The 68,792-nt window shown below is 53.5% G+C and overlaps 3 protein-coding genes across 7 annotated transcripts in view; 2 read left to right on the forward strand and 1 right to left on the reverse strand.

Annotated features, from left to right (window-relative positions):
• Window positions 1-1,321: 1,321 nt before the first annotated feature.
• On the reverse strand, window positions 1,322-4,179 carry CTXND2 (cortexin domain containing 2). Its single transcript, XM_077319734.1, has 2 exons — window positions 3,904-4,179; window positions 1,322-1,656 (listed from the first exon to the last, which is right to left on the reverse strand). The coding sequence occupies exon 2, from the start codon at window positions 1,623-1,625 to the stop codon at window positions 1,452-1,454; it is 174 nt and encodes a 57-aa protein (XP_077175849.1). The 5' UTR covers window positions 1,626-1,656; window positions 3,904-4,179; the 3' UTR covers window positions 1,322-1,451.
• A 2,409-nt stretch (window positions 4,180-6,588) lies between these two features.
• On the forward strand, window positions 6,589-55,014 carry ARNT (aryl hydrocarbon receptor nuclear translocator). 5 transcript variants are annotated; one of them, XM_077320056.1, is made up of 23 exons: window positions 6,597-6,745; window positions 9,099-9,187; window positions 16,521-16,603; window positions 20,206-20,317; window positions 20,532-20,576; window positions 23,033-23,077; window positions 31,284-31,497; window positions 32,055-32,268; window positions 33,510-33,609; window positions 36,392-36,457; window positions 37,147-37,232; window positions 37,782-37,858; window positions 38,701-38,835; window positions 40,787-40,861; window positions 42,278-42,429; window positions 44,792-44,902; window positions 46,263-46,338; window positions 47,669-47,792; window positions 49,135-49,234; window positions 50,314-50,476; window positions 50,732-50,891; window positions 51,952-52,103; window positions 53,804-55,014. In XM_077320056.1, exons 4-23 carry the CDS (start codon window positions 20,208-20,210, stop codon window positions 53,891-53,893), a joined length of 2,295 nt encoding a protein of 764 aa, XP_077176171.1. In that variant the 5' UTR covers window positions 6,597-6,745; window positions 9,099-9,187; window positions 16,521-16,603; window positions 20,206-20,207; the 3' UTR covers window positions 53,894-55,014. The 5 variants fall into 5 exon arrangements, with proteins under 5 accessions (XP_077176131.1, XP_077176140.1, XP_077176150.1 ...); XM_077320016.1 differs by lacking the exons at window positions 9,099-9,187; window positions 16,521-16,603 and adding an exon at window positions 27,405-27,449 and having other exon boundaries at window positions 6,589-6,745; XM_077320025.1 differs by lacking the exons at window positions 9,099-9,187; window positions 16,521-16,603 and adding an exon at window positions 27,405-27,449 and having other exon boundaries at window positions 6,589-6,745; window positions 51,955-52,103.
• Window positions 55,015-61,940: 6,926 nt separating this feature from the next.
• The window catches only part of CTSK (cathepsin K), a 13,854-nt gene continuing 7,002 nt past the window's right edge, over window positions 61,941-68,792 (forward strand). Inside the window, exons 1-2 of the mRNA XM_077320004.1 lie at window positions 61,941-62,137; window positions 68,353-68,479. Coding sequence (XP_077176119.1) covers window positions 68,354-68,479 — 126 coding nt within the window. The 5' untranslated portion in view covers window positions 61,941-62,137; window position 68,353. The remainder of the gene's footprint in view (window positions 62,138-68,352; window positions 68,480-68,792) is intronic.

A 68,792-nucleotide genomic window follows, 5' to 3' on the forward strand; every position in this document is an offset into this window, starting at 1 on the left:
GTTTAAGCGTGCTTGATCCCCCTTCCCCAGTATGGGGAGAAGGTGCCAGGGACTTTATTTCTCCTCATAAAAACATCAGAAGGGCCCTGCTGGATCAGGCCAGGGACTCACACAGAAGACAACCAGTTCCTCTAAAGCAGGCTGGAAGGGTTTTCCGAATGGGTGGGAGTTAATTGTTAATATATTTTTTTTCAAATTTGTTCAACATATGGTCAAATTTGTTCACGTATGGTCATGTTGACCCACCTCACCCCTCCCCAAATGTCCAAAGATGGGCCTGGAGGGGGTGGGAAGGGGAGGAGCCCCAGGTGGGCGTGTCCACAGCTCTGGTCTCCAATCACATCCTGTACGTTCCTGCCCCTTCTGGAGTTTCTCAAAGCATGAAGAATATTTGGGGGGCTTCTCAACGGCCGTAAAGGGACCTCCAAGGTCATCTAGTCCAACCCCCTGCACAATGCAGGAACTCACAACTACCTGCCCATCCACAGTGAACCCAATTTCATGCCCAAGTGATCCCCCCCTCCCTAAAAAAAAATCTCCAGAATCCAGCCCGGCCTAGAAGGAATTCAGCAACCATCCTAGGGTGGCGATCAGCAATTTCTTGAGTCTGCAAAGAAGGGCCACGAGAGACAAGCACTGTTTGTCTCTTATGGCCGTTCCTTTCAGGGGATTGCTGATCACCACTGTAGGATGGCAGGTGAATTCCCTCCAGCCCAGGCTGGATTCTGGAGATTTTTGTTGTATGTGGGACATGAAATTGGGTTCACTGTGGGTGGGCAGGCAGTTGTGAGCTCCTGCATTGTGCGGGGGTTGGACTAGATGACACTGGAGGTCCCTTCCAACTCCATCATTCTGTGACTCCAACTGTGCATGCACAACGGAGCTTCTACTTTGAATGAAACCTGGCTGGTCTTGAAGGGGACCCTGGACTCAGACTTCTTTGCGCTGGATAAAGTAGCCCTGTACCAGGTCATAACGCCCGAGATCCCTGCAGCAACATTGACGGTTTCCCCCATCTCTTTGTCACGGTACCTGTCAGTGATCTGAAGCATGAAACACCTCAAGAAGGTGATGACCAAGACGCAGCAGATGATGAGGGAAGAGGCCGTGATCCCCATGAGGACTTGAGTGAAGCCAACCTGTGTTCAGCAGGTGACCTTCGGAGGCAAGAAAGGGAACGCTGCGGCTTCTCTCGGGGATGGACAAGCAGAGGATATCCCAGGTGTTTTGCTTTGGATCGGAGGCCTCCGAGGAGGACGAGGGCTGCTACACAGAGGAAGGCAAGGGCAACCTGCCTCTGCTTCTCTTGTGTCCGGAAGACCCCACGCTCAGCGTTGCAGTGGGTTGGGAGCAATGGTCCTGAATTGGGGTGGGGATATGTTGGTAAGCTGGCTCTCCAGTCGAGGTTCCTGGGGCAGGGGAGGCCTTCGTTGCTCCACCGAGGAGGGCGGTCAGTTGATCTGCTCTTCCTCCCAGGTGGAGGTGGGGATGGCGGTGTAGGGGTCCACAATCAGGTTGGCGCACCGCACGATCATGACCATCAGGAAGAAGGACATCAGGGCCACGAAGCCAATGCAGATGCCCTTGTCCACGTCAATGAAGGTCGGCGGCGTGGGGTTTTCCATGGGCCTTCCGGTCACTCAGCATCCCAATTGCCTGCAGAGGAAAATGTAGGTGTAGACCTGTTGACCTGACCTTGTCAGCCAGAATGGCGGAGTGGCTAAGAGCAGCAGCTTCTAATCTGGCAAGCCGGGTTTGATTCCCTGCTCCTCCTCCATGTGCAGCCAGCTGGGTGACCTTGGGCTAGTCACAGCACTGATAGAGCTGTTCTCCCCGAGCGGTTCCGTTAGAGCAGCCATTTTTTAAAAATGATGATAAAGTTTTGAGCTGGGAACTTCATCCCCAGCCGTTTTCCTGAAGAAAATTAGTGGTGTGGGGGAGTTATTTCCTTGTCTTGGCTGCTCTGTATACACAGAATAGAAGAAGTTGTTTTTTATGCCCCACTTTTCATTACCCAGAATCTCAAAGTGGCATATAATCACTTTCCCTTCCTCTCCCTACAACAGACACTGGTAGGTGAGGCTGACAGAGCCCTGACAGAACAGTTCTGGGAGAACAGCTCTATTAGAACTGTGACTGGGCCGAGGTCACCCAGCTGCCTGCCTGTGGAGGAGCGGGGAATCAAACCCGGCTTGCCAGATTAGAAGCCACCTCTCTTAACTGTTATACCAGGTTGGCTGTAAGGTGGAGCAGTAAGAACAGGGAAACATCTTCTCATCACCCTCCCCAGTCCTCCCCCCCCCTGCAACATTCCTAACCCAAATAGTCTCTGCTTAGATTTTTAAAAATCAGCCATTATCTGCAGATAGGTTTGCCCGCTTTCAGGTAGGGTCCTGGATTATTATTATTATTATTATTATTATTATTATTATTATTATTATTATTATTATTATTATTAGACTTAGACTTATTAGACTTATTGCCCGCCACTCTCATGTCTGACTCGTGGCGGGTTACAGTTTGTCTAAAATTAAAACCCCATTTAAAACCGTACCGGACATATCAATATACACAACAGACCCCAACAATTAGAACCATAGCGGACTATGCCCTTCCGTCCCCTCCAAAAAACTAATATAGGAGGAGGGAACACAGATCTCCAAGTAAGTGCATGCTCTTAACCAGGGGTAGTCAAACTGCGGCCCTCCAGATGTCCATGGACTACAATTCCCAGAAGCCCCTGCCAGCGAATGCTGGCAGGGGCTTCTGGGAATTGTAGTCCATGGACATCTGGAGGGCCGCAGTTTGACTACCCCTGCTCTTAACACTGTGGGGGAGCCTTGCCAAATGTCAGAGATCAGTTTTCCTGGACAAGAGAGCACCTTTGCAAGGATGGCTTCATGGCATGATGATGCCCCTCCCCAAACTCTGTCTTTATGGCATTATGCCCCTGTGCCCCCCCCCTCCCCAAACCCAGGAATGTCCCAAATCAGACTTGGCCACTCTACGATATGGCATAAATATGCGTGGTTTGTTTAATCAGTGGATTTCCAATGAATGAAACTGAAGGAGGAGACAAGAGCTGGAGAGCTTTATCAGTCAGGTTGGCTCAACAGGAACTCCATGCATGGAGGTAGGGATGCCAGCCTTCAGATGGGAACTGGAGACTCCCCTGGAATGACAGCTCCTCTCCTGGATAAAATGGCCCCCTTGGAGGGGAGCTCTATGGCCTTGTACCCCTCTGAGGTCCCTGTCCACCACAGGCTGCAGCCCCAAATTTTGAAGTGCTTTGAGGGTTGGACTCTGTGGCATTGCATCCCATTCAAACTCCCGTCCTCCCCAAATATCCAGGAGTTTCCCAACCTGGAACTGGCAACCCTACCCCCCTTCCCCCTAGGGATGCCAACCTCCAGGTGGGACCTGGGAACCTCCTGGAATCCCAGCTCATTTCCAGAGTACCGAGATCAGACCCCCTATAGAAAATGGATGCTTTGAGGGATGGACTCCGTGGCATTGCATCCTACTGAAACTCCAGTCCTCCCCAGATCCCCAGGAATTTCCCAAGCTGGTTCTGGCAACCCTGTTGGGATGCAACGAACTTCTGAACCCTATGACAGCCTGCAGGTCTGCTTTTCAGAAGAGCAGCCAAAGGAGACCCTTTGGACAAAAGCCATATTCTGAGATCCAGGTTGGAAACTGAAAACGAACTGGGTGTACAGACTGACTGAACCAACCAGTGAAAAGGGTGGAAACAAACCAACAGCTTAAAAACGTGACACCGCACGTTCGGTTGGGAGGAAGCCTTGTAAGGCCACAAATTATTGCATCGAAGGCAAACCGTTGTAGGGGCAGGAAAGAAACAGGATCTGTAGGACAGCCAAGTCAAGAATGCTCAGCCCTTACCGTATGCAAGGATCGGGTGGGAAGGAAGGATTCCCTGCGCACATCAACGAACCCATCCGTCTTTTGCCCCTGGCTCCAAGCCGGGGCTCAGACACCTGTCTCAGGCCCCGGACAGGGTCGTGCGGTGCTCTGTCTTGGCTTCACTGCCACCCAAAGTGCCATGAATACTTCACAAGGTGGAGATGAGGTCAGGTTTCCAGCACTCCCTGTAATGAGGGTAAATTGATCCTAGGGAGATTGAATGGCGACCCCGGGTCACCGAGGAACTATTTCCATACAGTTTTTTCCACCCGGCTCCTGGCTTCTGCAGTTCCGCACAAAGGGGCTCGCAGGCACGTTCAGATTCAGCCCCAGAACGTCCGCGAAGGATAATCATGGTGGTGCCTCTAAGTATATACAGAGTGCATTTTCACCACCCGCACCAAGGACGGGGGGCAGGGCTACAGTTCAATGTGTTGGGATACACGACCAAATGTCCCCCTCATCTATTAGAGCGTTCATTGTGATGTTACGTGTTATACAGTAGTTATATTTCCTTGCTTCAAGTGGTTACAAACGTTGTCATGTATTTTCTTGTTTCGATGTTCCAAGACCTCACCGGAAGGGCGTTATAGAAGTTGAACAAATAAATAAATACCCTTATCCTCAATTTGGAAACTACAATTGGTTCAGAACGCCGCAGCCAAGATTCTCACAATCTTGGAGATCCCACATCCAGCCGGTACTCCAACAACACAACTGGCTCCCAGTTCTGGATTAGGTTGAAGATTCTGGTACTTACTTTCAAGGCCATACACGGTCTGGGTCCAGGGTCCAGAGTACCTGAGAGACCATCTCTCTGCCTATACTCCCAAAAGAGCACTGTGCTCTGCCACCACCAACCGTCTAGTAATCCCTGGCCCCAAAGAAGCACGTCGGCCCTCAACCAGGGCCAGGGCCTTCTCGGGCCTGGCCCCCACCTGGTGGAATGAGCTCCCTGAAGAGAATTCCACAGGGCTTGTAAAGGGAGCTCCTTCACCAGGCATTTTACTGACCTCAAAACATCTGACCTAAAAAAATCTGGCGGTCCCCCTAGAATCATAGAATCATAGAGTGGGAAGGGGCCATTCAGGCCATCTAGTCCAACCCCCTGCTGTACGCAGGATCAGCCCTAAGCATCCTAAAGCATCCAAGAAAAGTGTGTGTCCAACCTTTGCTTGAAGACTGCCAGTGAGGGGGAGCTCACCACCTCCTTAGGCAGCCTATTCATAGAATCATAGAATCACAGAATCATAGAGTGGGAAGGGGCCATTCAGGCCATCTAGTCCAACCCCCTGCTCAACGCAGGATCAGCCCTAAGCATCCTAAAGCATCCAAGAAAAGTGTGTATCCAACCTTTGCTTGAAGACTGCCAGTGAGGGGGAGCTCACCACCTCCTTAGGCAGCCTATTCATAGAATCATAGAATCACAGAATCATAGAGTGGGAAGGGGCCATTCAGGCCATCTAGTCCAACCCCCTGCTCAACGCAGGATCAGCCCTAAGCATCCTAAAGCATCCAAGAAAAGTGTGCGTCCAACCTTTGCTTGAAGACTTCCAGTGAGGGGGAGCTCACCACCTCCTTAGGCAGCCTATTCATAGAATCATAGAATCACAGAATCATAGAGTGGGAAGGGGCCATTCAGGCCATCTAGTCCAACCCCCTGCTCAACGCAGGATCAGCCCAAAGCATCCTAAAGCATCCAAGAAAAGTGTGTATCCAACCTTTGCTTGAAGACTTCCAGTGAGGGGGAGCTCCCCACCTCCTTAGGCAGCCTATTCCTCAAGCCATACCCTCCATATCTGATGGATTCTGTCCAGAATCTGAAGGATTCTAGGGGCTGTTCTACTGAAATGTTTCATGAATTAATTATAGTAAGCTGTTAAACATATTTATTGTTAGAACTGTTACTGTTCTGTTGTGACTATTTTATTGAATATGTTCTATGTCTCCTAAAACATTCCATATAAACCGCCCTGTGTCGTATAGAAAGGGCTATCAAAATCTAATAAAATAAATAAATAAGGTCTGAAGTGTGCATGATTGAGCCGGATATAAAAAGAGTACTGCATGGGGCAATAGAGATATATTTTTAACATAGAATATGAAGTTCTCAAATGATCTCCTCCAGTGTCTTGATTTGCTCAAAGGGAGACTTCCTGCTAGTTTGAGTGAACTTCCTCTCTGCTTGCCTCCAGAACAGCAGTGGACCAACAGAACGACTGCAGACAACAGTCTGCTAAATTGTTAAATGTGTATTTAGCATAGATAGGAACTTCGAGATTTCCGTCTCCGCTCTCGCGAGAATGCGAAGCCGAGGTCGTGGCCAGTCCTTGGCCAAGCTGAACCTCCCGTTACCAGTGGACTACAATTCCCATGAGCCCGCCCAGCAGCAAGCCGGAAGGGCCTCATGGGAATTGCAGTCCCTGGACAGCTGGCGCGCCACAGGTCGGCCAACCGTTTTAAACCCAAGCCGCCTCGGTGACGCCCCGCCCACCTCTCCCTGACGTCACCCTCGCCCCGCCCCCTAGTCGCCTTTCACCTATTTCTCCCTAAGCCCCGCCTCCCCCGTCGCCACACCCCCTCCCGGGTAAAGGCATCCGGGAAGGGGAGCCACGCCCCCTCCCAGCCGGCCGGCCCAATAGGGGAGCCGCGAGGGAGGTGTGGCCTGCCGCCCCGCCCCTTCCCTGGCTCCGCTCGCCGCCGGAGCCGCCGCCATCTTGGAATCGGGGTCTGTGCGCGAGGGGCCCCGGAGGCCCGGGCGGAGAGGGGTGCGGGGGCGCGCCCGCAGCCATGGCAACCGCCACCGCCGCCCCCGACCCGGGTGAGTGACAGGAAACGGCCGCGAGGGGGAGGGGCGAGTCTGAGGGGAAAAGGGGGGGAAGTGTCTGCCAAATGTGCTGTTTCTGTGGGGAGGGGGCAGATTTGGGGCTCAGTTTTGGGGGGGGACCCTTGACCTGCTGGGGGGCAGAGAGGAGAGGGGTGGCCATTCAGTCCTGCCAGTCTGTTATTCCATTAGGGAATGAAGGGTTTTATTTGGGGGGGGGGGTTAGAGGAGATTTAGGGGCAGACGCTGCATCTCAGCCAGGGGGGGGGTCCTGATGAAGAGCAGCCATCCCTGAGCTGGGGGTTTGATTCCCCACTCCTCCTCCACGTGACCTTGGGCCGTCACAGTTCTCCTAGGGCTCTCTCAGCCTCGCCCACCTCCCAGGGCGTGTGTTGTAAAGTGAGGCAGGGAAGGCGACTGGAAGCCGCTTTGAGACTCCTTTGGGTAGAGAAAAGCGGTATGTGGGATTAGTTTTTGCGTAAGTGGGGGAGGAAAGAGTGCCAGGATTACCCGTTCTAAGAGCATTGCCTTTAAATATATGGATATTTTTTTTATCCCATCCCTCCAGAAGCGTTCCCCAGGTGGCTCACAAAGTATCTGGTGGGTCACTATGTTATTAGAGAGCCAGTTTGGTGTAGTGGTTAGGAGTGCGGACTTCTAATCTGGCATGCCATGTTTGATTCCCCGCTCCTCCACATGCAGCCAGCTGGGTGACCTTGGGCTCCCCACGGCACTGATAAAACTGTTCTGACGGAGCAGGAATCTCAGGGCTCTCTCAGCCTCACCCACCCCACAGGGTGTCTGTTGTGGGGAGAGGAAAGGGAAGGCGAATGGAAGCCGCTTTGAGACTCCTTCGGGTAGGGAAAAGCGGCATATAACAACCAACTCTTCTTCTTCTTCCTCAGTAATCTCAGGGCTCTCTCAGCCTCACCCACCCCACAGGGTGTCTGTTGTGGGGAGAGGAATGGGAAGGTGATTGGAAGCTGCTTTGAGACTCCTTCGGGTAGAGAAAAGCGGCATATAAGAACCAACTCTTCTTCTTCTTCAGTGATATCAGGGCTCTCTCAGCCTCCCCTCCCTCACAGGGAGTCTGTTGTGGGGAGAGGAAAGGGAAGGTGAATGGAAGCCGCTTTGAGACTCCTTCGGGTAGGGAAATGCGGCATATAAGAACCAACTCTTCTTCTTCTTATCCTGTTTCTGGAACAAACTGAATTTTGAGCCAGCTTGGTGTAGTAGTTAGGAGTGCAGATTTCTAATCTGGCTAGCTGGGTTGCAGCCAGCTGGGTGAACTTGGACTTGTCACAGCACTGATAAAGCTATCCGAACTGAGCAGTAATCTCAGGGCTCTCTCAGCCTCCCCACCCTCACAGGGGTGGGGTGGGGAGAGGAAAGGGAAGGCGCTTTGAGACTCCTTCGAGTAGAGAAAAGCGGCATCTAAGCAAAGGTTCTTCAAGCAAAGGTTGGATACACACTTTTCTTGGATGCTTTAGGATGCTTAGGGCTGATCCTGCGTTGAGCAGGGGGTTGGACTAGATGGCCTGTATGGCTCCTCCCAACTCTATGATTCTATTATTCTATGATTCTATGATAAGAACCAACGCTTCTTCTAAGATTTGGTGTGCGTGCTCACTTCTTTTCATGAAATGTGCCTGCACGTGAGGTATGTGGGGCTAAGAGAGGTCTGAAAGAACTACTCTGGGAGAACATCTCTAAGAGAACTGTGACTGGCCCAAGTTCACCCAGCTGGCTGCATGCAGAGGAAAAGTGAGGAATCGAACCGGGTTCTCCAGATCGGCAGCCACTGCTTTTAACCATGATGCCAAGCTGGCTCTCTTCAGTCTCTCCACTCCATCTGAAGTATAAATTTACTGGATTATTTTACCGGGTGATTGTAGGGTTTGTAAAAAAAAAAAAAAACCTTATTAATTACTTCTTATGACATGGGAAAAATTTGCAGAACAGAGACTGTTTGGGGGGGGGGGAAGGAACTATGCATTGTTTCTCCTAGTGGAGAAGATTAGGCTAGGTTGTGGAGATACTATCAATACATTTATGTGTGTATAAAATAAGGTGTTTTATTCTGCATTTGGAACAATTTCCCTGGTATTGTTTTTTATTTCTGTAGGAAATCCCTGTTTAATGTTAAACGTAGAGGGTCATGGCTACCAAATATTTGTTAATGCAGACTTTGAATCTGTGTGGAAGTGTTTATGTTTGGTCTGACCTTGGCGGATAATTTCATCAAATAATGCAGGAACAAAACTGAATGTCCACACTGGGCAATTTTTTCACCATTCTGGTTTTGTTTTCCACTTTTTTTCACTGCTGCTGCTGACTCCCCCTTTGACAGTAGCAGCCTCTAAATAAAATCCCAGGAATCTCTCTGGTCGGCTGGCTAGTGTGTTGCCAAAGGAACCATGTTTCTGGAATCAGATTCAGGTGAGTTGCCATGTTGGTTTAAAGCAATAGGGCAAGGTTTGAGTCCAGTGGCACCTTTCAGACCAACCAAGAGCCAGCTTGGTGTAGAGGCAGTAGTAAAGAGTGATGACCTGTCGTCTGGAGAGCCAGGTTTGATCCCCTGCTCCTCCATATGCAGCCAACTGGGTGACCTTGGGCTAGTCACAATCCTGTTAGAGCTGTTCTTGCACAGCAGTCCTGTCAGAGCTCTCTCAGCCCCACCTCCTTCACAGGATGTCTGTTGTGGGGAGACAAAGGGTGGAAGATGGTCAGCTGCCTTGAGATTCCTCCAGGTAGTATAAAGGAAGGTACAAAAAAAACCCATTTTCAAGCAGTGACTGGACAGATAGTTCTCATGGATGCTTTCGTCTGATCCTGAATGGACCAGGGGGTTGGACTAGATGGCCTGTAGGTCCCCTTCCAACTCTGGAATTCTTCAAGAGAGGCAGTTATAACATATATATGTTATATATGTAGTCAGCCTTCTCAAGGATTCATGGTGGATTACACAGTCAACAAAACAGGACATTCTGTAAGGCAGGGGTAGTCAACCTGTGGTCCTCTAGATGTCCATGGACTACAATTCCCATGAGCCCCTGCCAGCATTTGCTGGCAGGGGCTCATGGGAATTGTAGTCCATGGACAACTGGAGGACCACAGGTTGACTACCCCTGCTGAAAGGGATGACTTAGGGATGCTAGAACTCTGGATCCACCATAAAGAAACAGAAGCCCAACATACCTGAAGGACCATCTATCTCCCTAGCACCCCCTCCCCCGGAGACTTGCGCTCTGCGGGAACCAATAAACTGGTGAGCCTGCGTGAAGTTTTCCTAGCCTTGACCATAGCCAAGGACTTTTCAGTCATGGCCCCTTCCTGGTGGAATGAGCTCTGGGACACGCTGAGGGCCCTGTTGGAACTAGTGAGGTTCCACAGGGCCTGTAAGACGGAGCTCTTCCACCAGGCATTGGGTCGAGGCTAGGACCGAAAGATCTATGGATCCCCCCCCCTCATGTTTTCTGAATGCCTCTGTCATCTCAGGCAATATTACACCTCATCACTCAACCGGGGCATTATGGTGTTTTGTATCTTGCTGTCCTCCCGTGGCACAGTTAGGTTTGCCAAAATGGACAGGAGTTAAATTGGGGGGAGGGAATTCTGATGGGTACTCCACTGCCGTTGTTTGCTTGTATTTTTGTATTCTCTGTGTTTTTAAATTGTTTTATTGGACACCCAGTGGTTTTACCTGTGACCCACCGTGAGCTGGCCTGCTCAGGAGCGGCGGGGAATATATTGAAATAATAAATAAATAAAAAGTATGCTGCGTACAGTGGTAAAGACCGCAAGTCCCAATAATTTGTCCAGGTACTTTGGTGCAACTGCTTTGTACTGTGCAGCCTTAAGTGGTCTTAGACTGCCTCGTCAGTGCACATCCTGAATGCTTCCACTAGGACTCTTCCACTCCCCGCCGTTCTATTATCAGTGGAAGGACTTCCATTGCTAAAGACAGTGTACCTGATGCAGCAGACAGACAGCGGAGAATAGGGGTAGCTGTGTTGGTCTGGAGCAGCAGAAAGAACAAATTTTGAGTCCAGGGGCATCTTTAAGACCAAGTTTCATTAGAATCCTAGAGTGGGAAGGGGCCATGCAGGACATTTAGTCCCACCTCCTGCTCAGTGCAGGATCAGCCTCCAGCGTCCAGGAGAAGGATCTGTCCAGCCGCTGCTTGAAGACTGCCAGTGAGGGGGAGCTCCCCACCTCCTTAGGCAGCCCCTTCCACTACTGAACTAGACTCCTAGAATCCCAGTGTGGGAAGGGGCCATGCAGGCCATCTAGTCCCACCCCCTGCTCAGTGCAGGATCGGTCTCAAGCATCCAGGAGAAGGATCTGTCCAGCCACTGCTTGAAGACGGCCAGTGAGGGGGAGCTCTCCACCTCCTGAGGCAGCCCCGTCCACGGCTGAACTAGACTCCTAGAATCCTAGAGTGGGAAGGGGCCATGCAGGCCATCTAGTCCCATCCCCTGCTCAGTGCAGGATCAGCCTCAAGCATCCAGGAGAAGGATCTGTCCAGCCGCTACTTGAAGATCAGGTAGAAGCTTTGGTATATGTTCTGCTTGTAAGCTTCCTAGAATGCCTAACAAAACTGTCGTTATAAACCGCATGCTCCACTAGATGAGAGTTCTGTGCTGGTCTATTCTCATGTCTTTAAGTCCAGTTCTTAGAATGCCCTTGCACCTGAAACCCTGCCTCACCGTGTTTTGCTTCCCTGTGTGACCCTCTTTGCTGTTCCTCATTCCTGATCGCTCTCATCTCTGCTGTTCCCGCGGGTTTTTATGCAGCGCTCCAGAGAGATGCTTTGGTGAAGGGATAGGGACTGTGGATTAGATTTTTCCTGCAAGGGTGCTCCTGCATTGCTCAATGTGCTTGGTCAATGAGAGGCTATGCTTATGCATAGAGAACTTTCCTATCGAATCGCCAAGGGTCGGACATCATCATCATGCTTATGCTATGTGAGCCAGCGTGGTTTAGTGGTTAAGAATGGCTGCCTCTGATTTGGAGAACTGGGTTTGATTCCCCACTCCTCCTCCACATGCAGCCAGCTGGATGAACTTGGGCCTGTCGCAGTTCTCTCAGAGCTCTCTGCCTCACCTGCCTCACAGGATGTCTGTGGTGGGGAGAGGAAGGACGAGACTCCTTTGGGTAGTGCAAAAAAAAAAAAAAAAGCCCAGCTCTTTTTCTTATTGGGCTTGTTTCACTTCCGTTTCTGACTTCTGCTTGGTTTCTGATTTCTGCAGTCCAAGGCTTATTGGATGTCCCGCCCTGTCGGTTTGTATTTGCCTTGCGCAGCGTAATCTGCTTTGAGACCTGGTGTCAAATAAAAACATAAATAAATAAAATGCAGTCTGTTGAAAAAGGTGAGCCTGGCCGTTTTTGCTTCCTTAAGAAAAAGAAACGATGGTGCTTTTCTTCACGGTCACAGATGCCTGCAGGAAGCTCAGAAGTGATCCTGGAGAGCCGCTCCTTGTTCCTTACAGGATGCTCCTTCTGGATATGGATGTTCCATAGAGCTGCAGTGACGTACATGGCTGTTGAGGGACCAGTCCTAGAATTTTCCTAGTCTCCGTATAAACCCATCTAAGCAAAGGTCCACCAGTAGGATCCTGTGCCAGTGGACTCCCTCAGAGTGGGCAGGAATAAGTTTTTCTGTCCTGGCTTCCACCTGGTGGAGGAGCTCCCTTTTGCAGGCCCTGCGGAATTGTGGGAGTTCAGGCAGGGCCCTGATCTCTTCAGGGAGCTTGTTCCACCTGGTGGGGGCCAGGACAGAAAAAGCTCTGGCCCTTGTTGAGGTCCGACGTGCCTCTTTAGGGCCAGGGATCACCAGCCAGTTGGCCGTGGTGGAGCATAATACTCTTTTGGAGGTATAGGCAGAAGAACAATGTCTCAGGTACGCTGGGCCCAGACCACATATGACCGTGAAAGTATGAACCAAAACCTTAAGCCTGATCCGGAATTCAATTGGGAGCCAGCTGAGTTGTTGAAGCATAGACCGGATGTGAGATCTGTTTGGTCCAAAGAGCCAGTTTGGTGTAGTGGTTAGGAGTGTGGACTCCTAATCTGGCATGCCAGGTTCGCTTCTGCACTCCCCCACATGCAGCCAGCTGGGTGACCTTGGGCTTGCCACTTTTATAAAGGGGTTCAGATGGAACGATTGGGAGAGCAGTAGCTAACCAACTCCAAGTCTTCATGGATCGTTCATCTGTTCTGGACCCATTCCTTTCTGGTGTTAGGCCAGGCGGTAGAACAGACAACTCTAAAGCAACAGTTGATGATTATTATTTAGATTTAGATTTTTATTTTCCACCAAAGCCGACTCGGGGCAGGTTACAAACAGCCCATCCATACCCGCCCCCCCCCGATAAAACCCTATTAAAAATATCAAAAAGCAGGACATAAAAATACAACACATGAAAAAGAACATGGCGGTATAAATCCGGCTATCCATCCCCCCCATAATAACATATCATAGAGGAAGTGGTGAGAGGGCGCCATAACCCGATGCCAATAGATGACTCTGGCGTACTGCTGCATTATCACCAAATAGAAGAAGAGTTGGTTTTTATACCCTGCTTTTCACCGTCTGAAGGTGTCCCAGAGCGGCTTACCTTCACCTTCACTTCCTCTCCCTAAAACAGGCACCCTGTGAGGTAGATGAGGTCGAGGGAGCTCTGAGAGAACTGGTGTAAGAGAACTGTGACTAGCCCAGGATAACTCAGCTGGCTGCATGTGGCGGAGTGGGCAATCAAACCCAGTTCTCCAGATTAGAGGCCACCGCTCTTTTACCACTCCACCGTGCTCTGCTTGAATGCTTTCTGCCTGCCTGGATGTAGAGGTAGACCGTACCACTTTGTTGCTCCAGCAGCCTTCGATACAGAGGACTGGGCCATCTTGTTATGGTTCTTGGAGGCAGGAGGAGGTTTCTGAGGATGTGCTCTGGCCTGCTTCGCGTAATTCCTCGCTCACCGGACTGAAAGAGCTGCTGTTGGAGGTCAGTTAGGTTGTACCTGTCCTTTTGGTGTTCCAGAGAGTGCAGTCTGACCTCTTCGTGCCGTTGAACCTCTGCAGAAAACCCTTAGAAGAAGTCCTAGGCACTTAGGGAGTTGGCTGTCATCGATACGTGTATCCTGGTGATGTGGTGACAGGTCCTGTCGGCTGTGGTCAAATGGCTAGGAGTGAACAAATTGAAAGAAGATCTGGACAAAGTCTGAGTCCAGGGGCACTTTTTGGACCAGCAGAGTTTTTTCTAGGGGTAAGCTTTCGTGCCTGCACACGAAAGCTTATACCTTGAATAATACTTAAAGGTGCCCCCGGGCTCAGACTTTATTCTGCTGTTTCAGGTCAACACAGCGACCTGCCTCAATCTTAAACCCTGACAAGAAAGAGATGATGCTGGCTGGGAAGGCAGAGATCTCTGAGTTCTTTCATGGAGTTCAGCGGCTCCTTGCTGACTCGCTTAAGAACCCTGGGTCATACGGGATCCAGCATTACTGCTGGAGAAGCACATTCATCCAGCGCCCAACAAATTGCTTTCTTCCAACTCCCTTTAGCTTAGAAGATGGCCTCTTACCGTGTCTTGGCTGGTTGTGTCACCTGGATCAGCATCCTTCTGACATCTCCACTGGACGACTTTAATGTTCTCTCTCCATGTCTCCCTTTGAAGTCTATTTGCAGACTCCTGTTGGTGCCGAACACCCACAGTTTGACGTTACCAGGTGGAACAATGTACATTAATCCCATTCTACAATCACTCTGCAGCCTGCCCTTCAGTTACTGGGTTCAAGTCAAGATACTGGCCGTCCCATACAATGCTCGTGCAGGGCTCTGGTCCCTCATATCTGCATAACCGCCTCTCCCCCAGACAGGTTGACTCCTCTGTGCAAAATAAGTGTTTTCTTTGAGAAGAAGAAAAGGAGTTTTGTACCCCGCTTTTCACTGCCCAAAGGAGTCTTCCCTTCCTCTCCTCACAACAAACACCCTGGGAAGGGAGGTGGGGCGGAGAGAGCTCTGACAGAACTGCTTGGTCAGAACACTCACTATCAGGACTGTGACTAGCCCAAGGTCACCCAGCTTGGCTTCATGTGGAGGAGCAAGGAATCAAACCTGGCGTGCCAGATTAGAAGCCGCCACTCTTAACCATTATGCCAAGCTGGCTCTCTGTGGTCCAAAGTAGCCCTGCTAGAAGAAAAAATAACTAGGGAGGAAAGATTGGGAGGGGGGGGTTGGTCTCCAGGCTTGATTGGAGAACTCAGGATCTGGCAGCTTCCTGAAGCAGTCTGGGTGTGGTCGGTGCCTGAATAGGAGACGTCCTGCCCCTCCCTGACACCATCATGAGTTCTACGGCCAGATATTTTAAAAGGTTGAATTAAAGGCTAGATTTAAAAATAGCAAATACATGGATATGGGCCAGGGAAGAACTCCACTCACACACACACACACACCCGCCCCACATGCATGTCTCCCCACATGCATGTCCTTACCCTTCTCTGAGAAGTGGCACAACTCAGGGTCAGTCACTTATGCTGCCGTTAAGTTTCCCTGTACCCTCAGGTTGGAACTGGACATAGTTGAGCTGGGGGAGAGATCGGTAAGAGGAGGCTATGGCCTTAGCATGCTGAGGGTTTGCAGTGAGCCTTGCTGGTAGAACACCTGAAGTGACCTGGGTTTTGGGCACTGTGTGACACAGCAGTTGGACTGGATGGGCCATTGGCCTGAACCAACAGGGCTACTCTTGTGTTCTGATATCTGAGGGCAGTGATACTGTGTAGTCTAGGTATTTTGTAGGGGCAGCAGCACGAGGGCGTTTGGACCTCCTGATGGCCCCTGGGTTTTGGCCAATGTGTTACCCAGAGTGGGCCACTGATCTGGCCCAGCAGGGCTCTTCTGATGTTCTTATGAAGGCCCCGGCTTCTTTGCCCTGTTGCTTGCCCTCCAGAGGAACTGGTTGGCCACTGGGTGAGAGAGGAGGCTGGGCTACATGGATCACTGGTCTGATCAAGCAGGGCTCTTCTGAGGTTCTTATGAAGGCCTGGGCCTCTCTGCCTAGTTGTTGGCTCTCCAGAGGAACTGGTTGGCCCCTGTGTGAAACAGGATGCTGGTCTAGATGGACCACTGCCCTGATCCAGCAGGGCTCTTCTATATGTCCTTCCCAAGGGAAAGCCTTGGCCTCCTTGCTCTGTTGTTGGCTGTTTACTGTGTGAGATGGGGTTGGCCACTGTTCTGAGACGGGAGGCTAGACTAGATGGACCAATGTTCTGACCCAGCAGGGCTCTTCTGAGGTTCTCAAACTGCTGAGAGTTAAAGCTCCCTTCGTAGACTCATGTCTGATGAAGAGAGCTGTGAAAGCTTATACCCTGGAATGTAATTGTAATTCCAGGTGATTTCCAGGCTTCGACTGTTAAGTGACCCAATGGAGTCGAGCACATGCGCACCCACGCCCACCTTTTCTCTCATTTTTTGATGGTTCTTCATTATGCTGCTGAAACCATTTGTTGATGCAATTGTGTTTTTGCACTGCTGGCTGTGGTTAGAAATTGATTTTTCAACTCTGCAAAGGCGAGAAGAAGCGGAACTGTGGGTTGTGTTGCGTCACTGGCGTTCTGTTCAGCTTCCCCCTGTTCCAGACAGGATCTGTACACAGAGATGATCTTATTAACTTTGAAAAAAAGAGAGAGAGAAGGGAAGGGGGCGGGGGAGACCCCCCCCCTTCTTCCGAGCGCTCTCAGGACGGTTTACGACTTGTTCCTCTGTCTTTTTACAGGCTTGTGGTATTAATTAGAGCCATGCCTGTTTCAGCTGGGATGTACTCCTGAAAGGCCTGCGGCAGGGTTTGAAATGATCTTGGTGGGTATTTTTCCACGAGCGTCTTCGTATAAAACCCATCTTTTCCTGTGTTGTGTTTTCATTACGCCAGTGTTCTTCCATCTGCGCAGTGCGATTTAACAGAGGGTTTAGAGCAAATGTAGTTCTGTTTTTCCAATTTGGGATTTTTTTCAGGCTGACGTTCCACCTTAACTTGGAGGCGCATCAGCCCAGGCGTTGCTGAGGTTGACGAAACATTGGCCCTATCTTGGCAATTACGTCAGATTTCCCAGAACTTCTGATAGCAGAGGCGCCCCCACGGCCTAACCTATCCTCACAGGAACTCACCTGTGCGTTCACTCTGTGCATTTTTTTTCTGGTTTGGCAAAACCAGAGTACCAGCTCATACAGACAGGCTATAAGAACCAACTCTTCTTCTTCTTCTTCAGTAACATCAGGGCTCTTTCAGCCTCTCCTCCCTCACAGGGTGTCTGTTGTGGGGAGAGGAAAGGGAAGGCGACTGGAAGCCACTTTGAGACTCCTTCGGGTAGAGAAAAGCGGCATATAAGAACCAACTCTTCTTCTTCAGTGATATCAGGGCTCTCTCAGCCTCCCCTCCCTCACAGGGTGTCTGTTGTGGGGAGAGGAAGGGAAGGCGAATGGAAGCCGCTTTGAGACTCCTTCGGGTAGAGAAAAGCGGCATATAAGAACCAACTCTTCTTCTTCTTCAGTGATATCAGGGCTCTCTCAGCCTCCCCTCCCTCACAGGGTGTCTGTTGTGGGGAGAGGAAGGGAAGGCGAATGGAAGCCGCTTTGAGCCTCCTTCGGGTAGAGAAAAGTGGCATATAAGATCCAACTCTTCTTCTTCAGTAATATCAGGGCTCTCTCAGCCTCACCCACCTCACAGGGTGTCTGTTGTGGGGAGAGGAAGGGAAGGCGAATGGAAGCCACTTTGAGACTCCTTCGGGTAGAGAAAAGCGGCATATAAGAACCAACTCTTCTTCTTCAGTGATATCAGGGCTCTCTCAGCCTCCCCTCCCTCACAGGGTGTCTGTTGTGGGGAGAGGAAGGGAAGGCGAATGGAAGCCACTTTGAGACTCCTTCGGGTAGAGAAAAGCGGCATATAAGAACCAACTCTTCTTCTTCTTCAGTGATATCAGGGCTCTCTCAGCCTCCCCTCCCTCACAGGGTGTCTGTTGTGGGGAGAGGAAGGGAAGGCGAATGGAAGCCGCTTTGAGCCTCCTTCGGGTAGAGAAAAGCGGCATCTAAGAACCAACTCTTCTTCTTCAGTCACATCATGGCTCTTTCAGCCTCACCTCCCTCACAGGGTATCTGTGCTTTAACCTTCTGCATCTCTGAGCTAGAAGTGATCAGATGAAGTGATCTTTTTGAACCCAAACCAGAGATTGGGCAGAATTCCTGGTGCCTGCTAGGGGATAGTTGGAATTATGGACAGCAAACCATGCAGAGACTCAGTGGATTGAAATGAAATCCAAAGAGCTTTTGTCGAGACATTTGAAGGAGCTTCCTGACGGTAAGAGCATCCTAGGAAAACAGGCTTCCTTGGGAGGTTTTGGGCTCTCCTTTGGTGGTTTCTCAGCAGAGGCTAGGCACCTCTTGTGGCGCAGAGTGGCAAGCAGCAGAAATGCTGAAGTGATGTCCGTGAGGTTGGGAGTTCAATCCCAGCAGCCGGCTCAAGGTTGACTCAGCCTCCCATCCTTCTGAGTTCGGTAAAATGAGCACCCAGCTTGCTTGCTGGGGGGTAAACGGTAATGACTGGGGAAGGCCCTGGCAAACCACCCCGTATTGAGTCTGCCATGAAAACGCTAGAGGGCGTCACTCCAAGGGTCAGACGTGACTCGGTGCTTGTACAGGGGATCCCTTTACCTTTACCTTAAACCAGAGGCTAGATGGCCGTCTCAGCCATACCGATTCTGTGAATTGAGGCAGATCATGCAAGGGAGGATGGGAAGGGATGGGGGGCGGATGGAGTTTTCCTTCAGGCCAGATTGGCCCAGGGATCCAGGAAACCCCCCCCCCCGTTCCACTAGGTGGAACCCCAGACAGACACAACTCTTGGATTTTCACATGGAATGCCTGGGAAAGGGTCTGGGTGGAGGTGTTGCAGCTGATCAGCATCTGGATTCCTGCTCCCTGTTGGTTTTGGTGTTCACAGTCTTGTGTCTGGTTCCTTTTGAGGTGTCGCCTTTTTTTCTGGGCAGGACCCCCCTCCTGCTCAAAACTATATGGCTGGCAGAAATCCAGCAGGAGCATCTCTGCCCCTTGATTTGGAAATCTGCAGCTGGTGTGGGAGGGCATGGGGAGAGGATCAGTCTGCTGGCTGTTGATGTCTGGACAGCATATCTTATATCAGCTTGTGTGTCTTATGGAGTTCTGATATCACTGCTCGGTCGGAACAGCTTTATCAGGACTGTGGCGAGCCCAAGTTCACCCAGCTGGCTGCATGTGGGGGAGGATGGGGAATCAGAAGAAGCGTTGGTCCTTAGATGCCGCTTTTCTCCACCAGAAGGAGCCTCAAAGCAGCTTCCCATCTCTTTCCCTTTCCTTTCCCCACAACAGGCACCCTGTGAGGTAGATGAAGCTGAGAGAACCCTGAGATTCCTGCTTGGTCAGAATAGCTTTATCAGGGCTGCAGCAAGCCCAGGGTCACTCAGCTGACTGCACGTGGACGAGGAATGGGGAGTCAAACCCGGCTCCCCAGATTAGAAGTCGGTGCGCCTAACCACTACACCAAGCTGGCTGTCTAAAATGGGGCAGACATATCTTCAAAATTGGGAGAATAAGGGGGCAGATATATCTTCAGTTGTGGAACGCTGCAAGCGGTGAGCGGAGACGTTCCATCCACGGAGGCATCTCCACAGCACGCCCCTTTTTGAAGCGAGGCGATTGGCATTGCAATTGTGTCAGTCTTTAAGGTTCTGCTGGACTCCTGTTCATTTCACTGGCAGTCTTCAAGCAAAGGTTGGATACACACTTTTCTTGGATGCTTTAGGATGCTTAGGGCTGATCCTGCATTGAGCAGGGGGTTGGACTAGATGGCCTGTGTGGCCCCTTCCAACTCTATGATTCTGTGATCTGTGATTTCACTTCCCCGGCATGTTGGTTATGCATTCTTTAAAGACAATAATCTGCCTTGGCTATTACCCTAGTTTCCTTTCTGCGCATAATAATGAAGGTGCTATAAAAACTGACTTTAAACCCAGCCAACCAAAGTTCTTTGATGGGTTAATAGTTCTCACAAAGGCAGCTTCGTAGGCCCATGTGGCTCCTTCCCACACCCCGTAGCTGTCAGGGGCAGAGCTGTGGACAGAGTCTGCGTGGAAGAAGTGAGCCGTTGGGGCTCCCTCCAGTCCCCTCAAAAGCCGCGCGTGCTTTTTTCGTGCACTCCAGAGCATGCCGAACCAATCTGCTTCCCGGCCTCCTCTGTCCCGTGCTCTCTTGGCAGCAATGTGCCAGGGAGACTGGTGCTTCCCAGCTGCCGGCGTGGCTTTATTTAGCCAGCGCGGGGTGTGCTGAGTCTCCGGCCCGCCCGACGGCGGAAGGGTCAGAGGAGCGATTCGAAGCAGATGTCGTGCCGGGAAGACGCCTCACTGTTGCCTCCCTCTTTTTCTCTCTCTGCCCAGAAATGTCGGCGGATGTTCCTTCCTTGGGCGCAGGGGTGGCTTCTGGGACGTCCGGATCAGGCTCGCAGAGTGGAGGGAGCGTCATCCCGAGAACAAACAAGAGGAGGCCAGAGTAAGCGATCTGTTGAGAACATGGGAATCTCTGGGAGGTACTGGGCCATGGCAGGAAGTCCTGCCTCTGGGCTCCAACCCTCGGGCAGGCCTCTGGATTTCCTTCCGATTGGCCCCGTGTAGTTGTAAGGCTGAAGCCAGAACAGCGTTTGTAGGATAACTGTTGCTGTTTCCTTCCTTCTCCTTGTCCCTCACCTCCTTTTTTCTTTTTCCAGGCTTGATTTTGAGGACGATGGCGAAGGGAACAGTAAATTTCTCAGGTAAGAAGGGGCGTCATTGCCCAGCAGGGGGGTGGTACTTGGCAATGCTGGTCCTGGAGCTAGATTCAGGTGGGCCGCCATGTTGGTCTGAAGCAGCAGGAAAATGACTTAAGTCCAGGGGCACCTTTGAGGCCATCCAAGTTCTATTCAAGGTACAACCCAGCCTTTCTCAACTTTTTTTACCATTGAGAAACCCCCTGATACATTCTGTGGACACGCCCATCCAGCTGTGGACACGCCCATCCAGGGCCCCTCCCCTTCCCACCCCCTCCAAGCCCATCATTGACTATTTTAGGAGCGGGGAGGGGGTTGACATGACCACATAAGGTCATATATATAAACAAGGAAATAAATCCCACCCATTCATGAAACCCTTCCAGGATTATCAAGAAACCCCAGGGTTTCATGAAACCCTGGTTGCAAACAGTAACTCCTGTTAGCGACAGAGGACCGCCTCTGTCTGCAAAGGAGGGGCCCTGGCTCAGTGGGAGAATCTCTGCTTTGCATGCACAAAGCCCCTGGTTCAATTCCTGCCATCTCCAGTGAAAGGACTTAAGAGCCCAGGGTGTTATCTAGCACTGGCACTGGGGGGGGGGGGCAGTGGGGAAATCGATCCTCCTCACCCCCCTGGCCTCAACAATAGTCCTGGTGAAAGAGCTCCATTTTGCAGGCCCTGTGTAATGCAGAAGGTTCCCGCAGGGCACACAGCTCGGCCGGGAGCTCATTCCACCAGGTGGGGGCCAGGACCAAACAGGCCCTGGCCCTGGTCGAGGCCAGACGTAATCTCTAGCCTACTGCCCCTTCTCAGCCTTACTCTACTGTATAGATTTGTTGCAAGGATAAAATGAAAGGTGCGATGGGGCAAACTTTGGCGTGGACCCTGAGCAGGTACGCTGCTAATGGCACCTTTTCCCCCTGGCATGAGGGAAAAGGACAGTAGAAAGGAAGGGCAGCAGGAAAACCAGGGTGCTGGGAATAAACCCAGGCGCCGTGGCCAAACAATTCTACTTTTGTGAAATACATTCTAGCGAGAATGTTCTTTCTAAGGGATTTATCACAAGGCATTTTGAGCTAAGCAGGCTTTGCTTGGGGTGTGCGTCTCTGTCTTATTTCGACTTTTGCACGCTAGACAGACAGGCAGATCTTTATTACAGTCACAGACCAGCAAAGTCAGAATTAGCAAGCGCTCAATCAGTTACAAAACATAATGCGGGTAAAAACATAGATTTGCTCATAATATAATTCATGCAACAGTCACTTCCAGATTACTGGGACTCACTCTGCACGGGCCTGCCCTTATCTTTGACCCAGAAATTGCAGCTGGTACAAAATGTGGCTGCAAGGGTCCTCACTGGAACATCGCGGAGGGCCCATATCCAGCCGGTACTATGCCATCTGCACTGGTTATCAGTCCGCTTCGGGATCAAGTTTAAGATTTTGGTTTTAACGTTTAAGACTTTACGCGGCCTGGGTCCTTCCTACCTACCTACCTACCTACCTACCTACCTACCTGCTTATGCCCCTCGCCGGGCTCTTTGCTCTGCGGGTATGAATTTACTGGTTGTCCCGGGCCCCTGGGATATATGCCTGGGCTTGACCAGGCCAGGGCTTTTTCAGCCCTGGCCCCAACCTGGTGGAATGAGCTCCTACAAGAGCTACAGGCCCTGTCGGAGTTGTCAGCTTTCCGCAGGGCCTACAGGACGGAGCTCTTCCACCAGGTTGAGGCCAGAGCGGTATCCAGCGTTGTCATCTGAGGATCTCTAAATTGAGGCCAACTAGGTTCCTCTTTCCCAGGTAGAGAGAAATTGACCCCTGCAGAACAGGGGAATGGGTTAATATTTTATTGACTGCCATCTTGTTATGTTATTTTAATATGTTTTAATGGGGTATTTTAGGGGATTTTACTGTATATTATTGATTTTGTAAGCCGCCGCGAGACATTTGAGAGCGGTGGTATATAAATATAAATAAATAAAATTATATAAAACAGGTTAGACCGTAAAACTGCTAAACTATAACTTAGAGTCAAATGAGTAGCCGTGTTGGTCTGAAGTAGCACAATAAAATCGGAGTCCAGTAGCACCTTGAAGACCGACAAAGATTTATTCAAGGCGTGAGCTTTCGAGTGCAAACACTCAAAAGCTCACGCCTTGAATAAATCTTTGTTGGTCTTCAAGGTGCTCTTGGACTCTGATTTTATTAGATCAGGGGTAGTCAAACTGCAGCCCTCCAGATGTCCATGGACCACAATTCCCAGAAGCCCCTGCCAGCATTCGCTAGGAATTGTGGTCCATGGACATCCGGAGGGCCGCAGTTTGACTACTCCTGACTTAGATTATACGTATTGGAAATACAGGGAATAATTCTGATCTTAGCTCTCTGGGTCAGTTAGCAGGCTGGTTTCTCCTTAATCGCAGAAAAGGCAGACAACCTCCGTTTTCCCCTTCCTTCCCCAGATGCGATGATGACCAGCTCCCCAATGACAAAGAGAGATTCGCCAGGTAAGAGTTCCTGTGGATCCCTTGATGAGACCTCGATGTCGTGTCTCATCCATGCCAGCTTCCAAGGTCAAGCTTTCTCACGCCCATTCATGCCTCATCCAGCTTGACCCCCCTCTCCCTTTCCTCTCCATCCCTCGGAAAGCATTTTCACTGTGTTTGTAAAAGCCAGACATCGTTCTCGTGCGACTTTGGTTTGCAGTAACGCTGGTGTTTTGCCAAACGACGTTAATTCCAGTAATTTGTGTTTAAATTAATGTTTGCAATTTCTCTTTTTCAAAAAAGAACTAAAGGGGAATGAATTTAAAATCCGGCTGCTAAGGTCGGAGGTTGGGCTAGATGACCCAGGAGGATCCTTCTGACTCTGTGATCCTTTGATTCTATGAAAAAGGAGTTAAATACTCAAAACTACCCAAATTGCAATGAGTTCGGTGATCAATTTAGACACATGTTTCTGTAAATAATTTCCAGATATCTCAATGTAAATCTGTACGCAGTTGCTATCTATATGCCACGTGTTCAAATTTTGATATGGGTTCTAATGGCCTCGGTCCATTGGTTTACCAGAGGTGGGCTTTTATCCTTCCAAGGTTGTAATATGAATTTTTTTAGCTGCAGGAAGGGCATGGAGGGTCTGTTTCCATTGACTGTTGGTTAGCCTCCAAGACATGGGCAGTTAGTTTAAAAGGACATGAGCATTCTCAAAAACCAATGACTGATCAGAAGCCAAACTGATGTGAGGTGTGGTGAGACCACACCTGGAGTACTGTGTGCAGTTCTGGAGGCCTCACTTCAAGAAGGACGTAGATAAAATTGAAAGTGTACAGAGGAGAGCGACGAAGATGATCTGGGGCCAAGGGACCAAGCCCTATGAAGATAGGTTGAGGGACTTGGGAATGTTCAGCCTGGAGAAAAGGAGGTTGAGAGGGGACATGATAGCCCTCTTTAAGTATTTGAAAGGTTGTCACTTGGAGGAGGGCAGGATGCTGTTTCTGTTGGCTGCAGAGGAGAGGACATACAGTAATGGGTTTAAACTACAACGATATCAGGAAAAAACTTTTCACAGAGTAGTTCAGCAGTGGAATAGGCTGCCTAAGGAGGTGGTGAGCTCCCCCTCACTGGCAGTCTTCAAGCAAAGGTTGGATACACACTTTTCTTGGATGCTTTAGGATGCTTAGGGCTGATCCTGCGTTGAGCAGGGGGTTGGACTAGATGGCCTGTATGGCCCCTTCCAACTCTATGATTCTATGAGTAGCAACATCTTCCCAGAAAATGCACATGCCCCAAGTGTGTGTAGATCAAAACGGGTCCCTGTGTGAGTCTGTCTGTAGCAGCAGAAAAGAGCCAGAGTCCAGGAGCACCTTGAAGACTAACCACATTTGTGGCAGGGAGTCACGGCTGCCTTCTTCAGGTCCACCGAGGTGGGTAGCCAGCCGTGTGTGGGTCTGTCTGCAGCAGGAGAAAAGAGCCAGAGTCCAGCAGCACGTTAAAGACTAACAGAATTAGATCTCGCTCAGCATCTGAAATCACGCCACTCTTCCAGTATATAAAGACAGAAGGCCTCACCTTCTACCTGTTTCTGAAGAAGTGAGCCGTAACTCACTAGAGCACCTTCCCTGCCACAATTTTTGTTAGTCTTTAAGGCACTCCTGGACTCTGGCTCTAAGGTATAAGTATAAGGGATGCATCTTGTAAATTACAACGCCAGCAATTAGACACAGTCCTTTGCAAAGAAATGTATTTTATTATACCCTCCCTTGGGGCATTCCAGCTGTTCTCGCCTCTTGGGGCCTTGGTCTCTGCTGCTTCTGCCCAAGGTACTTAAAAGGGGTGTGTGTTTGTGTCAGGATTTGCTACAGCCTAGATTGCTGATGTTGCAATGACGGAAGGGGTGAGGGAGGCCTCTGTGCGCGAGGCGGCATGTCTAGGGTGTGGAACAGTCTGTAATGGAGTTTGAAACGGTGGCTTCACACCTTCGGTAGTTCTGAGACAGGCGTGCCGGGCAGGTTCCCCTGTGATGTAGCAAGGTGCAAATGAACTTCCCACCCATTGCTCCGGCTGTCCAAGGCCTGCCCATTTATGGTTGTGGGCTGGTGTGCCCAACGAAGATCTGTTCCCAAGATCCTGTAGGGGTGTCGGGTGTCTCTATATCCTTGGTGGAGAATGCGGGCACCTTCTTTTTCAAATGTGGCATTCTGTTTGTGGAGAGGCACCAACAGCTATCATGCAAATTAAGTGTACCTCCCAAAAAACCCTCCCGAGCTGTGAGCCCTGGATACCCTGGATCAATTCTCTGTTATCTTATTGGGACCATTGACTATAGTGGTTTCCCTAGGCTATAAAGTAGCCAAAAATAATCACTGACATTCACAAATATTCAGGAACTAGAGGCAAAGCCCGTTGCATTGAGGAATACAATGGATGCTAGATTGGTGTGTGTGTGTGTGTGTGTTTGTGTGTGTGTGTGTAAGAACTCCCCCCCCCCCCCCCAGGACCTGCAAAGGCTGCAGGCTGCAGGGAACTCACTGGCAGGGACAGGTCTCACATTGCAGGGATCTGTAGACTCCAAGCACCAGAAGGAAGTGGAAGTAGGAGGAGGGATCAGGGGTGGGGGATGGAAGGCGATTGGCTGGCTGCTGGACAGACAGGCAAGCCGGTTGGAGCAGGGGGCACTCGGGGGCGGGACAGCTGCCCTGAGTGGGTGTTAAGCGCTGAGTGGCATTTAAGCCATGAGACCAGCTCCTCCTCCAAGGCCTTAGCAGAAATATATCGTGGAACAGATATCAGGAATTCCCAGTATTTTTCAGGTTCAAGATACCTGAACTCCAAAAATACCATGGTGGAGGGGGTTGTTTTTTGTTCTGAAATACCCCTAATTGGGATAATGAATGTGAAGATAATCTGCCTTCCAGAGAAGCAGAGGGTAAGGCATTGAAAACTGCCAGTAGAGGTCAGCAACCACCAGCACCTCGGGCTACGATCCTCTGACATACACTACCCCTTCCTTACTCCTTGAAATTAAGCAGGAGTCCACTGGCATCGTAAAGACCGACACACCGTTCCGGGCATTCCCCTCAGAATGGGCGGCACCTCTGATTTTGAGAATCGTTGTCTTTCACCGGCCAGGATACATAAAGTCTCCCGCCTGACAGAGCCAGCAATAAGGGGACCAGGTAAAGGTAAAGGTATCCCCTGTGCAAGCACCGAGTCATGTCGGACCCTTGGGGTGACGCCCTCCAGCGTTTTCATGGCAGACTCAATGCGGGGTGGTTTGCCAGTGCCTTCCCCAGTCATGACCATTTACCCCCAGCAAGCTGGGTCCTCATTTTGCCAACCTCGGAAGGATGGAAGGCTGAGTCAACCTTGAGCCGGCTGCTGGGATTGAACTCCCAGCCTCATGGGCAAAGCTTTCAGACGGCTGCCTTACCACTCTGCGCCACAAGAGGCTAAGGGGTCCAAACAATGCCTTATCTTTCTTCAGCAAATGGTGATTTCAGAGTCTAGCACTTCCTCCTCTGACTCCCAGTGACTGTTCTATATTTAAAGCTTGTAACCAAGGGTAGTCAACCTGTGGTCCTCCAGATATTCATGGACTACAATTCCCATGAGCCCCCCCCCCAGCACTAACACGACCTCAGTCATTCTCCCACCAACAAATCCAAACTTAGGGGCTCATTTTCTGAAATGGAGGTCGCCGGGTTTCAAGCCAGGGTGGAAGCTGGACTGTGTGTCCTGACACCTCCCATGCCATGTGCTTGCGGAAAGGCCCTCTGCACATGGTCAAAGCTGCTCTCGCTGGGGTGTGTATTTCCTGGGCTCCGGGAGTAGGTTTCGGAGAGCGTTGGGCACCAGACGGGCTGGAGCTGCTCCGGTTCAGTTCTGTATTTGGGTTGTGTTCTTCTGTTGCGATGCAAATAACTCAGAATGGAGAGAGGTGTCTGACCTGAGCAGGAGGTCTCTTTGTTGTCTTTTGCACAAAAATACCGTCTAATGAGTTCTGCTTTGTTCCGACCCTCCTTGCTCCCCTCTGCTCCTAGTTCTGCCCCTGTGTCCTCTTTCCTCCCGGTTCCATCCATTGAATGCAGTCTTGTAGGTTCCTTGGGGCAGAGATCACACTGCTGCGTATGACGCCTGCCCCTTCCACCTAATACCGGCTTCCCCACAGTCGTTCAGCAGTGCTAGTGGGCAGAGCGCTTGGGAGCGGACAGCCAGGTTGCCTACTACACCCCTCCCTCCCCCCAGTTTATTTTATTTTCCTTTTCCTTCCCCGTTTCTTTCTACCGTATTCCCCCTCCCTGTTTTTAGCTTAGTTCACCGCCTTTGTTTCTAGGTCTGACGATGAGCAGAGTTCAGCGGATAAGGAGAGACTGGCCAGGTAGGAGACCGGAGATCTCTCTTCAAGCATGGCAATTCGCAGAATTCGCACTCCTCTCCTTCCCCTTCCTCTTCCGTGACCCCTGCCCCCCTTTCGATAGCGACTCCCTCTTCCCTCCTCTGAATCCGCTGCAGTCGAGGACTTGAAACTGGACAGGGGCAACTGGGAGCCTGTGGGCCTCACAGGGCGAGGAAGGCAGTCATTGAGAAGAAAGGTGGAAGATATAAGGGGGGGGGAGCACTGGGGCGGTGGAACTGGGGTGTGTGCCCCCTTTGGAACAGGCTCATGCTTGGCCATAGATTCCGGTGGGTCGCCTTAGCGGGCCGAAGCAAGAGGACACGGGCTGCATCCAGGGCCCCTTTAATACCAACCAAGTTTCATTCTGTTTTTATGTGCACTTCTTCGGGTGCCTTGTATCACTCAGACCCACAATTAACCTTTGTGGGTCTTAAGGTACTCCTGGACTCTGACTGTGTTTCTTGTTTCAGACCAAAATTGTGACACCTTCCCCCCTCCCCCCCCAATTTAAGTCTGAAAAGATAGATTCAGTTGGTTTTGCCTTGTCGGTCTGAAGCTTCCGGTGGCTCCTTGAACCCCAGCAGAGGTTGATGCCGGGCATAAGCTCTATAAGGTCTCCAAAGACATGTGCATGCCCTCGAAAGCTGCTACCCAGAATTCAACTTGGTTGGTCTTCGAGAGACCACTGGACTCACACTTTGTTGTGTTGTTTCTGACCAGCTCACCGATTTTGCGCTCTGCGTTCCTGTTGTCATAAGACACGTCTGTGTTTGGGGTCAGCCCCAGGTGGATGCTGGACGAGCTGTTTTCAAGGCAGTGGGTCTCTTGCAGCAGGCGGCTGGGGGATGTGGTGCGTCGACTTCCCCATCAAAACTAGTTTCCTGCTGGGGTCAACGTGTTAGCTTTTAGGTGGGGGAAGCCGGAGGGAGCTCACCTGTGCTGGTAACACCGCTGTGGTGGTCAGAGGGTGGAGAGAAATTTAAATTACCCCGTATCCAAGGCCTAGCCTCAGAAGCCTAGCAGGGATGTCCCTGGTCAGCCCTCCGAAGGCTGGGGTTGCTATGCAGAGGCAGGCAGGGAGAAACCAGCTCTGAAGGTCTCTTGCCTTGACCTGCTTAGCCTGGGGCTAGCCCGATCTTGTGAGATCCCTTAGGCTAAGCTGGGTCAGCTCTGGTTAAGGTTTGGCTAGCAGACCACTGAGGAACACTGAGGAGGGCTGCTGTGCAGAGGAAGGCAGATCTACTCCTCCAAATCTACTCCTCTGGCCTGAATGGCCCAGCCTCGCCCAGTCTTGTCACAAGCCGCTCAGCATCTGGATGGGAGACCACCAGGGACGTCCAAGGTTGCTTCGCAGAGGCAGGTGATGGCAAACCTCCTCCGTTTATCTCTTGCCCTGACCTCGAAGGCCCCAGGCTAGCCCGATCTCGGCCCATCTTGGAATCCAAGCAAGGTAGACCCTGTTTAATATTTGGATGGGAGACCACCAGGGAAGTCCGTGGGTTGCTACGCAGAGGCAGGCAATGACAAACCACCTCCGCTCCTCTCCTGCCCTGACCTGGAAGGCCCAGCCTAGCCCGATCTCATCCCGTCTTGACCCTGCTTAGTATTTGGATGGGAGACCAACAAGGAATTCCAGGGGTCGCTCTGCAGAGGTGGGTGAAGCAAGCCAACCCTGTTCCTCTCTTGCCTCGAAAGCACTACCGGGTTGCCGTAAGTCAGCTGTGACCAGCCGGCAATTTCCCCCAGCGAACAGCACCTGGCCTTGATTGCCTAGCTCACCGGCCACAGGAGAGGGGTGTCCTTTGCTCCCCAGGTTCATCATACTCAGCTCCCACAGGCATCATCCAGGTCTTGCAACTCAGAGGCTGCCCTGAGCTGGGGAGGGCTGGGCCGACCTTGGGAAATCCAGAAAAGCCTGGCAGTTGGGAGGGGAGTGGGAAAGGTTGGCAACCTGAGACAGACGGCGGGGAGGCGTGGGCGCCTGAGCTCCTGTGGAGGGTGACCAGCAGGCTGCCTGGTGGAGCTGATGAAAGGGCGCAGCCAGTGGGGATGTAGCCTTTCCAAAGGAGCAGGGGCAATGGAAGGGTCTGATCTTGCCCTCTCTCTGGGCGGCAGGAGGTTCTGGAGTATCGGACCGGACCGGGCTGGTCTCAATTAAGCAGCTGGAATTCCCACCTCTTGCCTCTGGGGGGAGAGGCCGATCTCTTTCTTGAGGGCCAGAGCAACAGCCCTGCCAGCCTTGCAGAACGAGAACAACAGAAACAGAACTGGAAGGGGCCTCCTGGAGCATCTAGTCCAGGGGGCCCCAGACTGTGGCTCTCCATGGACTACAATCCCCATGAGCCTCTGCCAGCATGCTGATCTAGTCCAACTCCCCTGCGCAGTGCAGGCAGTTCACAACCCCATTTCCGCTCCTCACCCCCAAGCGCAATCCCTCCGGTAGGTTTCGGCTGTCTTGGCTCAATTTGGCTTTTCTGCCCGCCTCCCTCCCAAAACAGCCCTGTGATGCTAGGAAGCAGAAGGCCTGGGGGCGCCCATCTACCTGTCCCACTGAGATCTTTGCACCGAATCTCACTCGTTTGAGCCTCTCCTTCCTCACTGCCATTCATCCAGCTTCATCTCCCATTTCACGGCTTGCCCGCAAATCCGATTCATCCCACAGTCTCTTTGCATCTTCTAACCTAATTTTTCCTCATAGGAAACCTGTTTTTTTTGGGGGGGGGGGAGGGGAGCAGTGGGTCCCTGTGGTGGATTTCCACAATCGGGTTGCAACAGGGTTAAGGTTAGATTTGTAGGGTGTGGACTATGGTGATGAAAGCCCAGGGGGATCTCTCCGAAATTTCAGCTTTTCACAGAAGGTTGCTGGTGGGTGTCATGGCGTTGGGGACCCCTGACTGTGACGACGCCAGGATGCAAGGGTCCCCCCACAGAAAGGAGAAGCCTGGGATGCGTGGTTGCAGTTTTAAAGGCGTCCCTTTGGTTGGGGTCCTGTGCGGTTCTACCCTGGAATAAATCCCACGGCAGGGCAGAGGGTAGCTGTGAGCACAGCATGCAGCTAGCAGTCCCCTTCAGACTGCCTGTCTCTTGCCTCAGCCAAGGAAGCCCCGTGAACCTGGTGCCCAACGCTATGCCCGACAGGTTGCCCATCTCTGACATTATCCTAGGCCGTGGAAGCCCCAACTCTTGCTTCAACCAAGCCAGTTCTGGGGTACCAGAACTCTGAGCATTGCACACCGGAAACAGTCTGCAGGGGACAGTCACGTCTCCCACCACCTCCTTGCTGAGCTTCCCTGAGGCATCTGCCTGATCGCTGGCCGGTGACCCAGACTGATCATTGGTCTGGGGATGCAGGACAGGTCTTATCAGAGTTGGGGGGATGGATCTTTCAATGGCTGTTGGCTGCCTCAGCTTAATGGAGCCTCCAGGTTCAAGGGCACTGTAGCTGTACTCTCCTCAACGGGGCCCAGTCCCGCCCTGTGCACGTGAGCTCCCGGCTGCAGCTGGAAGCGGATCGCTGGACTCGACGGACCTTTGCCTTAATCCAGCACAGCTGGTCTTTTGCTCCTAAAATAAATATACGAATCGATTGCCCCCTTTGGCTGAAATCCTCCTCCCTCCCTTTCCCTGTGGCATGCCCAGCATGAGTGCCTTGGAAGCGTCCTAACACAAATGCCTGACCACCTTCCTGTTCTTTTTCCCCCCCTCTCTCGTTTTTGATTTTTGTCTCCCGAAAGGCAGAGTTGGCCACAGATAGCTCCTCTGCCTGGCGCTTGTAATCTGGTCCTCTTCTCTCTCTCTCTCTGACATTTCGCCCAGGGAGAACCACAGCGAAATCGAGCGCCGGCGGAGGAATAAGATGACGGCGTACATCACCGAGCTTTCCGACATGGTGCCGACCTGCAGCGCTCTGGCCCGCAAGCCGGACAAGCTCACCATCCTGCGGATGGCCGTCTCGCACATGAAGTCCCTCCGGGGCACCGGGAACACCTCCACCGATGGCACCTACAAGCCCTCTTTCCTCACGGACCAGGTGGGTGGACGCCACACAGGGCCGGAGGCAGCTTTTTCTTGGGACGGGGGGAACAGTGCAGACGGCGGGCAGGGGCTCCCCACCAGCCCGCCACTCATGCCTCCAGTGCAGAACTGAAAAAAGCCCGGAGGAGATGCAGCAAAGATACGGCCTGGATTCTGACCCCTCCTCACCCATCTTACTAGCCCTGCTCTAAACACACCCCAACTTGCCCGTATCTCCCTTGAACTACAGCGCCCACCACTGGTCTAGCCAGGGTATGACCCGTCAAAGGCCTTTCTCTGCCTGAGACCCTGCAGGGCGGCTGCCTGTCTGAGTAGACAAGACTCATGTTGATGTGTCTTGTTCAGGCACTCACTTCACATTCTGTCCTCAGGTCATGTCCTTGATCTGAAAACGGGAGCAGTTAATTGGCTCCTCCTTCCGTTGTGCTTGGGTCAAGGAGAGGAGGCGGTTCTGTTTTTCACCCGCCAGGCCCAGCCGGAAGGGGAAGCTTCAGAGCCCTTTGCGGGTTCCGGCACAACCGCCCTCCCCCCCCCCATCTCTTCACTCTGCAGGAGCTCAAGCACCTGATTCTGGAGGCGGCCGACGGGTTCCTCTTCATCGTGTCCTGCGAGACCGGCCGGGTGGTCTACGTCTCCGACTCCGTGACGCCCGTCCTGAACCAGCCGCAGTCCGAGTGGTTTGGCCGCACCCTCTACGACCAGGTGCATCCCGACGACGTGGACAAACTGCGGGAGCAGCTCTCCACCTCCGAGAACGCGCTGACAGGTGAGCCGAGCCTCTCGTGGCATGCCTGGTGGGGAGTCAGCTGGATGCTTCTCAAGTGAAAGCCTTCCTGGAAGAGGGGGACGCCTTCCCTCCCTCGCTGAAGCCTGTAGTGCCGGCCAGCTACAGGCCACCAGGAGCTTGGAAATGGGCCCTTGGGCTAGCCACAAAGCCTTGGTGGACAGTGGTTTCCAGTCGCAGCCTACTTATGGCGACATCGTAGGGTTTTCACTGCATGTTGCATTTCTGAGGAGGGGAGCGGCCGTGGCTCAGTGGTTAAGCCTCTGCTTGGCATGCAGAAGGTCCCAGGTTCAGTCTTCCCCATCTCCAATTGAAGGGTTGGAACCAGAATCAGAATCACGGAGAGCTGGAAGTCATTCCAGTCCAGCCTCACACCTTCCCGGGGCTTTAAAATCAAAAACTCCTGACAGGTGCTCCTCCAATCTCCTCTAAGAACTTCCAACAAAGCAGACTCCATCACCCTGACAGAGCGGTTCCTCAGTGGAACAGGCTTCCTCGGGAGGTGGTGGGTTCTCCCTCTTTGGAGATTTTTAAGCAGAGGCTGGAGAGCCATCTGACGGAGAGGCTGATTCTGTGAAGGCTCAAGGGGGTGGCAGGTGACAGTGGAGAAGCAAGAGGGTTGTGAGTGTCCTGCATACTGCAGGGGGTTGGACTTGATGACCCAGGAGGTCCCATCCAACGGTATGATTCTATGACCCTCCAAGCCAGCATATTCCCTCTATGAACAGCCTTCGCCGTCATACAATGCTTTCTCATGTTGAAATGGAAGCTCCTTCCCCGTCATTGGAAACCGTTGCTCCTGGTCATAGAATCACAGAATCATAGAGTTGGAAGGGCCCACACAGGCCATCTAGTCCAACCCCCTGCTCAACGCAGGATCAGCCCTAAGCATCCTAAAGCATCCAAGAAAAGTGTGTATCCAACCTTTGTCTCTAAAGCTGCAGGAAGCAAGTTGGCCCCCTCCTCAAGTCGAACACAGCTATCTTCACCCCTCTGCCCGGCTCCTCTCTAGGCCACACCTACCCAGCTCTCTCGCCCTCTCTGCATAAGGCCTGGAGTCTGACCTCTCACCCATCCTCATCACCCTTCTTGTCCGTATCCTCCTTGAACTCCAGCCCCCAGCACAGGTCTAGCCGGCAGGTGATGGGAAAGGCCTTTTGTTGATGTGTCGTGTTCAGGCTTCACCCAAAGAGAAATGTCCTCACTTCAGATTCTGTCCTCAGGTCGTATCCTAGACCTGAAAACGGGAACGGTCAAGAAGGAAGGGCAGCAGTCCATGAGGATGTGCATGGGATCCCGGAGGTCCTTCATATGCCGGATGAGGTAACAACCCAAAATCCTGTTTCTTGGCTCTTGCCGAGGTTCCTGACTTTTCTCAGGTTGCTTTCCTTGATGACTTTTCTCAGGTTGCTTTTCCTGTTCAGAAATGCACAGGAGGACTTGATTGTAAGCCCCATTTTAGTCTCCCTGGGAAGTTTTAAAAACATTTATGATTATTTTTTTTAAAACAGGGATCCCCAACATGGTCTCCTATGACTTATTAGCAGAATTCGGAAATAATAAATGCCTAAGAGTGGGTTTTCCTCCAGGATGCAAAAATTGACAGATCTTTAATTGTGCAGTCCAGGTGTGCTCCGTGGTTTAACACCCTTAAAAAAGATCACAGCAGAGCCCTGTCTCTGGGTAATATAAATGTGAGCAAGCTAAGGGTCGCGTTTTCAGCCTTAAGATTTCAGTCAGTGCCCTCTTCTGTTCTGACTGGGAGATATGCTCAAATTCCTCTTTTACAACGTCTCTGTGTTTGTGGGAACCCGGTAGCTGAAGATCTGCCACACTCTCCGTTGGAATGTCCACTTTACACAGACCAAAGGACGAAATTTCTAAATATAATCATTCCAGGGGCATTTTCTTCAGCTCATGATAAACTAAGGTATTTGCTCTCTGATACGGACTCATTTGTGACACAAAGGGTGGCCACCTTTGCTTTGGCCGCAATAAAGGTTCGAGCTGCCCTTGTGGCGAATACAGTGGGCTAATGAGCAAGAGTGGTAAGGCAGCAGAAATACAGTCTGAAAGCTCTGCCCATGAGGCTGGGAGTTCAATCCCAGCAGCCGGCTCAAGGTCGACTCAGCCTTCCATCCTTCCGAGGTCGGTAAAATGAGGACCCAGCTTGCTGGGGGGTAAACGGTCATGACTGGGGAAGGCACTGGCAAACCACCCCGTATTGAGTCTGCCAAGAAAACGCTGGAGGGCGTCACCCCAAGGGTCAGACATGACTCGGTGCTTGCACAGGGGATACCTTTACCTTTTTAATGAGCAGAATGTACGGGTTAAGTGTAATTTTTATTCTGTGTTTGTTTTCAACAATTTTATTTTTATCTGATCTTGCGATGGCCTATGGCCCAGTGCAATAAAGTTTGACTTTAACATGATGCCCCTGGGCCCCACAGTGTCCACCAGCACCCCTTTTTAGCCCCCACCTAGCGTTTTTAGAAAGTGGGCAGAGCCAGGTGGGTCTTTTGCCAAGTCAGGTCTCTGGCTGGCCACTGGAAATTTTGTTGGCTGTGCAGACTTTAAAGAAAAACAGTTTTTTTGGCAGCAGCTTGCGAGAGCCTTCCCTGTGCATGAGCTGCAGGAGCCATAGTGTGGCACTGCCCACTATGCTGTTCAAGAGCTCCAAAGGTGCCCAAGGTTGAGGAGACCTTCTTTTAAAGCAGTGGTCCCCAACCTTTATTAGGCTGGGGACCGGCACTGCATCGGGCCGCGCCCGCGGGGACCGCGCCCGCGCGGGCCATGCCCACGCTTCGGGCCGCGCCCGAGAGCCGCGCCCGCGGATCGGGCCGCACGGGCGCGGCCCGGCCCTGATTCCCTCTCCCCGCCCTCCAGCAGTAAGAAGCTTCCCGGGCCGCAAGATTGCGGCCTGGGAAGTTTTTTACTGCGGGGGGGGGGGGGAGAGGGAGCCGCGGCCCGGCGCCATGGCCTTTACGGCTCGCCACCGGGCTGCGGCCCGCAGGTTGGGGACCACTGTTTTAAAGTATCTGCCTGGCTGTTGGTCCAGCAGTCCCACAAAGTGATTAGCTGCAAAAACAGCAACCCTGGGAAAGGGAGTGATGGAGTGACCATTTTAGTCTCCCTCTGTAAAGTGTCCAGCCATCAGAGAAATGGAGGGTCTTTTACAGAGTAAGAGGTCTGCGGGTGTCTTGGCCTCCTTCAATGGAGTGAGGGACGGCAGCATGTGCCTGAGACATGGGGCAGCATGACACATCTGGCTCCTAGCCTTCGACCCCATCTCACCCTGCCCAATTTACATGCCAAAAATCACACCCACTTCTGACTTCCCTCCCTCAGGGGGGCCAGAACGAAAGAGGAGAATGTCCTGAAACATAATCTGCCTTGAGCTGACTGTACAATGCTTATCAGTGAACAAACAGGAACGGCTGATCAGATAATGACCTAATTTTTTTTGGGGGGGGGGGTGACATTTCCTCTGTATAAAAATCCTGTGTCAGAAACTGTTCTCCCCCCCAAATTTGGATCCCGCCCTGGCGTCATCTCCTGTTAAATGGCTTCTGTTGGTTGCAACCCTTACAATGATACCCTCAAATACTCCTCTGGCCTGGCGTGGATCCAAAAACTGCCCACCCCGAAGAAAGCCAAAGGGGGAGAAGATGCAAGGATGGGTGGTGTGGGTAGAGCCTCTCCAAGCTGCGTTATGCCCAGCGGCCTGCTGATGTCCAGGAGGGAGGGGCAAAGCTCTTTAGAAACCTTCTCTTTGCACCTCCAGGGAAGTCCAGGGTTGCTACGCAGAGGCAGGCAAGGGCAAACCTCCCCTGAATGTCTTTTGCTCTGCCCTGGAAGGCCCAGGCTAGACCGGTCGTATCAAATATCGGAAGCTTAAGCCCTGGTCAGTCCACCAAAGAAGCCCCGGGGTCACTGTGCAGAGGCAGGCGGGGGCCAGCCGCCTCTCTTGCCTTGAACAGCCCCGTGAAGGGTTGCCAGAAGTCCGGCGACACAGTGACCTTTCATGCAAACCTTCGTCCCAGCCGAGCCTCTGTTTATTTTCGAGCGGCCGAGATGACAAATTTCCCCGTCTCCCGCTCTGCAGGTGCGGCAACTCTGCGGTCGACCCTGTCTCCATGAACCGCCTCAGCTTCATGCGAAGCCGTTGCAGGTAAAGTAAGAAAGCCGTGCGGGGAGTTCTCTCGCCTAGGAGGCCCCCATCAGGAATCCTAGGAAGGCAGCCTGCAGATAGGTGCCTTTGTAGACGTCCCCGTAGTCGCCATCCAGTCAAAAGTAGGTCTTTCAAGGTCTGTGAGCTTCACTGACACAGAATACCAGTGAGGGGGAGCTCCCCACCTCCTGAGGCAGCCCATTCCCCTGCTGAACTAGACCTACAGAATCCTAGAGTGGGAATCCTAGAGAGCCAGTTTGGTGTAGTGGTTAGGAGTGCGGACTTCTAATCTGGCATGCCAGGTTCAATTCTGCGCTCCCCCACATGCAGCCAGCTGGGTGACCTTGGGCTCGCCACGGCACTGATAAAACTGTTCTGACCAAGCAGTGATATCAGAGCTCTCTCACCCACCCCACAGGGTGTCTGTTGTGGGGAGAGGAAAGGGAAGGCGACTGTAAGCCGCTCTGAGCCTCCTTAGGGTAGAGAAAAGCGGCATATAAGAACCAACTCTTCTTCAGTAATCTCAGGGTTCTCTTAGCCTCCCCTCCCTCACAGGGTGTCTGTTGTGGGGAGAGGAAAGGGAAGGTGATTGGAAGCCGCTTTGAGACTCCTTCGGGTAGGGAAAAGTGGCATATAAGAGCCAACTTTTCTTCTTCTTCTTCTTCTTCTTCCCTCTCTCCCTCACCTAGGAATGGCTTAGGCGCCGGCAAGGACGGTGAACCCCACTTTGTGGTAGTCCACTGTACAGGCTACATCAAAGCCTGGCCCCCAGCAGGTAAGGGCTTCCACTCAGGCACAAATGTTTTTTTGAGGGTGGGGGGGGGGGTCAGAAGTTCTGTTGAAGTGCTGGCAATCTGTTTTGGTTCATACATTACTTTAGCTGTGGTTCTCCCCGCCCCCATCCCCCTTCCTTGGAGATGCCCTTCCAGTAGCTGCTTTTCACCATGGCTGTTCTAAACCCCATTGGAGGTGCTTGGACAAAATAAGCCGGCCGTGGCTCAGTGACAGCATCTGCTCGGCATGCCGAAGGTCCCAGGTTTGGTTCCCGGCACCTCCAGCTAAGGCTGTAGGCGATGTGAAAGACCCCTTTCCGAGACACCGAAGAGCTGCTGCTGGTCGGAGTAGACAGTACTGCCTGTGAGGGACCAAAGACGGCCAAGAGAAATGGGAATGAATAGCCCGTCGGGGACAGCTGGGTATGGTCCCCAGGGTTCTGCTGGTTACTCTGATAGGGTCCAGGCAGAGGTCAGGCAGATGGCTTCCTGCGTGCCGAGCAGAACGTGTTGCTTTCCTCTGCTTCAAGTGCCTCTCATTCCTGCCGCAGGGGTTTCGCTGCCAGATGACGATCCCGAATCGGGGCAAGGAAGCAAGTTCTGCCTCGTGGCCATTGGCAGGCTCCAGGTATGCGCCATTTTCAGGGGGCCCAGGGGCTGGGCAGTCATTGGCTGGCCATCATGACACTGTCCAAGTCCCCCTTCCAGCTGCTGGCGGCTGAACCGGATGCAAAATCTGTGTCGGCCAGAAGGAGCGGCCCCAGAGTTCGGTGCATGGAACACCCTGCAGCAGAGAGAGTGGTGGGCGCAGGGCCCTGCGTGAGCGTCTAGTCCAGGATCCTGTTTCACCCAGAGGTCAAGGCCTTTCGCTGATGTTGTCTCCTGGCTCTGGGACTCAGAGGTTTAGCACCTCTGAATGTGAATGTGAAACCTGGTTGCCGTGGATAGGGACGTCCTCCAGGAATCTGTTTGATTCTGTTGTGGGGAGAGGAAGGGAAGGCCATTGTAAGCCACTTTGATACTCCTTTGGGTAATGAAAAGCAGGGTATAAAAACCAGCTCTTCTTTCTGTCGAGTTGTTTATTCCTGTGGCAGCAAATTCCACATTCACTCTCTGTGTAAAGTAGTATTTCCTTGTCCGTTCTCAACCTACTGCCCATCAGCTTCATTAGACGCTCTCGTGTTCTCACATTTTTGGGAGATGGAAAAAGTGCTCCACTCTCTCCACGCCATGCAGAATTTCTTAAGCCTCTATCCTGTCCCTCTCTCCTCCTAGGGAAGGGGCTCCAAACCCCCCATCCTCTGTATTTTCCCTAGCTCTGCAAAGCCCTTTGGGAGACAAGATGACCAAAACTGTATGCAGTATGTCCTTTTTTCCATCCTGTCAGATTCATTAAATGCCCTCTTGTGAGCCGGAGCAATAGTATTCTCTGCTATGTCCCCAACGTGGTTCCCTTCTTCTGCCCGGCAGGTCACGAGTTCCCCCAGCTGTGCAGACATGAGCACCGTGTGCCAGCCGACCGAGTTCATCTCCCGGCACAACACCGATGGCATCTTCACCTTCGTTGACCATCGCTGCGTTGCCACGGTTGGCTACCAGCCACAGGTGAGGATTCAAGAGGCCTTCCTCGTCTAAGAGAGCCAGCATGGGGTAGTGGTTAGGAGCACAGACTTCTGATTTGGCCAGCCGGGTTTGATTCTGCACTCCCCCACATGCAGCCAGCTGGGTGACCTTGGGCAAGTCACAGCACTGATAAAACTGTTGTGACCGAGCAGTGATATCAGGGCTCTGTCAGCCTCACCTCCCTCACAGGGTGTCTGTTGTGGGGAGAGAAAGGGACGGCGACTGTAAGCCGCTTTGAGCCTCCTTCTGGTAGAGAAAAGCGGCATATAAGAACCAAGTCTTCTTCTTCTTCAGTAATCTCAGGGCTCTCTCAGCCTTCCCTCCCTCACAGGGTGTCTGTTGTGGGGAGAGGAAAGGGAAGGCGACTGGAAGCCCCTTTGAGCCTCCTTCAGGTAGAGAAAAGCAGCATATAAGAACCAACTAATTCTTCTTCTTTCTTCTTTCTTCTTTCTTCTTTCTTCTTTCTTCTTTCTTCTTTCTTCTTTCTTCTTTCTTCTTTCTTCTTTCTTCTTTCTTCTTTCTTCTTTCTTCTTTCTTTCTTTTTCTAGTCCTTGGTTCTGCAGGTGTCCCCCTCTCCTCTGGGGATTTTCTTCCATGAAAGAGCCTGGAGAGGGAGGGGGATGACTCAGGGTGATAGCCTGTTCTATGTTGCGGCAGTGGTCACAGAGCTAGGGTCAAACCCAACCATGGGTAAAATAACAGAAATCAGGCTGTTACTAGAGGACAGAAATCTTGGCAGCTTGGCCACATTAGGATTGGTTAGGTATCTGACCAACGTGACTTTAATTTGCATATGAATAGTCTTGAGAGCCAGTGCAGTGGTTAAGAGCAGTGGACTCTGCTCTGGAGAACCGTGTTTGATTTGCCACTCCTTCTCCACAGGCAGCCAGAGCTCTCACAGCCCCACCTACCTCATTGGGTGTCGGTTGTGGGGAGAGGGAGGGATTCTTTTGAGTAGTGAAAAGCAGGGAATTTTTAAAAAGCAGCTCTCTTCCTCCTCCTCCTCCTCCTCCTCCTCCTCCTCTTCCTGTTTCTTCTCCTTCTGTTTTGAGAAAATAGAAGGGCAGGTTCAGGAAACCTTTTCTCCAGCCCAGGGCGGGGAAAGGGGGTAATGCCTCTTCTTGTATTGGAAAGAATTACCTTTTAGAAAATACTTTTTTTCGGGGAAAGGGGGCACATTTTGATCCACAAAAGGGGCTTCAATTTAACTCCCTGGAAGTTCAGAGGGCCAGTTAAGCCGAAAGAATTTCTGACTCAACATTAAGACCAACTTCCTGACGGCAAGAACCGTGCCTTTGCGGGAAGAGGCTTCCTTAGCGAGCGGAGGTCTCCTTCTTGAGAGGCTTTCAAGCAGAGGCCAGCGGGCCCTCGGGCAGCCATGCTGATTCTGTGAATTGAGGAACAGCTTGAGAGGCGGTCCAGGAAGGAATGAGCCGGTGCTCGACTCTTGTGACCCTTCCCTACCTGCCCAGGGTCATGGCAGTGGTCACTTTGGGGCCGGGCAGGAATTTTCCTCCAGGCTGAATAGGCCCTCACGGGTTTTTGCCTTCCCCTGGCCACTGTGAGAATTGGACGGGGGAGACTATGAATTTGCTGCCTTGTGCAGGGGGATGGACTACATGAACCTTGAGGTCCCGACCAGCTCCGTGCTTTTATATAACTCGTGAGTGACTGAGTGACAGGCTGCTCACAATGAATGAACTGATGCTTCTGTAGGAAAGAGTGGTTCTTCCAATGTGGAGGGAGGGGGCAGGGAGAGCGTGAATTGGGGCCCTACCGAGATTATACCAGGGAAAGAGGAAGGCTGGTTTCTGCAGGGCCCTGGGTTGGACCTGCAACCCAGCGACTTGTGGGCCTCAGAGCTTTGGGGCGGGTTGGCGGTCCTGCTCGGTCGCGTAACACAAGGCCGCCTCTGCTGTCTTTTCAATGCTAGGAGCTCTTGGGAAAGGACATCGTGGAGTTCTGCCACCCAGAGGATCAGCAGCTCCTGCGGGACAGCTTCCAGCAGGTAACGGTTCGGGACAATCCGCCTACCACCCTCTCCGGTCCAGGACCTCGTCCAGATTTTGAGCAAGCGTTTTGGTGACTTTCGGCTGGGGTGGGGGGAGGACTTGCTTCCAAATGGAACATGACGCTGCATTCCACTCTCATAATCATTACACTCCAAAGTCACATTTGCAAAGGGGAGATCTCCCAACACACACAGACACATATGAGAAGAGTTGTGGCACAGCGGTAGAGCCTCTGCTGGGCAGGCAGGAGGTCCCCGGTTCAATCCCAGGCAGCATCTCCAGCTGAAAGGACCAGGCAGGAGGGGATGGGGAAGACCTTTCTCTGCCTGAGACCCTGGAGAGCCGTGGGGAGGGGCCAGAGCTCAGGGGCAGAGCCTCTGCTGGGCAGGCAGGAGGTCCCCGGTTCAATCCCAGGCAGCATCTCCAGCTGAAAGGACCAGGCAGGAGGGGATGGGGAAGACCTTTCCCTGCCTGAGACCCTGGAGAGCCCTGGGGAGGGGCCATTGCTCAGGGGCAGAGCCTCTGCTTGGCAGGCAGGAGGTCCCCAGTACAATCCCAGGCAGCATCTCCAGCTGAAAGGACCAGGCAGGAGGGGATGGGGAAGACCTTTCTCTGCCTGAGACCCTGGAGAGCCCTGGGGAGGGGCCAGAGCTCAGGGGCAGAGCCTCTGCTTGGCAGGCAGGAGGTCCCCGATTCAATCCCAGGCAGCATCTCCATCTGAAAGGACCAGGCAGGAGGGGATGGGGAAGACCTTTCTCTGCCTGAGACCCTGGAGAGCCGTGGGGAGGGGCCAGAGCTCAGGGGCAGAGCCTCTGCTTGGCAGGCAGGGGGTCCCCGGTTCAATCCCAGGCAGCATCTCCAGCTGAAAGGACCAGGCAGGAGGGGATGGGGAAGACCTTTCTCTGCCTGAGACCCTGGAGACAAGACTGCCTTTGAGGGATCAAAGTTCTGGTTCAGTGGAAGGCAGCTTCGTGCATTTGTGTTAGACGTCACAGTCCAGGGATCGCTGCCTTCAGTGCTGCAGCACAGAAGAAGAAGTAGAGATGGCTATTATTTTTTTAAATTATCATAGGATAATACGGCAGGTGTGTTGTGTAGCCGGGAGGTCCGGGGATTGTCCGGCACAGCCGGGCAAGGGACGTTCGGAGGTGGTTGGCCATTGCCTGCCTCCGTGTTGTGACCCCCAGTGTGCCTCGGAGGAACTCCTCGCAGGTCTCCCCTCCAGATACTTGCTGGGGCCGGCTGTGCTGAGCTTCCCCGGTCTGAGGGGATTGGGCATGCCTGGGCTCTCTGGGCAGGGGCCGGAGAAATGGCTGGAGGTGGAGAGGCGGATGGAGGCCAGGCGGATGGAGGCCAGGCGGGGGCTTCCCAGGCCAACCTCCTTTCAGCTGACGGCGTCACCGTTTTTCCAGGTGGTGAAGTTGAAAGGCCAGGTTCTGTCTGTCATGTTCCGTTTCCGGTCCAAGAACCGAGAATGGCTCTGGATGAGGACCAGTTCCTTTACCTTCCAGAACCCATACTCGGATGAGATCGAGTACATCATCTGCACCAACACCAACGTGAAGTACGTACACAGAAACGGCTCTGGCCGTCCAGTGCAGAGCCCGTTCCTTTCTCTCTGGAAGTCGTGGGGAGCGGGGTCAAGGGTCGCTCCAGGGGTCTTGGGCTCCCCCTCCCCCCGGAGTGTTTAAGCAGGCAGGTTTGGGAGGCCCAGAAGGTCCCCGGCACCTCCAGTTAAAAGGACCAGGCAGGAGGGAAGATCTCCGCCTGAGACCCTGGAGAGCAGCTGCCAGTCTGGGTGGATAGTGATGGGCCAATGGTCTGATTCGGTAGAAGGCCCCTTCATATGTTCATGTGGTGAGCTGGGATGGGCATGGGTGGCCGGAGGGGGAAGACAATGGGCAGGGAAATGGGAGTAGAGGAGAGGGGGGTCTCCTAAGCACCTTCTGCCCAGGGCCCACCACCAGAATCCAGAGCCAGTTCTAGCACTGGGCATACATATCCCTCTCCTCCGAACATGCCCACGTCCATCCCATTTCCATATCCCGAGACGGTTGCGGGGGAAACATGGTGGTTGCAAGTGGGTCTTCCGGGGGGTCTCTAGTTCTGCAGCCCCAGGGAGCTTTTGTGCAGATCCAGCTTCCCACACCACTGGGCAGGCAGCTCCTTGCCTAAATAACCTGTCCTGGGGTTTTCTTTGGAAGGCTGCAAGTGGGGCCTTGGTTTTCTGTGTTCCCCAAGTGCACCGTGGGTTGCGAGCAGGCAGAAGAAGGGAACATGAGAGCATGAAAGAGAAGCCGTGTCGGATCTGTCCAATGATCCATCCAGTCCACCACTCGATGTCACACAGTGGCCCAAACCCAGGGGCCATCTGGAGGTCCACCAGAGGGTGGGAATTCCAGAAGCTCTCCCACTGTTGCCTTCAAGCACCAGACTACAGAAAACATTAGAAAACAAGAGAAGCCATGTTGGATCAGGCCAGTGGCCCACCCAGTCCAACACTCTGTTCACACTGTGCCCAAATCTCATTTCCCACCAGGAGGTCCACCAGCGAGGCCAGAACTCCAGAAGCTCTCCCACTCTTGCCCACACCCCCCAGGAGCAAAAAGACAAAGCATCACTCCCCCATATGTAAGAACATAAGAGAAGCCATGTTGGATTTAGGATGTTGCTTTAGGATGCTTAGGGCTGATCCTGCGTCGAGCAGGGGGTTGGACTAGATGGCCTGGTGTGGCCCCTTCCAACTCTATGACTCTAAGGATCCGGCCAATGGCCCCTCCAGTCCACCACTCTGTGTCACGCAGTGACCAAAGCCCAGGGGCCATCTGGAGGTCCACCAGCGGGGCCAGAACTCCAGAAGCCTTCCCACTATTGCCCCCCCCTCAAGTACCAAGAAGACCGCATCCCTGCCCCTGAGAGAGTATTCCATCTGGACCTGGTTGCTAGTAGTCCCTGAGGGACCTCCACCCCATACGTTCTAGTCCCCTCTTGAAGCAGCTGTCTTTGCTCGTAGCTACAACCACTTCATGCAGCAGTGAGTTCCAGACATCCCTGACCTTTACTCCAGTGCAGATTCTCCATATAGACGAGTCTTAGAGCAGGGGTAGTCAACCTGTGGTCCTCCAGATGTCCATGGACTACAGCGTTTGCTGGCAGGGGCTCATGGGAATTGTAGTCCATGGACATCTGGAGGACCACAGGTTGACTACCCCTGTCTTAGAGCTTAGGGGGGAGAGTGGACCAAGAACGTTTTCTCCTTCTCTCAAAGGACTAAAACTCGAGGGTATCCGTGGGGTTTGATGGGCAGCAGGTTCAAAACAGACAGCTTGAAATGCGGCATTTGCTGCTAGAAGCAGATGGCCAGAGAAATAAGCAAGTTTCAAATGGGATGAGACAGAGGCACTAATCTTTTGATTCCAAGTGCCATGAGGCAACCTCAGGGGAGGGCCTCGGCCTCCCCGCCCTGTTGCTGGCCCTCCAGAGGAGCTGGTTGCAGACAGGAGGCTGGACTGGGTGGACCACTGGTCGGATCCTGCAGGGCTCTAGCGATGATCTTGCGAACAGGAAAAATCAGTCTCGTTAGCCCGTGGCCGAGCTGTTCTCCTCACCCGGACGAGCTTTTTGGGAGCGCTGACGGCCGCAGCAAGCCGTTTTTGCCTTTTGCTGCCTCTACCTGCCTGTCTCGGAAAAGCTGGCTCACTTTGGATCTTTGCGGCCTATATCTGTCCTTGCGCCACCAAGGGAAAGATGCTCTGGGTTTTAAGTGCATTGTGAGCACACGCCAGTCATGTGGCCTGCGCACTATTCTCTTCCTTGCAGGGGTTCGCATTGGGGAGGGGGGGGGGCTGGGTTCGTCTCTTAGCGCCTCTGCTGCCGGCAGGCGTTGGGTCCTCTCCTCACCCCTTCCTTTCCCCTCGATGTTCCAGGAACTCCAATCAGGAGTCCCGGCCGGCCTTGCCCAACCCCATGCAGAGGCCGCAGCTGGGCCAGAACGTCAGCCTGCCGCTGGAGATGGGATCGGCACCGCTGGCGGGGAGGTAAGCTCAGAGCCCTTTGGAAGTTTCTTCTTGAAGACAGTGGAGGGGCAATAGGGTTGGGAGTGTCCTGCGAAGTTCAGGGGTTGGACTAGATGACCCAGGAGGTCCCTTCCCACTCTAGGATTCTAAATTCCATCTAAACCTCCAGAAGGAGTTCCTGATAGTCAGAGCGGTTTCTCAGTGGAACAGGCTTCCTCGGGAGATGGTGGGTTCTCCATCTTTGGAGATTTCTAAACAGAGGCTGGAGAGCCATCTGACGGAGAGGCTGATTCTGTGAAGGCTCAAGGGGGTGGCAGGAGACAGTGGAGGAGCGAGAGGGTTGTGGGTGTCCTGCATAGTGCAGGGGGTTGGACTAGATGACCCAGGAGGTCCCTTCCAACTCTAGGATTCTAAATTCCGTCTAAACCTCCGGAAGAAGTTCCTGACAGTTAGAGCGGTTTCTCGGTGGAACAGGCTTCCTCGGGAGGTGGTGGGTTCTCCATCTTTGGAGATTTCTAAACAGAGGCTGGAGAGCCATCTGACGGAGAGGCTGATTCTGTGAAGGCTCAAGGGGGTGGCAGGTGACAGTGGATGAGCGAGAGGGTTGTGGGTGTCCTGCATAGTGCAGGGGGTTGGACTAGATGACCCAGGAGGTCCCTTCCAACTCTAGGATTCTACGATCAATGCACAGAGGTTAGCTGGCATATGTGAATGTAGGGATGCCAGTCTCCAGGGGGGACTTTGGGATCCCCTGTAATTATAGCTCATCTCCAGGGTAAAGAGATCAGTTGCCTGCTTGGGAGGGGGGACTCCACTGAGGTCTCTCCCCGCCCCAAATCCTGCCCACCCCCAGCTCTGCAACCCAAAGCCTCCAGGTATTTCCCAACCCAGAGCTGGAGACCCTGGATCCTTAGCAGGTGCTGCTGCCTAGATGCCAGTCGCCAGGAGGGACCTGAGGATCCCCTGGAGTTATAGCTCATCTCCAGAGCAAAGAGATTGGTTTCCCTAGAGAAAATGACTGCTTGGAAGGGGGGACTCCATAGCAGTAAGCTCCACTGGGGCCCTCCCCGCCCCAAATACTGTCCCCTCCAGGTTCTCCCCAACCCAGAGCTGGCAACCCGAAGTGTATGCCTTGCGCTTTCTCACAGCCGCAGAACAGCTCCAGGGATCCTGGAGGATTCTTGCCTCCTCTGGGCTATAGAGCAGGGTCACTGGGGGAGCAGGGGAGAGGTAGGGATATTTCTGCACGGTGCTGGGGGCTGGACTTGATGACCCTTGATGGTCCCTTCCAGCTCTGTATCTCTCTGGTCTTCTTGCAGCCCTGCGACTCAGCAGCAGGTGCTGCTTTCTCAATGACCTTTGTTTTGGGGTGCTTTTTTAGGCCGCCGCCGACTCAGCCGGCTGAACTTGACGTGGTCCAGGGAAGGGAAAGTTTAGCGAGCTACGAACACACACAGGTAAAGTGGTGGCGGTGTGGATCGGGTCCTTCTCCGTCTAGTCTAGCATCCTGTTTCCCATAAAAGGCACCGGGTATCCCAAGACGGACACTGAAGTCCCCCCCCCCGCCCAGCTGTGGCAGCAACTGCCTTGGAGAAGGGAGGTTCCATTTCCTGAGTCTGGGATCTAGCCCACCTTCCTGCCTCACACAGGGACCATCCAGTTCCTCTGCAGGGCCAGCAACTGGTCAGAGAGACAGAGGACTTCATAAGAACAGAAAAGCCCTGCTGAGTCAGACCAGTGGCTGCCCAGTTCCTCTGGAGAGCCAACAACTGGGCAGAGAGGCCGAAGCTTTCATAAGGACATCAGGAGCCAGTTTGGTGCAGTGGTTAGGAGTGCAGACTTCTAATCTGGCATGCCAGGTTCGATTCTGCGCTCCCCCACATGCAGGCAGCTGGGTGAGCTTGGGCTCTCCATGGCACTGATAAAACTGTTCTGACCGAGCAGTGATATCAGGGCTCTCTCAGCCTCACCCACCTCACAGGGGGTCTGTTGTAGGGAGAGGAAAGGGAAGGTGACTGTAAGCCGCTTTGAGCCTCCTTCGGTTAGAGAAAATCAACATATAAAAACCAACTCTTCTTCTTCTTCTTCATAATCTGTACACCGCCCGTGGCACGGCGGGTGCCACGGACTAAATAAAACAGTAAGCCCTTCTGGGGCGGGATGAGTCCGGGATGAGGAAGGACAGACAATCCTCAGGACAGACAATCGGAGTCCGGGATGAGGAAGGACAGACAATCCTCAGGACAGACAATCGGAGGGACCAAAGCGCCTGCCGATTGGTCCCTCTGATTCCCAGCCCCAGCAACTGCGAGCCGCGCAAAGCGCCCCTCGCCGCATCAGGCCGCCGCCCGAGGGAGCCCCCGGCAGTCGCGCGGAGCTCTGATAAAGGCTGCCGGGGCCTCCCTACCTGCCTCCCGGCCGAAAGGAGAGGAACTGAGCTGGGTGTGGTTATGTGGTGTGTAGTGGCTAGAACATTGGGCCCAGAGGAGGGGGTCTGAGTTACAATTTTCGCTCTCTTATGAAGCTCACTCAGAGTCTGTGGGCTGCATACTTTTGCCCAACCTAGGCTACCTTGCAGGAATGGTGAGGATAAAACGGGCAAGAGAGAGCCCCCCCTCCCCAAAAAGCGTTTTGACAGAGAGCCAGGATACGCTTTAAATGTGCGCGGTGCCTCTAGATCTCTTTAGAATCGTAGAAGAGGCAGTCCAGCCCCCCACCCCGCTCCCTGCAGGATCAGCTTCGGGCCGTGTGTGTTCAGCCTGGTGACTGCGGTGTCCCCCCTTCCAGGCTGTCGTCCAGCCTGTGAGCAGTGCCGGCTCAGAGCACAGCAAGCCGCTGGAGAAGACGGAGAACCTCTTCAGCCAGGACAGGGACCCCCGCTTCACCGAAATCTACAGCAGCATCAACACAGGTAGGAAGGGGGACGGGGGGACGGGACAGGACATAAGAACCTCAGAAGAACCCTGCTGGATCCGACCAGGGGTCCGTCTAGTCCAGTATCCCGTCTCTCAGAGTCCTGCCAGTTCCTCTGCAGAATGAGTACCGCTGAATGTACAGTTTCAGCATGGTGTAGTGCAGGGGAAGTCAAACTGTGGCCCTCCAGATGTCCATGGACTACAATTCCCAGGAGCCCCATGCCAGCGTTTGCTGGCAGGGGGCTCCTGGGAATTGTAGTCCATGGACATCTGGAGGGCCACAGTTTGACTACCCCTGGTGTAGTGGTTTTGAGTGGGTTTGTTTTCCCCACTCCTCCGCATGCAGCTGGGCGGTTCTTGCAGAGCTGTTCTCGCAGTGCAGATCTCTCAGAGGTCTCTCAGCCCCACCTCCCTCACAAGGGTGTCTGTTGTGGGGTGAGGAGGGGGAAGACGGCTGTAAGCTGCTTTGAGACTCCTTCAGCTAGTGAATGGCAGGGTCCAAGAAGCCAGCTCTCCTACCTGGCCTCACCCACGCCCTAAAAACATCTGGCGGGTACTAGAAAAGGTGTTTGTGGTTGATTAACCCCCTTTCCAGTGTTGAGCCTCTCTCTTGCCTGCACTCCTTTTCAAAACCAAGTTCCTGGCACTCATGAAGGGAAAAACCGTGCTTGGAAGAGTGCAGAACACACAAGGTATGAAGATAGGTTGAGGGACTTGGGAATGTTCAGCCTGGAGAAAAGGAGGTTGAGAGGGGACATGATAGACCTCTTTAAGTATTTGAAAGGTTGTCACTTGGAGGAGGGCAGGATGCTGTTCCCATTGGCTGCAGAGGAGAGGACACGCAGTAATGGGTTTAAACTTCAAGTACAACGATATAGGCTAGATATCAGGAAAAAGGTTTTCACAGTCAGAGTAGTTCAGCAGTGGAATAGGCTGCCTAAGGAGGTGGTGAGCTCCCCCTCACTGGCAGTCTTCAAGCAAAAGTTGGATACACACTTTTCTTGGATGCTTTAGGATGCTTAGGGCTGATCCTGCGTTGAGCAGGGGGTTGGACTAGATGGCCTGTATGGCCCCTTCCAACTCTATGGTTCTATGATTCTATGATTCTATGAAGGTGTTGAACAAGGTTTCCAAGCAAACATGCTGGGGGGAGGCTGGATCAGACCCCCCCAAGCCCCCCAGCAGGCACAGAGCAGGCAGAAATGGCTGACCGGGAGGACTTTCCTCCAGGTTCTCCAGCAAAACTAGCTGACTGTCCTGGGTGCGATTCCCGCTTGACTTTGCCCGCTCCTCCTCTGCAGTGCTGACCAAGGGCCCGTCCTTCTTTCTGTCTTGCAGACCAGACGAAAGCCATCTCGGCCAATTCCGTACCTGCCAGCCAGTCGGTCTTCTCGCAGGGGAGCGTGTTCAATGCATCGCGCCCAGCTGAGAACTTCAGGTGACGTTGGGCTGTCCCTCGCCTCGGCCTGCCGTTTCCCCGCCCCGTGCCTTTCGGGGGCTTCTCGCCTCTGCCGTTTTCGTTCCTCCTCCGGGCTCTTCCTTCCTCCACGGCGAGGGGTGGCTTTGCGACCGCTGAAGAGTGCAGGGGTGGGGGTGGGGGAAGGGAACACAGGTGATCAGCAGGGCTTTGGGAAATTTTGCTTTTTGAAACACCTCTGTTGCCAGTCCGTAAAGAGATGCGTTAGGCGTGCATCCAAAACAACAGTCTCAGAGGGTGGCCACGTTTGTCTTGAGTTCTCATACCCCGGAGATTCCTGCTGGCCTCTGAAGTGCTGCCGGAACCCAACCTGGCTGATGAGAAACTCCCGTTTCAGCCAGCTGGTTTGGAGTCCAGGAGCACCTTCGACACCAGCAAGACTTACGGGGCGTGAGCTTTCGAGAGTCAAACCTCCCTTTCTTTTCTTTTATTCATTTTTTAATTTATATACCGCCGCTCATCGAATGGTCTCGTGGCAGTTCAACCCATTTAAAACAATAAAACCCCATGAAAACACCCCTCTGACAGCCTTGCATTGCTTTCTGATAACCCCCCAAGGGCGTGCCCCCCCCACCTCCTCAGAGAGCCTGTACCATAAAGAGGGGGGCCACTGCTGCCAAGCATGAGGCTGCTGTAAACCGCTGGGCCTACGGCTGAGGCTGAGGCAGTGGGGGAAGATTGATGGGCCCCCCTGGTGTCTAGCTACAACTTTTGGGCATCTTGTCTCTCCTGCCTCCTCCCTCTGGAGGTAGGAATAGGAGTTGGGGATTGGGGGGGGGTCCGCCATGTTGCTGGGTTGTCGGTTTTCTATCGGCATTTTTAACGGGGCTTTTAAATGGACGTTTTAACTGGACACCTGTAGCCCACCAGGAGCCTGCTTGGGAGTGGCGGGTAGCAAGTTAAATATAATGATGATGATGATAATAAGTGACCCTTGATTGGTCACTGCAGGACCCACAGGTTGTGCCCCCAGCGCTTCCTTCCACGCCAGGCAGCCCGCGGGCCGCGTCTGAACCCTGCCCTCTTCTTCCCGCTTGCAGGAGCAGCGCCATGGCGCCCCCCGTGAACGTCATCCAGCAGCAGGCGACGCAGCAGCCCACGTCAGCGGGTCAGATCCTGGCCCACATCTCCCGCCACTCCAATCCCAGCCAGGTCTCCGGGGCCAACTGGGCTTCAGGGACACGGCCGTCCTTCACAGCCCAGGTAACCCTGGCGCTCCTGCTTTTAAGATTTTTCGGGGATGGGGGTGGGTGGGGCAGGAGTGGTCCTATTGGCTGTATTCCAGGTAGTCCCCAGATGGGGTGCAGGAGTGGTATAGCCTTAGAAAATCAGCTTGGTAAAAAAATCTCACAGTCTGGTATTACAGATCCCCGTTTTATCTATTCATCTCTCTGCGTGCTCTGGCACCCTCTCGAATCATCCTCCTCACAGCTTTCTGCTTTGTCCCTGCAATTCCAGCAAGTGGCTTCCCAGGCCGTGAAGACGCGGCCCTCGTCCTTCTCCATGGGCGCCTTCCAGACCAGCCCCCCCTCCTTCAGTCCCATGTCGACCCCCGGTGCCACGGCCTCGCCAGGCGCGACAGCCTACCCGAGCCTGGCCAGCCGAAATGCAGGCTTCGGTAAGTGCCTCCAGCTTGTCTTGGTGTCACCGGCCGTGTTGGCGGGGCAGGCCTCGCTTTACGATGCCGTAATCCATTTGCGAGGGTCAGTCCTGGCGCCCGAGGAGTTCTCTTGGTATTTCAGCCCAGTGGAGGCTCTCCGTGCCTCCACAGGATCCACAGATTTCCCAAATTCATGGAGGCCAGCGTTGTAGTTACAACAGAGAATCAAGGAGACTCTCATCCTCCGGCAAGGGTCAATACCAGCATGGGAGCCAGCGTGGTGTCAGGGTTAGGGTCAGGGATTTGGTTCCCCACTCCTCCACTGTTGATCTCAGGTCAATCTCAGTTCTCTTAGGGCTGTTCTCGCAGAGCAGTTTTCGCAGAGTTCTCAGCCCCGCCTCCCTCACAGAGTGTCTCTTGTGGGGAGAGGAAAGGAAGGCAATTGGAAGCCGCTTGGAGACTCCTTCGGGTAGAGAAAAGCGGCATCTAAGAACTAACTCTTCTTCTTCTTCTTCAGTAATCTCAGGGCTCTCTCAGCCTCCCTTCCCTCACAGGGTGTCTCTTGTGGGGAGAGGAAAGGAAGGCGATTGGAAGCTGCTTTGAGACTCCTTCGGGTAGAGAAAAGCGGCATATAAGAACCAACTCTTCTTCTTCTTCAGTAATCTCAGGGCTCTCTCAGCCTCACCCACCTCACAGGGTGTCTGTTGTGGGGAGAGGAAGCTGCTTTGAGACTCTTTTGGGTCATGAAAAGAGGGCTATAACCCCATTGTGTAGCTTTCCAGAATGCCTCTCTCGCAGGGCCTCTGGCTTTGGGCCTTTCTATTCCTAGGCCACACCTTTTTGGGGGGTGGCTAGAGGGTGGGTTTCAGCACCCCGAGGCTGGACCTATACCACTCGGCCTGCATCGGTAGCAAAGAGCCAGAGTCGCTCCCGGAAGGTCCTCTCCTGCCACAAATGTCGATGCCCCTGAAGGTGCTCCTGGACCATGGCTGTTTTCCACCCCTGAGGACAGACTAAGACGTCTCAACCTGGACCTTCACTTCAACCCGTTTCCTTGCCTCTCTGTCTCTTTGTCAAGCAGCCGGAGAGAGCGGGCAGGCCTCGTCCCAGTTCCAGCCACGGACAGCAGAGGGCGTCGGCGTGTGGCCACAGTGGCAGGGCCAGCACCACGGTCCAGCCTCCGGCGAGCCACACCTCCCGCAGCAGTCGAGCCAGCCAGAAGTCTTCCCGGTACGCCCCCTTCACCTCTGTGGCCCCCCCGTCCCATTCTGGGGCGCTTTCTCCGGCCCCCATTTCACCCATGCCAACGTTGATGTGTCCCATGGGCAGATGAAGTCAATGAATGTACTAGCGCCTGTTGTCACCCAGCTTAGTGCCTGGCAGAAGAACCCAGTGCCCCATCATGGCAAATGCCAGCTTGATAGGGCTGCAGCGCAGAATCCTGGGCAGGAGGACCGGCATGATACCCCCCCCCACCCCCCGTTTGTCTTCCAGAGGTTCTGTGAGGTGAACTTAGTCCAGTTGGGCTGGCACTGCCTTACTGGCACTGGTCCTGCGGCACAAATGGGCCCACCCCTTCCCCTCCCCTGCAGAGATTGCCGAGGACATCCTGCTGGGCTTGCATTGCCTTGCTCCTTTCTCCCCATAAGATGGGGGTGCCTTCTTTGGGTGCCCATAGAATTGGGCTCCCTGATCCAACCTTTTTGAAACTTGTGGGAAATTTGCTACGCTGCAAATTTGGGGCCTCTACCTCACGCCACCCCCACCAGACCACTGAATAGAGCCGCTTTGCTCGACTTTTCTACCCTTGAGATACCCCTGAAACATTCTTCAAGGTTTGAGAAACCCCAGAAGTGGCTCAATTATGCAGAATATGGTTGGGAAGCAGAGCTGTGGACACGCCCACCCGGGGCCCCTCCCCTTCCCAGCCCCTCCAGGCCCATCATTGGCCATTGGGGGAGGCAGGATGACATGCCCATATATGGTTGACATGACCATATATATCTATTTCAGGTTGACATGACCATATGTCACCAGATAAATGTTTAACAGATTTTAAAAATGTATAATAATAATAATACAGTTTTATTACGGTCATAGACCAGCATAAGAAACATCCATTAAAACCAGGAATTAAAATATTATTATTATTATTATTATTATTAAAAAATGTATAGAATCATATCCAAAATTAATTTCCTCCCACCTGTTCAGGAAACCCTGCCAGGGCTGGCAAGAAACGCCATGGCCTCCCAAACCCCTGCTTGAGAAAGCCTGGACTAGAGAGACAGGCTCGATTTCCCATAGACTTTAATGGCTCCATAGGTCATAACGGAGCCGAATCAATTCGGGAAACCTGAATCTCTGTGCAATTGACAGTGGGATGCAGGTGATTCGACGTATACCGAATCGATTCGGTATCCACCTGACCGAATTGAATCGCCCCCGTTGGACCTCTGTGCTGTAGGTCACGGAGGCAGCCAGGCCAGCTTACAGTTTGGAAGTCGTGGGTTGCTCTGCAGAGGCAGATGATAGCAAACCACCTCTGCACCTCTCTGTCCTGGAAACCCCTGCAGGGTTGCCGTAAGTTGAGGTCGGCTTGAGGCACTTAACCTCACCACCGGGCCAGTCTACCCTGGCTCCTCGGTTTCGCTTATCAGCCGAACCTACTTCACCGGGTTGTGGTGATTATAAAACAGGGGAAAGAGTAACCTCATGTCCTGCAGAGTGTCCTGCACAGCACAGGGGGTTGGACTAGATGACCCAGGAGGTCCCTTCCAACTCTTTGATTCTAAGATTCTACATGTTCCACTCTGCATCTGCAGGACAAGGAAGGGGAAGCTATTGCAGATGGATGCTTGAACTCCATGCTGCTGTTTTCTCCTGAAAACTAGCCTCATTTCTTCCCCTGTCTCCTTGTGCACTCCTAGGACATGCTGTCCATGCTGGGGGACCAGGGCCCCAGCTACAACAACGAAGAATTCCCGGAGCTGAACATGTTCCCCCCCTTCTCGGAATAGCGCAACCGATGGGCAAGGAAACTGCAGTGGACCCGTCTGTGTCCCTTGGCAAAGGAAGATGCCTTCGGGGCTTTCTCTCACCTCGTCTTTTAAAGGCTGCCAAAGTCTGTCTTACTTTGGGGGGAAGTGGAAAAGTCCAGCAAGGGGTTTGCCGGCGGAGGACTGGGGCGTCCCCAAGCGGATCGGCGTGCCCAGCCACGGCCTCGTCCCTAACCCGCCCCGGAAGCGGTTGGTTTTTGGAGGAGACCAGGCCTGCTTTTGACCACCGTAGCTTGGTGGGTTCTGTCATGCCGGGCCGGAGCACGGGCGCTCCAGGTGTGATCTTCAGGGATACTTTAAAAGCTCACGGAGTGGCTTTTTTTTTTTAAAGAAAAGAAACACTTCTACGCCATAACCTTTTATATATATGAAAAAAATTGTATTCTTGTTTATACACTTCAGGGAAGAGAGGGTCGAGCTTTTTTCTCCAGGGCTAAGTTGTAGGTAAGTCTGTCCCCTGTGACCAGCGGGGGGATCGAGAAACTCTGACCTGCAAGCTCCTTCACTGGGGCCCTTGTGCACACAAACGCACGAGCACGGGAATTTTGCATGTGACTCACCACTGCAGCATTATTGAACTATTGGGGAGGGGGGCGCACTGACCCGCACGGGGCCTCGGTCCCCAGTTTCCCCCGCGAGCAGCGAATATCCCCCCATCGCCACTGCTGTGTTTCCTTCACAACATGGACGCACGGGAAGGTGGGGCTCTTCAAGACTACGGCCAACGTGGCTTCGCAGGAGATGAAGGTGCGGCTCAGAAGGACGCCCAGGAAAAAGTGAGGGCCGGGCAGTTCGGGGGCTTCTCTGCCCGGGGCGGGGGAGGCCCTCAGAAAGTCTCTGTCCCTCCCCCTCCCCCCAGGAACCACCAGGGAATGGAGTGGCTGTGCTTGACCTCTCTTCGGGAGTTTCCAGGGAATCACAGCCCTCACGTGCCAGGAGCTGGCCTCCCCCCCACTTTTGTCGGGATGCCGTTCCTAGTTCTCTCTGTTTTGAGCATTTTGGACTCAAAGACCTTGTGGGGCGGGAGGGGGGGGAACACTTACAAGCCATAAAAACGTCCACGTGACGGTCGGTTGAGTAAAGCTTTCGTATCAGGGACGTCTGTGCATCGCTGCGCCTCGCTTTTGGGGTCGCATTGGTTGCGTCCCGGCGTGGGGGAGCCGATGTTCCTTCCTTCGTTCTTTCTTTCCCTCATGACAAATTGGAGCCCTGCAGCACTGGCGAGAAAGAGGAACAGAAAGGTGCTGCCCTTAGCTTGGCGGGTCCCCAGGATTTCTGAACCCCTGGGCACCTTTGGGATTCCACCGGTGTGGAGGGTGCAGCCCCCAAACGGCTGCCACTTTTACCGTCAGTCACTCTGTGCCGCCCGAGCCACATTGTTGCAACTCTGCACAGCCAGTCGGAAGCCTTGCTGGGGAAAGCCCCCCCTGGCCCCCCCCTAATTCCCTCAAAGTGCTTTGCGGATGCCAGAAAGGGTGTTGGGGGGCACTGTGGGGTCCGCAAGGGGGACCTTTGTGTTAGCTGAACAGAGCTGCAAGAATCCAAGCCGGTAGCTACATCCTAAAATTTTCCTTTGTAGCACAAGTGTAGGCATATAAAAAGAACCTCCTTCTCAGCCCCGCGATCCTTGCTCGGGTTCCCTTTCAGCTAAAGCGTCAGCGGCCAGTTCAGGGCGACAGAAATCTTATCTTCTGCCTCCAAGGTTCTAGCCCTCATGAGGGAAGGGTGAGCTTGTCAGATCTGTGGGTGGCTGCCTGGTAAAATCTCAGGGGCTTTTAATAGCTCTGCATATTTGGTTTTCGTGCCTCCAGAACCAATTGTGCACATTTAATATATATATATATATATATATATATATGCAAATATCCATACATACATATATATGTACTCACATGCATATATCTTTTGTAATCGCAAGCAGGAACAACTTGGATCGGGAGCGCCAGTTTCTCCTGAGGGACCCATTTCTAGCCTGAAGGTTCAGAAACCGGAGTGCCCCACCGGGAAGATCTTGGAGGTTAGAGAGGCAGGACGGCCAGTCCATTCTCTTCCTTCCAGCAGGGTCCGGCCAGCCATTGGGGCACAGATGGAGGTTGGCCAGCAGAGGTTCGGGCCTCTCAGACTGGGGGCTGCTCCTCGCCCTGGGGGAGAGCCCTGCCATGGGTCAAACGGATCAAACATGATCCAGTCCGTGCGCTGTCATTCCTGGAGCGCATGAGTACATCCCAGGTGGTGCCTATATCTGGCACAAACTTGGCAAAAACGTGATTTCAGAGGGGAGCCATGTTGGTGTGCAGAATAAAGGCTAGATTTGGCGTCTGGCTGCACTTGAGACACCAACAGATTTTCAGGATAACAAAGTTTGGGTCCAGTAACACGTTTAAGACCGACCAAGATTTGTTCAAGGCGTGAGCTTTTGAGTGCAGGCACTCTCCCTTAGGCAAAGCGGAACAACGATCGTAAGAGTATAGAGATAAAGAAAAGGCAAATCAGCGGCAAATTAGTAAACTGTCTCATAACATCCAAATCATGCAGTATGATAATTCTTTGCTGGAGAGCCAGTTTGGTTTAGTGGTTAGTAGTGAGGACTTCTAATCTGGCATGCCAGGTTCGATTCTGCACTCCCCCACATGCAGCCAGCTGGGTGACCTTGGGCTCACCACGGCACTGATAAAACTGTTCTGACCGAGCAGGGATATCAGGGCTCTCTCAGCCTCACCCACCCCACAGGGTGTCTGTTGTGGGGAGAGGAAAGGGAAGGCGACTGTAAGCCGCTTTGAGACTCCTTCGGGTAGAGAAAAGCGGCATATAAGAACCAACTCTTCTTCTTCTTCAGTAATCTCAGGGCTCTCTCAGCCTCCCCTCCCTCACAGGGTGTCTGTTGTGGGGAGAGGAAAGGGAAGGCAATCGGAAGCCCCTTTGAGACTCCTTCGGGCAGAGAAAAGCGGCATATAAGAACCAACTCTTCTTCTTCTTCTTCGGTAATCTCAGGGCTCTCTCAGCCTCACCCACCTCACAGGGTGTCTGTTGTGGGGAGATGAAAGGGAAGGCGAATGTAAGTCGCTTTGAGCCTCCTTCGGGTAGAAAAAAGCGGCATATAAAAACCAACTCCTTCTTCTTCTTCAGTAATCTCAGGGCTCTCTCAGCCTCCCCTCCCTCACAGGGTGTCTGTTGTGGGGAGAGGAAAGGGAAGGCGACTGTAAGCCGCTTTGAGCTTCCTTCGGGTAGGGAAAAGCGGCATATAAGAACCAACTCTTCTTCTTCTTTAGTAATCTCAGGGCTCTCTCAGCCTCACCCACCTCACAGGGTGTCTGTTGTGGGGAGAAGAAAGGGAAGGCGACTGTAAGCCGCTTTGAGACTCTTTCGGGTAGAGAAAAGCAGCATATAAGAACCAACTATCCTTCTTCTAAAACCGCTAATCAGTCCTTGGGGTTCAGTTGTTCACAGAAATATTGTTACTACTTGCTTTCTCCTTCTGTCTGTACTTATGATCCCTGTTCCATTGTCTGAGGGATTGGATTTACACACCAAAACTCACGCCTGGATTAAATCTCCATTGGTCGCCAAGGTGCCTCACTGGACTCAAATTTTGTTGTGCTACTGCGGACCAACATGGCGACCCACTGGAACCAACTTTTCACGATGCCATTTTCCAGGAGTCCAAGCCCCCAAGTAGGAAGGGAGACCCCCTCCGAAAGTCCTCCCATCCCTGTATCGGAAAAAAGAAGTCTGGACTCTCGGAAACTTACACCCCAACAGTCTCGTTCATCTCTGATGTGTGAGTGGGCTCCAGTCTCGCTGGTTTTTGAAACCTGTAGCCGCTTTGTGGCCACGAAATGAGACCAAGGCCCAGAGATCTCTGGGGAGCCGGTGTTGGGATTGTTCGGAGCCGATCCCTTTCCCCAAATGCGGCTTTGGGGGTCTTCAGCCCACGACCTACTTTGAGCAGAGTCCTGTCCCTGCCGTATTCTGGGGGGAGCGGCCGTATTCTGGGGGAGGGGTCGTGTTCCCCAGGAGGCGGGATGGTGCTTCTTCTCCATGGGACCAGTGGGCGAGCGGCGCTGGGCTCGAGGGAGGAATTGGGGTCTCTTTTGTCCCTTTGTTTTTGCCGAACCTTCCGTCTCGGGGACTTTGTATCTCGCGGTCGCCAAACCATTGTATGTAGCAAAGATTTGACAAGATATTTCTCCCCCAGTCCCTTTTTACAAGAAGTGTCTCGTCTGATTTTTGGGTATCCGGGGGAAAGCACGTCCCGCCCCTGCCCCTGCCCCTGCCCCTGCCCCTGCCCCCCCCCCCCGAAGCCTGCATGTTGCTCTGAGTCTCTCTTGCAGAGGAGAGAATCTCCAGCGCCCCGGGAGGGAGCCACCCCTTGTGGGCAGCTGAAGAGGAAGCAGCCCTTGCAGCCCCGCAGGCTCTTCCTGGTGCCCATCGCTAATGAGCCCCCCGACTTGCGCTTGGCCTGAGGTTTGCCCCCCTCCCCTGAATCCCCCCCCCCCTCCAATCCCCAGGCATTCAGGGGCAACCTTTTGGCTCTGCCCACGCCTTGGAGGACTGAGCCCGGGTTCAGGCCCACTCTGCGTACGGACTGTGGGTCGCACAGGGTTGCCAACCTCCAGTTGGGAAAACAAAGCCAATGGCCCCTCCACTGTAGGAGAATCAAAGCAAGCAAGAAAGGCACGAGTCGGGGCTTCCAAACCAGCTGCAGTAGACGTTACGGTTTCTTCAAAGCCAGGCTGGAAACGGCACGGTTGAAGAGGTTTTTCAGTGGATTTCCTCAGCAGCCGACACCCGTCTAAAATGTATAACGTGTAGAATGTATCGAGCATATATAAAATCCAAAAGCAAAGAATCAAATTACATTCTGGTATTACAGACAGAGATGGCATAAATGGCCTTTCAAAAGCTATTTAAAAAGAAGAGATTTCAAACTCTCTTCAAATTGCATCTTACTGTGGGATTGTGTTTTTGTTACTTTTGGGTAAGTCCCTCTATGATTTACATTGTCTTACTTTTGACTGAAAGTGTCATGCCAGACGTGTTGCCCCACTGAAATCCTGCTTTTTGCTTCGCTCGATTAACCTCCAGGTGGGGCCCGGAGCTCTCTTGCTATCCTGAGTGGCCCCCAAGAGAAGACGGCTGCTCTGGAGGGTGGGGTCTTTGGCCTTATGCCCCGGCGAGGTCCATCCCTTCCCTGGACCCTGCCCTTCCCAGTCCGACCCTCTCCCAAATCATCTGTCACACCCCCAAACATTTTTGGCTGTTGTCGCGAGGAAGCGGGGGGCAAATCCACCTGGGGGTGGATGGGGAGGGGCACTCTGGCTGACGTGCAGAGGAAGGGGTGCCCACGAGCGGGACGGCTCGGGGGGATCCAGCCCCAAACAACCTCTCACTGTCGTGACAATGAGATTTGTCTTGCACGGAAGAGGAAGTGAGTGTCCTCAAACGGTGTGGAAAAAGCTTGCCGGCCTGGGTCTTGTGCCTCGGCCACGCTCGGCTTCCCGTGGCCAGCTGGAAACTCCCCGTTCTTCACCCCTGTGAGAAGGAGCCTTCGGCGGCCCCGGTCACTCGATCATCGGTCAGTCGGTGGCTGAGACCGAAGAATTTAAGGCAGCCCCACCGGCAAGTGAGGAAGGGGCCCTTGAGAAGGTGCGGCACCTGCTGTCCAAATAGCTCTGCCAGTGTGAAGCCATTTCCCTGCAGCCAGAACCCCCCGAGGTGGGCAGGCTGACTTTTGGAAGAGGTCCTGCATGGGAAGGAAAACCCTTCCCAAGATTTGGCCAAGCAGAGACCAGGATATGTCTGTATTCTGGATACCCTCAGGTGCGTTGCCATTGTCGGTCTGACGGAGCCAGGTGTGAGTCCAGGGGCACCTGGAAGGTCGGCCTGGTTTTACCCAAGCTGTGAGCTTTTGTATCGGACAGAAGGTGCAGGCACATAAAAGCTCATAAAGGTAGGTAAAGGTAAAGGTATCCCCTGTGCAAGCACCTAGTCATGTGTGACCCTTGGGGTGACGCCCTCCAGCGTTTTCATGGCAGACTCAATACGGGGTGGTTTGCCAGTGCCTTCCCCAGTCATGACCGTTTACCCCCCAGCAGCAAGCTGGGTACTCATTTTACCGACCTCGGAAGGATGGAAGGCTGAGTCGACCTTGAGCTGGCTGCTGGGATCGAACTCCCAGCCTCATGGGCAGAGCTTTCAGACGGCTGCCTTACCACTCTGCGCCACAAGAGGCTCTTTAAAAAAAGCTCATACCTTGGGTAAAACTTGGTTGACCGCCCAGGTTTCCCTGGACTTCAGATTTGTTGTGCATTCTGGACCTTCCACGTTCCAAACAGAGGCCCTGCCATGGAGCCACAGCTGGACCCCAGGGTCTCAGGTGGGGTCAGTCCCATCTCCTTCAACTGGAAATATGAAGGATCAAACTGTGGGCCTTTGCAGGCAAAGCAGAGGATATCCCACTGGCCCACCAAGCGGCCTTACATGCAATCAGACCCCGGCAGACGTTCTCCAGTTTAATATCCTTCCTGTCCCCTCCTGCTCTTCCTTTTAAACTGGAGATGCCGGGCATTGAACCAGGGACCTTCTGCATGCGAGGGCCTCCCTCCCTACAATGCTGGTTCTTTTTATGGCAGACGCCAGGGATTGAACCGGGGACCTTCCGCACACCAAGCGGATGCCCTGCCACTGGGCCACAGCTGGACCATCAGGGTCAATATGGTCATCTTAGACTGGCAGCTGCTGTCCAGGGTCTCAGGTGGAGGTCAGTCCCAACTGCTTTAACTGGAAATATGAAGTATTCAACCAAGGGCCTTTGCAGGCAAAGCAGAGGCTCTTGCACTGGCCCACCAAGCGACCTTACAGTAGCTCCCCATTTCTCAGTTTCATGTCCTTCCTGTCCCGTACAGCCTGGTCCTTTTTAACTGGAGATGCCGGGGATTGAACCGGGGACCTTCTGCATGCCCAGTAGATGCCGGGCCACCCCTCCCTGCAATGCTCCCTCACAAACCAATGGGAACTCACAAAGAACGTGAGTTCATGTAGAAGGGGGGGCTGGAAGCTCACGGCTGCCCCTTGGCAAGAGGGCCGTTTCGCAGGGCTACTGCACGGGTGGGTGGCACGCCCAGGAAGATACGGGCAACGCAGTCACAAGACGATGAAGAACTACCCTGGGGCATCTCAAAGCGGCTTACAGTCGCCTTCCCTTCCCTGTGACGTAGGTGGGGCTGAGAGAGCTCTGACAGAACTGATCGCAAGAACGGCTGTGACTACCCAAGTCCCCCCAGCCGGCTGCACGTGGAGGAGGAGGGGGGAATCAAACCAAGCTCTCCAGATCAGAAGCCGCTGCTCTTAACCCTCACACCACGCTGGCTTGCAGTGAAAAGCCGGGTGTGAAAAAGCGGCTCTTTTCATGGAAATGAATATATGGATTGGAAAACGCTTGGGCTCCGGACAATAAGGTACATTCTTCCCAATGATGGACCCTGTAGGAATTGTTTCCCGACACACGCTGGACTCCGTAGGAATCCTAGAATCATAGAGTTGGAAGGGGCCATAGAGGCCATCTAGTCCAGCCCCCTGCTCAACGCAGGATCAGCCCTAAGCATCCTAAAGCATCCAAGAAAAGTGGGTCTCCAACCTTTGCTTGAAGACTGTTCTAGAGGCCTCTTCGACGTTCACTGTGGGCCTTTTTGGGGAGCCATAGCTGGAAGGGGGGGGCGACTCTCTGTGCACCCCCCTCTTCCTTGCGGCATCCGGATCCCAAATAATCGAAGGTGGAGAGGAACCAGCCGCCCGTCCTGCGTGCTCCAAAGGGCAGAACCGAGGCCTTTCGACTTAAAAATAAAGTCTTGCCTTTCCTACATTGCAACCGTTTTCATTTCCCTGCATAAAGCTCTTTGAACATCTGGCCCAACCACTTTGGTTCCCTGATGCAGAGTTCCCCTTCCTTGCCAGGAGATCATGTGAGAAATCTGATTCTTTCCCTTCCCGGCTCAGCTGGGCTCCCCCTCCCCAGCCCTGCACATCTGAGTAACGTTTGCCAGACACAAACAGGCCAGATTTTCCGCTGCCGGCCAGACTTCCTCAAAGGCAGCACCACATAAAAACAACCGCTCCGGAGGCCTCCGTCCACTGCAGACCCCCTCTGTCCGGCGGAACATCGACCTGGGGAAGCTGAGGATCGACCGGTGGCGGATTCGAATTGAGGTGAGCGGCAGGTCCAAACAGGGGGTCCGAAACTCCCTGGTTTCTCTCCCTGGTGGGCTTTGCCACGCAGAGGGGGCCTGCGGACGGCTCAGGGCAGGAGGGATCGTGGGGAAAGGGTGGCCCAAGTCAGGTTGGCGCCTGGAGGTTTTGGGGTGGATCCCAGGGGAGGCAGTGTTGGGGGAACGGAGGGACCACCAAGGGGTACGAGGCCATCGGGCCCACCCTCCCAAGCAGCAGTTTCCCCTGGGGAAAGTGGGAACAAGCAGTAATTCCGGGGGAACCGCCTGGACGTTGGTGAACCTAGGAGGGGAGGAGAGAGACCCATCAGGTTACTAGCAGTTCTTAGTCAAGTAAACTTCTATTTCCAGAGGCAAAGAACATCTGGATCCCAGAGCCAGGAGGCAACTGAGCCCTGTGGCTGGCCCCTGGGGGAGATGGGAGGCTGGACTGGAGGGACCCTCCCTGGCCTGACCCAGCAGGGCTCTTCTGAGGGTCTTCTCAGGGGAAGGCCTCGGCCTCTCTGCCCTGTGGCTGGCCCTGCAGAGGAACTGGCTGGCCCCTGGGTGAGACGGGATGCTGGACTGGAGGGACCCTCCCTGGCCTGACCCAGCAGGGCTCTTCTGAGGCTCTTCTCAGGGGAAGGCCTCGGTCTCTCTGCCCTGTGGCTGGCCCTGCAGAGGAACTGGCTGGCCCCTGTGAGAGACGGGAGGCTGGACTGGAGGGACCCTCCCTGGCCTGACCCAGCAGGGCTCTTCTGAGGGTCTTCTCAGGGGAAGGCCTCGGCCTCTCTGCCCTGTGGCTGGCCCTGCAGAGGAACTGGCTGGCCCCTGTGAGAGACGGGAGGCTGGACTGGAGGGACCCTCCCTGGCCTGACCCAGCAGGGCTCTTCTGAGGGTCTTCTCAGGGGAAGGCCTCGGCCTCTCTGCCCTGTGGCTGGCCCTGCAGAGGACCTGGCTGGCCCCTGGGTGAGACGGGAGGCTGGACTGGAAGGACCCTCCCTGGCCTGACCCAGCAGGGCTCTTCTGAGGGTCTTCTCAAGGGAAGGCCTCGGCCTCTCTGGCTTGTGGCTGGCCCTGCAGAGGACCTGGCTGGCCCCTGGGTGAGATGGGAGGCTGGACTGGAGGGACCCTCCCTGGCCTGACCCAGCAGGGCTCTTCTGAGGGTCTTCTCAGGGGAAGGCCTCGGCCTCTCTGCCCTGTGGCTGGCCCTGCAGAGGAACTGGCTGGCCCCTGGGTGAGATGGGAGGCTGGACTGGAGGGACCCTCCCTGGCCTGACCCAGCAGGGCTCTTCTGAGGGTCTTCTCAGGGGAAGGCCTCGGCCTCTCTGCCCTGTGGCTGGCCCTGCAGAGGAACTGGCTGGCCCCTGGGTGAGACGGGAGGCTGGACTGGAGGGACCCTCCCTGGCCTGACCCAGCAGGGCTCTTCTGAGGGTCTTCTCAGGGGAAGGCCTCGGCCTCTCTGCCCTGTGGCTGGCCCTGCAGAGGAACTGGGTGGCCCCTGGGGGAGACGGGAGGCTGGACTGGAGGGACTCTCCCTGGCCTGACCCAGCAGGGCTCTTCTGAGGGTCTTCTAAGGGGAAGGCCTCGGCCTCTCTGCCCTGTGGCTGGCCCTGCAGAGGAACTGGCTGGCCCCTGGGTGAGACGGGAGGCTGGACTGGAGGGACCCTCCCTGGCCTGACCCAGCAGGGCTCTTCTGAGGGTCTTCTCAGGGGAAGGCCTCGGCCTCTCTGCCCTGTGGCTGGCCCTGCAGAGGAACTGGCTGGCCCCTGGGTGAGACGGGAGGCTGGACTGGAGGGACCCTCCCTGGTTTGACCCAGCAGGGCTCTTCTTTTGTTCTGATGACCTCCTGCTCTGGTGCAAGAGCTGCCTCACACAGGACTGGGCTTTGCCACTCTCCCCTCCAACGTAGGCACTGTCTTGCACATCAGCCGTGCATTATGTGCAAAGACGCGCAGCAATCAGTACATGTCTGAGTGGCTGCATCCACATGCCCCTTTCCGTAGGGACTGAATCGTTCTTACAAGTTTTAAGTCACGCGTTGTGCTCCCATACTGGCCGGAGCGATGACCCTGGGGCATGCGCGAGGCGGTTTCATCACAAGCAGATCTGCCAAAACAAGATGTTCTGTCACAAGATGCTGACGAAGGAGCAACGAGGGCTCCAGGGACTGGCAGCTTCTTGGGATGTCCTGCAGATCTGTGACTACAAAGGCCTGTCAGCAGCATTCCTAAGAAAGCTGTAGAAATACTCCTGCCTAAAACCCAACCTGGGTCTGGGCATTCTCACATGAACGTTGCCTGATTGCCTGCATGTCCGGGCATGTTTCTCATTCTGCCCCCAACCCCTGTTATGAAGCCCAGCTTCTCAGAGATACGGAGGATACTCTGGTGAGGCTGCCTCTGAGCATGTACAAAAATCTTGGTTGCAGCAGATTAAGTGAGAGCACATCCGGGGGGAATAGCTGGCCCACCTCGTGAGTAAGGAAAGCAAAATATCAAACGTGTGTGCCGGGAAGTTGCCTCCGACTTCTGGCTTGACGACCCTCTGAATTAACGTTTACCCCCCCTCAGCAGCCTGTCTCCGGTCTTGGCAAAGGAGGGTCCTCGTGCTTCCTCGGGTGAGCCGCGCCATCTCCCACTGGGTCTTCCTTCTTTCCTGCTGCCTTCTGCTTTGCCCTTCAGGATTACCTATCCTTGCCTCTCACCTCATGATAGTGGCCTCAGTTTGGCCATTGGCATTTCTAGGCTGGATCTGGCTTCACCCCCACTTATTTGTCCTTGGGGCCTTCCACGGTATCCACAAAACGTCCCTCCAGCACCAACTTTCAAGGGAGTCCAGTTTCGTCCTGTCGTCTTCGTTGGCCGACTGTCACACCAGTCCATGTCAAGTCGCTTGAGACCTATGAGGACGCTGTGCAGTCCTGTCCTCTCATGAGCTGTTGCTTTGAACCCTACTTTTAATACTACCTGCTTTGGGCTGATCCTGCGTAGAGCAGGGGGTTGGACTAGATGGCCTGTATGGCCCCTTCCAACTCTATGATTCTATGAAGCAGCTGGCAAACCCTTTTCCCTTTCCTCTCCCCACCACAGACACTCTGTGAGGTAGGTGGGGCTGAGAGAGCTCTGAGAGAACTGGGACTGGCCCAAGGTCACCTAGCTGGCTCCATGGCAAATGGGGAATCGAACCTGGTTCTCCAGATTAGAGGCCTCCACTCTTTAACCAGCCTCACTCCAGTTTCGCAAGCTCTTGTGGCTTCCTCAGTGCAGCCTGCCCACCCCCTTCTGGGCCTTCTGCTTCTCCTTCTGTCTTCGACTTCTCCTCGCATTGTGGTCTTTGCCAGAGTTCCTTGTCTTCTCACAACGGGACCCATAAGAAAGACCCGTTGAAGCTAGTTGCTTTTGTTGCAGTGAGCGCACCCCCCACCCCGCTCCCAATTGGCCCCTCCACAGAGGTGTTTGGCTCCAGGTGTAGATCGCAGCACCTGGACGTAATATTTGAACAAAGAACAAAGGAAGATTCCACCTTTGAAAGCCTTTTGCCCGGCTTCGATGGTCACCTTCCCCGATCCACAGGGTGGACCCCAATCCTCTTAGGAGAGACCCCACCAGCCTCCCCCAATCAGTTGCTTGCTTACGGTTGCTTACTCCAGAGAGAGTGAGATTTCTGGAGGGTTGGGGGGGGGGAACCTTGAGCCCCCCCACCTCCGCTCCTCGCCCCAAGCTGCCATGTTCTCCAGGGGAACAGATCAATTGTGATTCTGGGATATCTCCAGTTACTACCTGGAAGTTGGCATGGTGGTGTTTCCCCCTGGCACAAAGAGCCTCTCGCACTGTGGCAAGACGGCAGCACAGATGTGCCGGATCCAACCCACAAAATTCCCCTGAGCTGTAGCCGGTGCCGGTTGTTGGTCCCGAGAGATGGGAGGGAAGGAAAGGCCCAGCAGGTGATGGCTCCAGATGTGTGTTGTTTTCGAAACCAGGTGGTGCTGCACCGCCAGGCAGGCTAATGGGAGCCAGCTGTGGCCACACACGTGACCCGTGTCTGGGGGAGAAAGGGATTCTGGGAAAGCGGGGGCGGGGGAGAGAGAAAGAGACATGGCAAGACTCCAAACGCAGAACTTTTTGCTGGCGGAGCTGTGCTTCTCCTTCCAGTCATTCCTTTCCCAACCTCCTGCCTTAGGAGGAAAACAGAATAGCATCATAGAGTTGGAAGGGGCCTCCTGGGTCATCTAGTCCAACCCTCTGCACTATGCAGGACACTCCCAACCCTCTCACTCATCCCCTGTCACCTGCCATCCCTTTGAACCTTCACAGAATCAGCCTCTCCGTCAGATGGCTCTCCAGCCTCTGCTTAAAAATCTCCCAAGATCGAGAACCCACCACCTCCCGAGGAAGCCTGTTCCACTGAGGAACCGCTCTGACTGTCAGAAACTTCTTCCAGAGGTTTAGACGGAATTTCTTGTGAATTAATTTCATCCCATTGGTTCTGGTCCGTCCCTACGGGGCAAGAGAGAACAACTCTGCTCCATCCTCTACATGGCAGCCTTTTAACTACTTAGATGAACTAAATCTGTGCCAGGGGAGGAGCAGCATTTGTACGCAGTGACAGAGAGGCGAGAGAGAGAGAGTCCTAGCTGTCTAACCGACTGACCGGGAGGAAGTGTGCCCCAAGGGGAAGAGAGTCCACAAGAGAGGGGAGTTTTTGGGAAACACCTGGAAGTTTCCAATCTTTATTTATTTTGTTTATTATGGGATTTATATTCCTCCCTATCTTTGGGAACTCAGGGCAGACCCTGAATATGTTTGGTGTAGTTTTGGTGTCGTGGTTAGGAGTGCGGACTTCTAATCTGGCATGCCAGGTTCGATTCTGCACTCCCCCACATGCAGCCAGCTGGGTGACCTTGGGCTCACCACGGCACTGATAAAGCTGTTCAGACCGGGCAGTGATTTCAGGGCTCTCTCAGCCTCACCCACCCCACAGGGTGTCTGTTGTGGGGAGAGGAATGGGAAGGCGACTGTAAGCCGCTTTGAGCCTCCTTCGGGTAGGGAAAAGCGGCATATAAGAGCCAACTCTTCTTCTTCTTCTTCTAAATGCACAACCCTCCTGATGCCCCCTGGAGGATATTCTCCATATACCATTCGTTCATGCACACGGCAGGTCTTGCACAGCTCAACAGTAATTGTTGGGGGAGACATGCCGATGCAGCTGCGGGCCTCGTATATTGAAGGTGCTCAAGGGGTGGGTCTGAGGGCCCTCATGGGCTGGAACATGCAGGGTGTGGAACTGAGCCGAGTAGAAAGGGTGCCCAGCAGGGGGCACTGGAGATGGATATTTAGCAAAAATCGGAGCAGAATTTCCTGATGATTTTCAGATGATCTCCTCCTGTGTCGTGATTGACTTGATGGGAGTCTTCCTGCTGGCCTGCAGGATAGCAGATCAACTAAATGGACAGTGAGCGAGGTCTCTCCTCTCCTCTTCATAGATTCATAGAGTTGGAAGGGACCTCCAGGGTCATCTAGTCCAACCCCCTGCACAATTCAGGAACACCCAGAATGAAAGCTCCTCTCCAGACTGGAGAGGTCAGCTCCCCTGGAGAAAAGAGGGGAGGGGGGACTGGGTAGCACTCCCCTTTACATACATAGAATCACAGAATCATAGAATCCTAGAGTTGGAAGGGACCTCCAGGGTCATCTAGTCCAACCCCTTGCAAAGTGCAGGAAATTCATAACTTACCTGTCTACCCATGGTGACCCCAATTCCATGCCCTGCAGATGCCTCTCCTCTCCTCTCCTCTCCTCTCCTCTCCTCTCCTCTCCTCTCCTCTCCTCTCCTCTCCTCTCCTCTCCTCTCCTCTCCTCTCCTCTCCTCTCCTCTCCTCTCCTCTCCTCTCCCCTCTCCTCTCCTCTCCTCTCCTCTCCTCTCCTCTCCTCTCCTCTCCTCTCCTCTCCTCTCCTCTCCTCTCCTCTCCTCTCCTCTCCTCTCCTCTCCTCTCCCCTCCCCTCCCCTCCCCTCCCCTCCCCTCCCCTCCCCTCCCCTCTCCTCTCCTCTCCTCTCCTCTCCTCTATTAAAATATTTTTTTACTTTAAGCAGGCTGGTCCTGTGCTCTCTCTGCATATCCAAACTCTGCCAATACCCAGGGGTTCTGGTTTGCGTGGTGTCCCCCCACGCCACCCTCAAGGCCGATTTGTGTCCTCAGTGTGCCTCTTTCCATTCCAGCATGTGGCGCATAGCTCTCGTGGTTGCCCTCCTGCCCCTCGCGAAGGCCACCCTCTATCCCGATGAGGCGCTGGACTCACAGTGGGAGCTCTGGAAGAAGACTCACCGGAAGGAGTACAACAGCAAGGTACCCTGTGTGAAGAACGTGACAAGGGTTTTGTGTGGCGGTGGGAGCAAGCTTAAGGGAGCAAGCTTAAGGAACGAGGAGCAGGAGATTTAAAAAAGCCGAGGCCAATAGTGCAGAATCACAAGTTGTCATAGTCCCATTGTATACGGCACTGGTCAGACCACACCTGGAGTACTGTGTGCAGTTCTGGAGGCCTCACTTCAAGAAGGACGTCGATAAAATTGAAAGGGTATAGAGGAGAGCGACGAAGATGATCTGGGGCCAAAGGACCAAGCCCTATGAAGATAGGTTGAGGGACTTGGGAATGCTCAGC

This window comes from Paroedura picta, chromosome 1 (genome assembly GCF_049243985.1).
Source record: "Paroedura picta isolate Pp20150507F chromosome 1, Ppicta_v3.0, whole genome shotgun sequence".
Taxonomy (NCBI): domain Eukaryota; kingdom Metazoa; phylum Chordata; class Lepidosauria; order Squamata; family Gekkonidae; genus Paroedura; species Paroedura picta.

What these genes read in the sequence shown, in the direction of transcription:
- CTXND2 (XM_077319734.1), bottom strand. Translation starts at nt 1,625, where the DNA reads ATGGAAAACCCCACGCCGCCGACCTTCATTGACGTGGACAAGGGCATC.
- ARNT (XM_077320016.1), top strand. Translation starts at nt 6,715, where the DNA reads ATGGCAACCGCCACCGCCGCCCCCGACCCGG. An exon ending in GATAAGGAGAGACTGGCCAG is followed by an intron (nt 27,450 to 31,283) that starts GTAGGAGACCGG and finishes CATTTCGCCCAG; the next exon opens with GGAGAACCACAGCGAAATCG. An exon ending in TCGGCACCGCTGGCGGGGAG is followed by an intron (nt 44,903 to 46,262) that starts GTAAGCTCAGAG and finishes GTGCTTTTTTAG; the next exon opens with GCCGCCGCCGACTCAGCCGG.